The following is a 72,089-nucleotide window of genomic DNA, read 5'->3' as shown; positions in this document are numbered from 1 at the left end:
TTATGCCCCAAATGCAGCAACAGCTTTCATAGAGTAGAAACAACGGGTAATGTAAGGAGTGATAGATAGGAACCCACCAATCACAGGGATATTAAGAGTCCTCTCATCACTAAGTGGACCAAATGTTTATAAATGCACATGATATAAAAAACAGAATCAAAAGTATGTGGTATTATTTTACATAAATATTTGAACCAGGATGACAATATACATTCTCAAATGTTTATAGAACATTCATTAATAACTTCCCACATTAGACCACACACACAAAACACACTTTAATTGTTCCCAAAGGATGAAAATTAACAGAAACAGCTTTCACTGAGCAAAATGAAACAAAACCAACACTAGTAACATAAAAGAAATGAAAAGGCCCTGGGATGCCTGGGTGGTTCAGTCGGTTAAGCATCCAACTTCAGCTCAGGTCATGCTCTCACAATTAGTGAGTTCAAGCCCCATGTTCGGCTCTGTGTTGACAGCTCAAAGCTCAGAGCTGGAGCCTGCTTCAGATTCTGTGTCTCCCTCACTCTCCTCCCCTCCGCCGTTCGCACTCTCTCTCAAAAATAAATAAATGTTAAAATTTAAAAAAAAAAAAAGAAAGGTAAAGGTCCTTTCATTGGTAAATAAAAATAACCTTTAAATCAAAGGGGAATACAAAGTAAATTTAAAGATTTTCTTTAAGATAAAGTGAAAATAAAATGTATCAAAATGTACGAACTACAGCTAGTAAATGCATCTAAGAAGTTTCTAACTCTTTTACATACACATACACAGAGGTTTATCAAAATTTCTTCCTGTTGGAATCCTACCCTTCCTTTCAGATCCACCTGAAATTAATTCTTTTACTGAACATCTCTCTTTGCTCTCCAACCCAAATAGAAGCTTGCCTTATTCAACAGAGAAGACATAAATAAATTAATTTGATTTCAAAGATTTAAATAGACATAGGAATGTGTTCACACATCTTTACTGATACTTTCATTTCCTATTGTTCCTTATGTTTTATTTATCAACTTTGATTAAACCTCAGTCTGACCCAAAAGCTAGGCCAAATTTTATAGATCTTTAACTATACTGATCACTTTGCTTTGTTAGTAGATGATATTTAATAAATGTTTTGAACTAAATCAAAACTGTCTAAAAGTTACCTGTCCATTTATCCAGCTTTTATTTTCTTCATCTAGTATTTTCTTAAGGAATTAAAAAATATTTTAATGTTTTTTATTTATTTCTGAGAGAGAGAGAGAGACAGTGTGAGTAGGGGAGGTCAGAGAGAGAGGGAGGCAGAGAATCTGAAACAGGCTCCAGCCTCTGAGCTAGCTGTCAGCACAGAGCCTGACGTGGGGCTCGAACCCATGAACCGTGAGATCATGACCTGAGCTGAAGCCAGACGCTTAACCGTCTGAGCCACCCAGGCGCCCCAGGAAATTTTTAATATATACAATTACAATTATGATTTCAATATTTGTATTTCACACAAATCTCTATAGACTTAAAGCCAGTGACATGCAACTCTGCACATTCTCATTCAAGTGAAGTTTTCAGTTCTGAATCAGTATTTCTTAATTAGTAATTTTGAAAAAGCTTAATATTTGGATGGGACCTATCTTTCTCCCAGTGTCTCTCTACGAACAATAATCATTGGTAGCAATTAAGACTGCCTAATCTTTGATGAGCATATTTTAGTTCACTTAGGAGTTTCTCTCTTGCTTCTTTTATCTCTTAATAATAGACTGATAACTTTTAATGTTATATCCCTTCTCTTTTCATAGCAGAAGCTCAGGTCAGTTCAGGTTGAATTTTCCCAAGTGCTTTGATAATCAGAATAATGTTTCTGGTGTGAACACAAAAACTACTGGTATAAATAATATGCCAGCATGCCAAAAAATAAATGGTGGAAGCATTCCAGAAAGGATTAAATTCACTGAATGGTCGTTAATAAGGTTTTTACTCAGGGGTGATTCTTCTTTCTCATTTCCTCTCTCTGTGCTAGCAAGTCCAAAAACAGTTTTCCCTAATGAATTATTGAATCGGCCAAGATAAAATAATATAAATGAATATACAAAAATTTCTATTAAATGATACAATCCTAAAGACTTTTACAAACTCACTTATTATGTAAAATAACTTTAGATAGCTGAAGAGCACAGAAACAATAAGATGAATAAATACTTGGCTGTGACACAAGAATTCTAAAGATATATTATTTCTATATAAATATGGTCTTAGGGATGGCACACTTTACATATCTGGTGGAGCCTGCAACTGAAGAAGAAGGCAGGGGAAAATAGTAATTACTTCATGCTGCTGAGTAAGGAGTCATTTTTACAATAGAGGGGGTTGATTTTCATATTGCACACAAATGAGTCACATGATTCACAAGTTAGACATTTATAAGGAAAAAATTTATATTGATATACTAATTTTGATAGATGCTTCCCACAGCCAAGAGAAAAAATTACATTATGTGCCTTCTTCCTTAAAAATCCAGGCATTCCCTCTTTCTTTCTCACTGCAAATATAAACTAGAGGCAAAAAAAAAAAAAAAAAGTACATTTGCAGGTAAGAAAAGTGTCACTATGGGAAAAATAAAGACCATAAGGTCATTATGTTGGAGAAATAATTTTATGGACTCTTTTGTCTTTTCTATTACACATATGTATGAAAATTGTCTCCTTCATAAAGTTCTGAGTTTTTCAAGTTCCAGCTATTAGCTTTTTAAATCATTCACTCAGAAATATGCTAATATGGTACTTACACATTTTAATAAATCTTTTTTTAACCTCAGGATTATTCTTTAGGCATTACTTACTTTTTTTTTTTTTTTTGCATTACTACTAGGAATTACGGGCTTTGGGGTTAGATGCAGCTGTGTTTGAATTACTTCACTGACCTGCTGTGTTACCTTGGAAATTTTAGTATTACTTCATTGAGCTTCAGTTTTAAAAAATACAATGACTTAAAAAAAAAAAAAGCTATCTTGTAATGTTAGTTTGAGAATAAAATAATAAATATAAAGGGCCTTGCAGAATGTCTAACATAATGGATCTTAAACAGAGAGTGTTGGAAACATAATAATACCATTAACACGATCATCATTATAAGATACTGCACCTGTCACAATAGCCCCTTCAGACTTTCCTAAAATTGTTTCATAATACCTGATGGTTCTTTTCTTAACTTCTATGAACCCTCATGTACTGAGATTATAACCTGCAACAACAGTAATCTAGAAGAGATTACTATCCACACATTGCAAGAAGATTTAACTTGCTGTCTTGTTTGCAGTAGTAGAATAAGTGGTTTTCAAAGTATCTGAAATCAATAGTGTTTCAAAGTTCACTTAGTAGAAGGAAACCCTCAGTTAAAAAAATCTTCAAATTATAGATTAATGTTCAGTGATATAAAATAGCAAAATACAAAAGTTATATTTAACAAATATGTGATAAGTGGATAAATAAATGCAGTGAGTCCCCTAAGATATATTACTGCAAAATTTCTTCCTTCATGCGGCATTGGATCATAAAGTCCTCCACTTTCTAGAGGTGAGTGTGGGACTAATATAATTGATATTCTAGTTACTCATAGAGAGTCCTTCCCTTGCAAGTTCTAAGAAACAGGGTGGTCCACTTCATGCCTGTTTGGCATATTCTGTGTTTCTCTTTAAAAATTTTTGCACCTTTGGGAGCGCCTGGGTGGCTCAGTCGGTTAAGCATCCAACTTTGGCTCAGGTCATGATCTCACAGTTCGTGGGTTTAAGCCCCATGTCAGGCTCTGTGCTGACAGCTAGCTCAGAGCCTGAAGCCTACTTCGGATTCTGTATCTCCCTCTCGCTCTGACCCTCCCCTGCTCTCTCTCTCTGTCTCTCTCTCTCATAAATAAATAAAACATCAAAAAAAATTTTTTTTGCACCTTTGGTGACACAGTTAATGACCTTATTATGGTCTATTGTTTATTCAGCAAAGCATGAATTGCTTTATTTATTTTATCACTATCAGAAAAGTATTAAAAACACTAAATTAAGACATGTGTAAATTTGCTCAATTAGTGTTATAACCTTATATAAATCTCTTAATGGCTCCTGTCGTATAGCATTTCCCTTATGTTTAAGTTGAAATCTTTGACAAGATGTTACTGGTGATAAATAATAAAATATTCAAGTATTAGAGGACGTTAAGGAAATTAGATATAGAGAGATAGCAAATGACATATCAAATTGAGTGTTATGTGAATGTTTTACTTTTCCCATTGGTTGCAAAAAAATAATTGTCTGGATCTTAAACTTCACATATTTAGAAACAAACCATTTTCTCATTCTTTTGTATTCTCTTTTCCGTAATTTCCAGACCACCTTTATGCTCTCTTGAGAGCAGATTCCAAGATAAAGATTCAAGTGCAAGAGGCTTATTTGAAAGATGCAGAAAACAATTTCAGAGTAGTGGAGAAATGAGAAAGGAAAAGGTAGGAAGTGATCATCTAAAATTTAACCACATAGAGAAATTATGAGAAATAACACATATCTCAGAAATTTTCTATCTTATGGGGAAGAGAACAAGTAACTGGGGTATTTATATACCAACACTTATTCCTCATGGAGTTGATGCTATGCCCTGAGAGTATAATTTTTTGCTGGTCAGGGTGAACCTGGAGGGAGAAAGGGATTCAAATAAAGCCCTCAGACATCAAGATGTATGTCTTGGCAATTGGAAGGCCACTGGAATAGGCTGTCATGGTAGGGTACAAATATTTTGGGGTATAAAGCTGGTACAGCCTTATAACAGGTAAAACAGACATATTAACTCTGCAACTGTCACAAAAATAGCTGAGGAAGAGAGAGAAAGAAAGAGAGGAGAAGAGAGAGAGGAAAAAGGAGGAAAGAGAAAAGAAGAGAGAAGAGGTAATTCAAGTGATCTTTTTTCCTCTCTTATGGTCAATGTTATCTTCTCATTTTATAAGGGTGATGAAAATAAAATTTTAAAAAATCAGTTTCGTTGCATATCCCCTTATTTGTCATAAGTAGCTATACAAAGAGGTACCCACTCAAATATCACAGAGCTCAACAAAATTGTAAAAAATGAGGAGGTCGGTTTGGAGAATAAAGTGGGGATCTTGTTAATTTCTTTTTTTTAATTTTTTAAAAACATTTATTTATTATTAAGAAACACAGAGAGACAGAGCATGAGCAGGGCAGGGGCAGAGAGAGAAACACACACACAAAACCTGAAGCAGGCTCCAGGCTCTGAGCTGTCAGCACAGAGCCCGACGCAGGACTCGAACCCACAAACCACGAGATCATGACCTGAGCTGAAGTCAGTTGCTTAACTGACTGAGCCACCCAGGCGCCCTGGAATCCTGTTAATTTCAACAATATTCCAACTCAGTTTCACTTTTTTTTTAATTGAAGGTAAGTAAATGAAAATTTTTTCATACACAAGCAATTTACAGAGGTCAGACTTCATAGTTATAGAGGAAAGGCTGACATTCTTTCTGTGAAAACACCCAATATATACTGCAGTGGAAGATTTTGTGTTTTCTGTTTATACATTCAGATAATACTTAAGTTATAACAAATTATTTCCTAACAATATTTTTTAATCTCTCTTTTCTTTGTCTTCTTAGAATTTTTTAATTAGAGTAAGTAGATCTGTGTTAAGACTTTCAGAAGTAGAGAACAAACAGACACCTGGGTGGCTCAGTCGGTTAAGCATCTGACTTCAGCTCATGGCGGTTCGTGGGTACGAGCCCGGCGTCCGGCTATGTGCTGACAGCTAGCTCAGAGCCTGGAGCCTGTTTCAGATTCTCTGTCTCCTTCTCTTTCTGACCCTCTCCTGTTCACGCTGTGTCTCTCTCTCAGAAATAAATAAGAAACATTAAAAAAAAAAAAGTAGAGACCAAAAACATGGACAAATATGTCTGAAGTAGAGACCAAAAACATGGACAAATATGTCTGAAGATTCCACCAATCTCAGCAGTGAGAACAATTATATAGATTAATAAGGTATCCCAGTTCATGAAAGTCTGACGTGAGGCATTGACACCCATCAATTTAATTCCTAGACTCATCAAATTTTAGCGGGAGATTAAACTATGGCTAAAGTAGGAGTAACTACTTATAGACTCCAAAATGTGCCATGATAACAGATCTCTGATGGTCAAACCCTCAATTAACTCTCTTCACTTCACTTATATTTTATCATAAATATATAAGCAAGCTTCAAAACAAACCTGAATGGTAGATTTTAACAATATGTGACATTATTTTTTGATATTTGTAAGCCTCTCCATTTCTAGTCATTTAAATCTATACACCTGGATCTACCATGAGGTGCACTGCCTTTTCACTCAAGTTTGGATGGTGATTGACCCCAAAATATGATTATGTCCGCAATCATTTTATAAATAAACTTTATATTTTAGAAAAGTTTTGGATTTACAGCCAAGTTGTAAAGACATATGGAGAGCTCTCATTTATTCCGTAGCCAGCTTGCCCTATCATTAACATATTACATTATTATGGTACATTTATCACAAGTAATGGACCAAGAGTGATATATTCTTAACTAAATGCCACACTTTATTTGGATTCTATTAGTCTTCCCCTAATGTCCTTTTTCTGTTTCAGCATCCAGTACAGGTTACCATATAACATTTAATCATCATATGTCCTTAGCTTCCTCTAGACTGAGAATTTCTCAGACTTTCCTTGCTTTCCATGACTACCAGCTTTAAGGTGTACTGCACAGGTCTTTTTTAGAATGTTCCTCAATTTGGGCTTGTCTGGTGCTTGCCTAGTGGTTAAGAAAAAAAAAATATATAGTTTTGGGGAAGACCAGAGTTGGGGAAGATCATCCTATTAGATCAAGTATGCATACTTCAACATGATTTCATACTGATGATCCTTTAAATATTTTTTAATGTTTATTTATTTTTGAGAGAGAGAGAGAAAAAGAGAGAGAGAGAGAGAGAGAGAGAATGAGAGCAGAGGAGGGACAGAGAGAGAGGGAGACATAGAATCTGGAGCAGGCTCCAGGCTCCTAGGTGTCACTACAGAGCCTAACATAGGACTTGAACTCACAAACTGTGAGATCATGACCTGAGCCAAAGGGAGATACTTAACCAACTGAGCCACCCAGGTGCCCTTGATGATGTTAACTGACCACTGGATTAGATGTGTTGGCCATGTCTCACCACTCTGAAGTTTCTGTTTTTGTTTTATTTTGTTTTGTTCCTTTCTGTACTCTGCTCTTTAGAAGTAAATCACTAAGCTCCACCCACACTTAAGGGATTGAGAATTAATTCCACCTTCTTGAGGGATGGGTACCTCCATAAATAATTTGGAATTCTCCTGTACTTGAGATTGTATCTTCTCCACTTTTAAATTATTCAATTATTTATTCATATCAATAGAAATTCACACATATTTATATTATACTTTGGGGTATAGTCCAATAGTATATTATGCATTTTGTTGCAGCTTTGGCTATTGGGAACTTTTCAGGTGGGTCCCTTTGACATACCTTCATTATTTTGTTATTTATTTTTTTGAGCACTTCTTCAATCATTTCTTAAATATTCAATTGTGTTCAACAAGTAGGGATAAAATGAACTAACCAACACAATTCTTGACACCAGAAAAGTTTAATTAAGCAGAAGCTGCTATTCCCTAAACATTAAAATTAAATTTATATTTTGTTTGTGTTTAGTGCCTTCAGATCTTGATATCTGAAAGTACTGAGTCCTTTTGTACTGAGATATATTTTACTAATTTTTATGACATTTTTTTTTTCAGAAATAATTTTATTTTACTGAGCATGAATTGTATCAATTTTTGAATAATATAGCATGAACATTTATGATATTTACTATGTATTTTCCAAAGCTTATTAATTATGGAAATACAAAATGTATGTTGGCTATGCAATAAGATATCTGAGATATTTAATTAAGAGTTACTTCTTAGATAAAGATTTTGTTTTGGGGACACTTGGGTGGATCAGTCAGTTAAGTGTCCGACTCTTGGTTTTGGCTCAGGTCATGATCTCACAGTTCTGAGTTCAAGCCCCATATTGAGCTGCACTGGCAGTGTGGAGCCTGCTTGGGATTATCTCTCTCTCCCTCTTTCTCTCTACCCCTCCCTCACAAGCTCTGTGTTTTTCTCAAAATAGAGAAAAAAATATTTTTTTCAATATACAGTTTAGGAAACTACACTTCTTGGATCTACACTCCTTATATTAAGTACATTTTTAAAATTATGAATAAAATGATAATTTTGTTAAAACAACAGTCAATCAATAAAAGTAAAGCTGATTTTCCATGAATAGTATGCCCAAATCCAGCCGCGCTCTGTAAATAGTTTCACCATTACCAGTTTACTGTTCTATTTCAAGATGGTTCAATATAATTACATACTTACATAAAAATCAAGGAAAAGCATACTATTCTTTCTTTTTAAAATTTTAAACAATTTCTCTGTGACTCACTCTTCCCATCTTTGTAATGGGTATAATATTTCTGTCTCATAAGTTTTGGGGATGATTACTCCATTTAAATATTTTCTTCTTAGGCCAATATCTGGCATACAAAAGATACAAAGAAATTTTTGAAATATACTAAGAATATTTTTATGAATACACATAAAATTTTCTAATATTTTTAAGCACGGTGTTAGATTCCATAGAATGTATATCTTTGTGGTTTATTCAAATAATCCTTATTGATGAGTTTTTACATTTGTTTTAATTATTTTTTTTATTTTTTACTATTTAAAATCTCCCTGTAATCATTGTTCTTGTGAAAGTTGCTTTGAACATATTTGTTGAAGTGTTGAGATGCAAATATGTGGAATTTTGATAGGTATTGTTAAATAGCCCTCTAACATGCCTTAAAGTATTTACATTCCAATGTTTATATCAAATGTTACATTGGACGTATTTCTTCAACTTTTTGTTATATTGATTGGTAAATAGGACATTTCTTATTTTAGTTGTGGTTTCCTTGATATCCATCAAAACTAAACATGTTTTCATCTGTTACTAAATATTAGAATGTCCTATTCAGTAAACTGTCAGTTCTTAATCTTTATTTCACTTTCTATCCAGATATTTGTCTTTCTCTTTTTAACTTGCTATAAATATTTGAAATATTCCCTATCAATCTCTTGTTTTTTTAACTTTTTAAATGATATATCTTTCAGGGTAAGAAGTTCATGATACATCAATGTAATCTATCTTTTGCTTTGCATTTCATATTGTGTCCAAGATGATATTTGCTAATGAAATGTCAAAAAAATTATTTTCCCTTATTTTCTTCTAATTAAGTATTTGTATCTATTTTGTATTAATTTTATCAGGAACTTAATATATTTTGGTGAATAGTATTGTATAGATTTCTATTAGTTTTTTTTCAAATAGCCAATGACCACAAAACCATTTATTAACCTATTCTTTCACTAATGCCTTAAAATGCCACTGTTATAGTTAATTCCCACGCTGAACTTTTTCTGAGCCCACTATTTTGTTTTACAATTTTTCAAAAATTATTTTGGCAATCTAATTAATTTTGTTCCTTGCATTAAGCTTTAGAACCAGTTCATCTCGTTACATGAAAACACTGCACCAATTTCTTAATTGGATTGCACTAAATTTGTGTATAAAGTAAGCTAGAAATGACAAACTATAATACTGAAGATTTGTAAACAGAAACATAGTATGTTTCTCTATTCAGGAGGAGTTTCTACTCTTAGGAGAGTTTTATATTTATCTTTATATGGGTATTACCTATTCAATTCAAATTTATTTTATAATTTTGTGATGATTTGGGATGATAACTTCTTTTTCTTTTATTTTAAATTGATTTTTGCTTATGCATAAAAAACTTTTTAATTCTTATGTTAATCTTATATCTACTCATATTGTTATTTTTTAATTTTGTTTCTTAATTAATTTTATTGCATTTTGTAGATCAATTATATTTTCTGCATATAATGAAAGATTGTGTTTATACACAATCTAGTGTTTATACTTTTATTTTTCTTCCATACTATTTTTTTAAACTATAAATCTAGTGGCTTTTTATTATTGAACAGTATTAATGAGGGCAGTCATCTTATCTATGTTACTTAATTTGGATTGCTTCTAATTTTTTTTCCTGAGTATGAATTTTGCTGAAAAATCTCTCTTCTCTTTCTCAATCAAATGCAAACACCTATTGGATGGATGTTGCATTTTCAATTGAAATGAATACATACTCTCTTTAATATATTTATGAACATTTCACTTCAATATTATTTTTGATGTTGAATCATTTTGGTATCACAAGGCGTGAGTGGGAAACTCACTTGGATCTAATACAGTATTGTTTTAATACACCTATACACTTAGTTAAATAATGTTTTATTTAAGATGTACACCTCAAGATGGATATATGAGATTGACTTTGGTTATTAGATTTATTTTGTTGTTTAAAGTTTAAAGTTAACTTGTGTGTTTTCCTTTATTTTTGTGCTTTATACTGCTCTTACCTAGTTTTGATTGTGGGGATATTAATCTCATTAAATACACTGAATAGCTTTCATCATCGTTTGTGATCTATAATATTTTATGCAATTTGGAAATTATCTGTTCCCAATATTTAGACACTAAGCTCTTATAAAAGCATGTGGTACTAGTGTCTAATGTAAGTATAAATCTGTGACTTCCTTCTTACATTGCAATGAATTCTTCAATTTTGGGGGGGCAAATGTTTAGAATTTGTATAAACAAAGAATATTACCCATTGCTTCTAAATTAAGAATATATTAGAGTTAAGAATGGAATAGTAATAGCCTGTGTCTTTTTCTAATTTGAAACTCTTCTTGTTAAACCCACTGTGTGGGTTTTAAAACCTGAATCCAGCCAAAGCTGGGTGCAGGAGAGGAAAGATAAGAGAGAAAAGCTTTAATTTGATGAAGGTAGAATTCTGAATATCTTTAAATTATGGCTATTTGGCAATACCTTAGAAGGTCCAAACATAAACAATGACATCTGTGTATGCTTTTATCTAATCTAGGGGTAAGAAAGAGTAATCAAACAAGCATGTTTGAAGTGTAAATAAAAACAAATAAACAGAGTTGCTTTCTGCTCACTCCCAACAGACTCCAGCTTACTCCAGAAACCATTTCCACTAGTGAGAAGTATTATTAAAATCTTCAGGATACAACTCTTACCACAGTAAGGAAACCTTTATAAATTATTATGAAGTTCATTTTATCTTCCCATTGCTTAGCCCTTCCCTATTTAAGAATAGTACCATTTCCCTACCACCATATCACTATTGAAGTATTTTTTTTCTAAAATGAAAAAAGCTTTCAAAGTTAATTCAAACTTCTGTCTCTAATGAAACAGATAGTTATTTTTGATTGACACTTGAAGTCTAAAAATGGCTGCTATTCTCACCCTGAGCTCAAATTCTATTCTTCAACAATTCAGAAAATACAATCACTCTACAGTTATATTCCCAGTATCTAGTGCTACAACCTGCTATATAATAGGTACTCAATAATGTTTAACATATGTATTTCTCATAGACACGCACACTCATGTAGTGTACATACATACAGAAGTTAATGATCCATATTAACCTTTTCAGACCTCACCTGTTATTATATCCTAAGCCATATTTAAGTCAGAATAAACTGTCTTAGGTCTATACATCCTACTCTAATTCAACCAGTCTGTAAGCAGAGACTTTACTTAATCCTTATTATCTTTGTTATATTTATTTGCAAACACTAAACTTCACTAAATTAGAGAAAAACACAGTTATGTATGGGTATTGAGACATGATTTAAAGAAATTTTTAGTGTTTATTTATGTCTGAGAGAGAGACAGACAGAGACAGAGTGTGAGCAGGGGAGGGGCAGAGAGAGAGGGGGCAGAACATCTGAAGTGTGCTGATAGAGAGATCCCAATGCCAGGCTCGAACTCGTAAACCAAACCGTGAGATCTTAACTTGAGCCGGAGTCGGATTGCTCAACTGACTGAGGCACCCAGGTGCCCCAAGACATGATTTTAAACAATAGAGATGGAACTTTAATACAGTATTTTCCCCCTTTAGAAACACAGCATCATTTTGCCCATGAGAACATGAGGAAATCAGGGCAATTCAGCAATGTGGTAAGAAATACTTGTAGACTGTTTTTGATGACTTGATTGAAGTTCTACTACCAAGAATAAAATACCCAAGGTGTATAATATATTTTGATTGTTTTTATACACTGATTCTTTAGTCTTTTCATCATATTTGACACCTCTGTGGTTCTAAAGGCAAGGATGACTGTTTTACATTTCAGTACATTGAATTTCTTATATTGCAGTGTTTCTGGAGAAAAGTACAAAGGTAGAGTCACCTACACCCATAGTTGGTTTTTTTTTTTGTTTTTGTTTTTACACCCTGTTGCAAAGATTTGTCTGCTTTGCTAATAAAGCCAATAGAATTCTGATGGAAGCAGTAACCTGTAAAGGAATGTTTGACATCAGGTAAAAACATGAACAGAGATCCAAACTCTGAGCTATATGAATTCCACAGAAAGGATTTGAAAATGTTGAGGAACACAATCCCCACTCCATCACCCCTACCTCAGTGTGGGGGAAATGTATTTTTTTTTTTTTTAGCATTTACTCAGTTTCGAGAGACAGAGAATGAGTGGGGAAGGGGCAGAGAGAGAGGGAAACACAGAATCTGAAACAGGCTCTGAGCTATCAGCACAGAGCCTGATGTGGAGCTCAAACCCATAAACTGTGAGATCACGACCTGAGCTGAAGTCGGATGCTTAACCGACTGAGCCACCCAGGTACCCCGGAAATATACCATTTTTGAATTTACAGAGAAACTCTTTTACTATCTTTTTCTACCAACTCTTAGACTCTCAGAAGCTGTATCTCTACCATCCAGCTCAGAGTGGAGTATAAATGATTAACAACGAAAAACAAAACCAAAACCAAAACAAAACAAAAAACTAAATTAAACTATTTTTATTTATTTATTTTTTAAATGTTTTATTTATTTCTAGGAGAGAGAGAGACAGCGTGAACAGGGGAGGGTCAGAGAGAGAGGGAGTCACAGACTGAAGCAGGCTCCAGGCTCTGAGCTGGCAGTCAGCACAGAGCCCGACGCGGGGCTCGAACCCACGAACCGCGAGATCATGACCTAAGCGAAAGTCGGACGCTTAACCGACTAAGCCACCCAGGCGCCCCGAAACTAAATTAAACTAAAAAACACTTGAGCTGACTCCAGTTATCTCGAGTTTTGAAGGAAAACATGACTCCAAATGGAAACGGACAGGTGATTGGAGGTGGTCATGGATATATGAGTTCTCTTTTTGATTCTTGTATGATAATGGATAGACGTACTTACCAAGGGCAAAGTATTATGTAAATAATAAATGTTAAAAAATAAAAATAAGGGAGTTTATTTAGGGAAGAATTCAGGAGACTTTGCTGTTAGGAAAAAATGTAATAAAAATATCTAATATACATGTTGTCAATGGCCAGCAGATGACTTACATGTATATTATTACACAAGACCTATCATTTAAAAAAAAATTTTTTTTAATGTCTTTATTTTATTTTGAGAGAGACAGAGTGATCAGAGGAGGGGCAGAAAGAGAGGGAGACACAGAATGTGAAGCAGGCTCCAGGCTCTGAGCTGTCAGCATGGAGCCTGATGCAGGGCTTGAACCCACAAACTGTGAGATCATGACCTGAGCCAAAGTCGGATACTTAACCAAGTGAGCCACCCAAGAGCCCCATACAAGACCTATCCTTAAACTAAATTTTGTATGAAGACTTCTATATCCTCCAATATATCCTATGTGGTAAATTATCCTTTATATCAATACTATCAACTTGATCATATTCTGAAAGGAAGTACAGAGGCATAAAAAGATATATTAGCTTCTGCCAATTGCTTCAGTTTAAAAAATCATAAACAATGTTCTTTTCCTAGAACATAAAACAAGCTTTGAAAATTGGTTAAAATAAAGCTAGAACTAAATTGACATTCAAAGCAAAGACATTTTAATATGAATTCAGATGACCTAAATCTCTGTCTCTATCTGTCTCTCTTTCTCTGTGTCTCAATCTCACTCTCCTGCACATATTTATCTAGTGGACTAAATAGAGAGTTTAATAATTTCTGCTAATACAATACAAAATAATGTTGAAATTGTTTATTTTTTAAATAGTTTCTATTTTGCTTAACTACTTAAATCCAAGTAATTGTAAGGGTATGCAATCTTTGCAAATGAATGATAATTCACCTTATAATAGCTTTCATCAGATCTATGGGTTTAGGGATGCAGATGTATGAATAGAGTCCAAGTTCACTGAATGCTAATCCCAGCCTTGCTGGTGATTTATGATGTGCAACTGGGCAAACTGCCTCACATCTAAGTTTCTCATCTACTAAGAGGAAACAATAAAAGCACTTCTCCTAAAGGAATTGGGTGTGGTTCAACTAATCAAATGTTATACAATTAACAAATCAACAAATCAAGCTGTTATAAACACATTTTCATAAATCACATTCATGAAAGGAAGCCCCTTCTGGTTCAGATTTAGAAATTTTTAGAAAAATCATGATTTTTGTTCACTCAGCATTCATCAGAAATGTACACTTTGTAGGCCTTAAAACACAAGCTGATATACTCACACATTTATGGTGAACTGATCATTCACAAAGGTGAGGGAGCAAGAATACAATGTGGGAAAGAATAGATAGTCCCTTCAATAAATGGTGTTAGGAAAACTGGATATCTACATGCAAAAGAATGAAATTGGACCTTTATACTGTGCCATACCCAAAAATCAACTCAAAGTAGATTAATGACTTAAATGTATGACCTGAAATTGTAAAACTCCTAGAAGAAAACATAGGGGAAAAGCTTCTTGGTCTTGGCAATGATTTCTTGGATATGAACCAAAGCACAGGCAACAAAAGCAAAAATAGACAAATGGGACCACTACAAACTAAAGTGTTTCTACGCAGCAAAGCAAACCATCAACAGAGTGTAAAGCTAACCTAGGGAATGGGAAAAAAATACTTGCACATCACATATCTCAAAAGGCTGAATATCCACATGGAATGATGTTCAACATCAGTAATCATCAGGGAAATGCAAATCAAAACCACAATGAGATATCTCCTTACACCTGTCAGAATGGCTAAAATTAAAAAAAAAGACAAGAAATATGGCAAGGATGTGGCATAAAAGGAAACCTTCCACATGCATCACTGGCGGGGATATAAACTGGTACAGCCACTGTGGAAAAGAGTACAGAGTTTTCTCTAAAAATTAAGAAACTGAAATACAATATGACCTAATCATTCTAGTACTGAGTATTTACCCAAAGAAAAGGAAAACACTAATTTGAAAAGATATATACACCTCTATGTTAATTGTAGCACTACTTATAATGGCCAAGACACAGAAGCGACCTATGTATCCACTGATCAGATGACTAGATAAAGAAAAAGTGGTATATTCCATCTATATACCATGGAATATTATGCAGCCATGAAAATGATAAGATCTTGTCATTTGTGACATGAATGAACCCAGAAGATATCATGCTAAGTAAAATAAGTCAGACTGAAAAAAGGCAAATGCCATATGATTTCTCATATGTGGAATCTAAGCATGAAAACAAATGAACATACAAACAAAAAGCAGAATCAGATGTATACATACAAAGAACAAACTGGTGGTTTCCAGAGGGGAGGGGGCTGGAGAGATGGGCAAAATGTGTGAGGCAGAGTAGAAGATACAGGATACCAATTACAGAATGAGTAAATAACAGGTATAAAAGTTATAGCATAGGGAATATTGTTAATGACATTGTAATAGCATCGTATGATGACAGATGGTAGCTATACTTGTGCTGGCCACAGCATGATGTGTAGAGAAGTTAAATCACTATGCTGCACACCTGATACAACTATACTCAACATTAAAAAATATATATATACAGGACTAGAGATGGAGGATAGAAAGAGAGAAAAGGTAGAAAGAAGAAAATACAGGAGGGAAGCCTGAGTGGCTCAGTTGGTTGAGTGTCCAATTTTGGTTCAGGTCATGATCTCACAGTTCATGAGTTCAGGCCCCACATTGGTCTCTCTGCTGTCAGTGCAAAGTTCGCTTTGGATCCTCTGCCTCCTTCTGTCTCTGCCTCTCTCTCCCTTGTGTTGGCTCTCTCTTTCTCTGTCTCTCTTTCAAAAAAAATGAAAACATTAATACTAAAAAAAAAAATGCAGGATATGGAGAATATGGAATAGTTCTAAGCAACCATTATAATTTATTAAATTTCAGTTACAGGAATTTCAAGAATTATAGCTGACCACTATATATACTTAAGTCTCGTGTTTTAAGTGCTGAATAAAAAATTAAACTTAGAAAAACCTAATATTCAAAATATATAAGGAATTCCTAGAACTCAAAAGCAAAAAAGAAAATGACCTAATTAAAGAATGTGCAAAGTGCCTGATTAGATATTTCTCCAAGAAGACATACAATTAGGCAACAGTATATGAAAAGATGCTAAGTATCACTAGGCATCAGGGAAATGCAAATTAAAACAACACTGACATACCGTTTCACTCCTCTTAGGATGGCTATAATCGAAAACACAAGATATAACAAATGTTCTCAAGGATATAGAGAAAAAAGAACCATGTACACTATTGGTGAGAGTATAAATTTGTACACTTACTATAGAAAACTGAAAGAGAATAGAGGATTAAGGTTCCTTAGAATATTAGAAAGAGAGTTACCATATGATCCAGCAATCCCATTTCTACATATTTATTCCCCCCAAAATTGAAATCAGGATCTAAGTGATATTAACACTCATATGTTCATTGCAGCCCTATTCACAACAGTCAAGAGTTGGAAAAATACATCTAAATATCCATCAGTAGATGAATGTATAAATAAAATGTGGTATATACATACAATAGAATATTATTCAACTTTTTTTTTTAATGTTTTTTTGTTTCTAGGAGAGAGAGAGAGAGAGACAGTGTGAGCAGGGAAGGGTCAGAGAGAGAGGGAGGCACAGACTGAAACAGGCTCCAGGCTCTGAGCTGGCAGTCAGCACAGAGCCCGACACGGGGCTCGAGCCCACGAACCGCAAGATCATGACCTAAGCGAAAGTCGGACGCTTAACCAACTAAGCCACCCAGGCACCCTTATTCAACTTTTAAAAAAAGGAAATACTGCCATTTATTATAACATGGATGAACGTAGAGGATGTTATGCTATCTGAAGTAAGAGAGACACAAGAGAATACTGCATGATCCCACTTATAGCAGGAATCTAACATAGTCAAACTTATAGAAGTGGAGTCCAGTGGTGTTTATCAAGGCTCAGAAGAGGAAGAATTGGGAGATGTTGGGGATCTAGTTTTCATTATACAAGGTAAATAAGTCCCAGAGCTCTACAGTACAACATAATGCATATTGATAACAAAAATGTATATTTGCAACTTTATTGAGGGTAGATCTTTTGCTATATATTCTTATCATACACACACACACACACACACACACACAAACACACACACAGGAGAGGAAACTTTTAGCAGGGGTGGCTAAGTGTATGGCATTGTTTATAGTGATTATTTCACTGGTATACACTTATCTCCAAACTCATCTATATGTATACATTAAACATGTACAACTTTTTTTGTATGTCAATCATGCCTCAAAAAAAAAAAAAAGATACAAGCTACACATTAGTTCCCTGTAGATATATCCATACACATATCTATGCTTGTTTGTTGAATGCCAAGCTGAGAACTGTTATTGACACAGGAGGGTTAAACTTTAGTGCAGGATGCCAAGCAATTAGATAAGTGACATTAGATCATCATTTATAGTCCTGTGCACTCATGAATGATAATTTCAGCCGAAACAAGGACAAATGAATGAAAGCCAGTAGCTCATAGAAGCGCATGAATAGCATAGCACCTGCAAAAGTTAACATAAACACCAATCTAGCACAGGATTTCCATAGAATTTTGAAACAATTATTGGCTGGTTTTCTGTAGCAGCAGTCATTTCTAATAAGACAATTCCCGAGCCAAGTCAATAAACTCACAGAAAATGTTATTTTCCCATATGTGCCCTTTCAGGGAAGAAAATTACAGTAACAGCTATCTTTATCACAACAGTGTAAACATGTCCCATCAGAGAATATGCTATTTCACAGTGATTTAAACTGTTTGTGAGTATTCCATTCAAGTAACAAGCATGATTTTCTAATTCATTGTTGAGGATCTATGATTTTCCCCATTTTAATTTTCACTTAATGTTTCAAATAACTAAATATTTATACAGTTAATTTTTTAAAAATATTGAAATACTCTGTAATCCAGACAATCTGTTTGATTTAACTTGTCTCTGCTTCATATTTAAATGAGAAATGTCTATATACTGAAAACATATTAAATTACATTTTTAAAAGGTTCTAAAAAGCACATTCCACTGGATTTTTTTTTCTATTTTTTAAATGCGTATTTATTTATTTTGAGAGAGGGAGGATAGAGTGTGAGTGGGTGAGGGACAGAGAGAGAGAGAGAGAAAGAGAGAATCCCAAGCAGGCTCCTCGCTTGTTAGCACGGAGCCCGACGTGGGGCTCCAAAACCATAATATCATGGCCTAAGCTGAAATCAAGAGTCAGACACTTTACTAACTGAGCCACCCAGGTGCTCCTAAACTTTTTCCTATTTTAAAATAATTTTAAAACAAAGATTTTTTCTCAAATTAAAAACACAATTTTGGAGCACCTGGGTGGCTCAGTTGGTTAAGCATCCAACTTCGGTTCAGGTCATGATCTCATGGTTCGTGGGTTCAAGCCCTGCATCAGGCTCTGTGCTGACAGCTCAGAGCCTGGAGCCTCCTTCGGATTCTGTGTCTCCCTCTCTCTCTCTCTCTCTTTCCCCCCTACCCCCACCACTTGTGCTCTGTCTCTCTGTCTCTTTCAAAAATAAAAATAAACATTAAAAAAAATTAAACACAATTTAGGAAACAATGCTTTTACGCACATATAAAATAGATTTTTTAAAGTTTATTTATTTATTTTGAGAGAGAGAGAGAGAGCAGGGAGGGGAAAAGAGAGAGGGAAAGAGAGAATCCCAAGCAGGCTCTATGCTATCAGTGCAGAGCCCGAGGTGGGATTGTGGTGGGGCTTGAACTCATGAACCATGAGATCATGACCTGAGCAGAAATCAAGAGTTGATGCTTAACTGACTAAGCCACCCAGGGGCCCCATAAAATGGATTTTGTAATGTGTGTCCCTTTAGTGTGGTTAGTTTAAAATAATCAGTAAAATTAACATTTAGGTAAACAAAAAATATATTATCTGTATAAAATAATTTATACAATTGGTTTATTTAGAAAATGCATTACAATTTAATTTATAAAATGTTATGGCATCGTTTTATAAAATAATATCAGCCAAACATATGTGCTTGTGTTTTCATATAAATAATGCCACTTAAGCTTCACAATTAATAGTACAAGGTATACAAATTGTGGAAATTATTTTATATAATATAGTTTGTCAGAGCTGCCTAGCAAACCATTCCAAAACAAAGTAGTTTGAAACAGGAAGATTCCTTAGAGCCCTCGAGACCACAGATCAGCTCTGTGCTTCTGCTCATCGGCTCTGGGTAATGCTGATCTCAGCTGGGTTTGCTCATGCTTCCATTTGCAAGCAGCCGGTGGGTCAGATGGGACTGGCTGGTCTAGCTTGGCCTCACATGGATGATTCAATGGCTCTGTTTCAAGTGGTCTCCCTTCTACCCATGGGATTGGCCAGGCTAGTTTTCATGGAGAGGCAGAAGTCCGGGACAGTGAGCCAAAGCACTATGTTTCAAGGCCTACTTCCAGACCTGGTGCACCATGTTCTAGTGGTCAAAATAAGTTACATGTCACTTCAGATTCGAAGTGGGAGAAGAAATCCACTTCTCTATTTTTTAAAGTTTATTTATTTTGTGAGAGAAAGAGAGAGCACATGCACGAGTAGGGGAGAGGCAGAGAGTGAGGGAGAGAGAATCCCAAGTAGGCTCCGCATGGAGCCCAGCATGGGGTTTGATTCCACGAACAGTGAGGTCACGACTTGAACCGAAATCGAGAGTCAGACACTTTACCCACTGAGCCACCAAGGCATCCCGAAACTCCACTTCTTGATGGAAGGAGCTGTAAAGTCACATTGTAAGGACCACACACAAGTGTAAGGTGAAGAATTGAGGCCACTTTTACAATCAGTTGATCACAATGTCTAAATTTCAAATAAGGAAACTGCAAGAAATGTAGAAGTTTGAAAAATGTCAGTAGTAAAAGTTTTCAACTGCAACCTGAATGTTCTGATTTTAAGTCTAAAAATATTAACATCTGTATATCTGTAAGGATTTTCAGTATGTCTTCAAAAATACATTAAATACAACCCAGTATCTATTGCCCAAATAGAATAACATATGATCCTATATTAAATTATTGTTAGTACCACAGTGTGAGATGAGATTAAAACTAAAAAACTCCATCAGAATAATTATCATATAAGTTGCTAGAAGAGTGGAAAGTTTACACAATACAGGGACTTCAATACAAACAACCCCAGCAACAGCAGTGTCCTACTGCTAGAATACAATTATAATAATTTTTACTTCATTAATCTGCACACCTAATTATTCTCACAAAATATCCTAGCAGTTTCAACCTATTTCTTATAAATATTTATCTTAAAGTAATAGTTTGTTTTTCCTTGCAACTTCATTACTCCCATGCAGTATACATTAAGTGACAAAAAAAGTGTAAAACAAATTGAATAACTCATAATTGGTTCTAATCAAGTAAAAACAAATCATATCTTAGAGTAAATCTAGCTATTTATGTAGTCAAAATCCACAAGATGTGGCAGTCTCTACTACCTGATTGGAAATTACACATTCTGTAGAAAACCCAGGTAGATTTCAACTAGAAGTATTAATGAGTGATCCTGGGGAGAAAGGTAAACAGTAAACAGGACATAGAATTTTATTTTGCAGATGTGTGGCATTAATACACATTCTCCAGAAGGTATAAAGTTAAGTATCATGCAATAAGGTGGTTACCTATTACTAGGTAACAAAGCACTCAAATATTTACTTATTTTTTAATGTTTTTTTTTTCTTTATTTCACAGAGAGAGAGAGAGAGAGAGAGCGCATGAGCAGGGGAGAGTCAGAGAGAGAGGGAGCTATAGAATCCAAAAGAGGCTCCAGGCTCTGAGCTAGTTGTCAGCACAGAGCCTGACGCAGGGCTCAAACCCAGGAACTGTGAGATCATGACCTGAGCTGAAGTCGGACGCTCAACCGACTGAGCCACCCAGGCGCCTGAAACATTTTCTTATTTAAAACAGCTATCTATTTGGATTGCAATACGTGGTTTGGGAATTTAGGCTAAACTCAACAGGGATGTTCTGCTGAAGAGTGGGATCTCATAGTTTGTGGTTAGGTATGGCTCATCTGTCGGTATCTTTCAGGCAACTCTCAGATATATATATGAAACTCAGCTGGAAGTTCTGAACTAACTCAACTCTGGCCCGTGTTGTCTTTCTTCCTCTCATCCCGTTTGGAATTATTCACATGAAAGGCAGGGGAGCAAAATTATAATAATATGTAGAACGGCTTGTGTGTGGTCTTACAAAGCCTGGGTTTGGAGCCGGACCCTTAATTACTAGCTCAATGTATTGGCCAAAGGAAGTCACAAAGCCAGTCCAGATAAAGAGGGTAGAAAAATAGAGCCCACCTGAGAAGAGTTGCAGGCACACTACAGAACACACTGATAAAGACAGAGGAATGTTTGTGACCAGTTTTCCAAACAATCTTCTACAAAACAAGAGTTTGCATTTTTGGATTCTCATAATAGAGGATGGTGAGATGGGGGTATAAAGGCCCCCATAAGTTTATAGAGGCCAGTGATGTTTCTAAACACCTTACAACATACAGGACAGTCCCTAACAACAAATAATTATCCAATCCAAAATGTCAATAGTGCAGAGGTTGAGAAACCCTGATATAAGGAGCATGACGTCAAATTAATCAATTCTGGATGGATAACAGATTCTATAAGACAACCTAAGAATACATTATTTTAATTAATTCATTTTTGATACTCATAGATTTGAATAGCACACATTAACTTTGTTTTCATTGATTTAATTGTTCTGCCAATACATTTCAGACCTGTTTTCATTTCTTACAAGTTCCTTTCTGGATTTTCTTATAGGCAGGCATATTTTGATTAATTGATAATAAATTTATTTTGCTTCTGTCTTCCTTTTCTCAAAATTATAATAAAAGAAAAGATTCTAGGTTCCTGTTTAATCTTCGAAATTAAAATAGGCCTTAATAATACTCACAATATTTTATTAATCTGCTCTTGTCCAATTTATTCCAATTGATTCTAGATACTTAATCAACTTTGACATTATAAATAATAAGTTTATACATAAACAAGTTTATATGTAGTTATTTTAAAATGTATTTTTCCTTAAGATAAGTTGTATGCCAGATTATAAGTTAAAGCATAAAAATATTTTTATGATGCTTGAAAAACACTGTCAATATGATTTCCATTGAGTTAAACACCTCACTTCCACCAATGTGTGTATATATAGTTTATTCCAAAATTTACAGCATTGCATATTATCATATTTTTAATTTTCTCTCTCCTGCAATGCAAAAATCTATCATGTGGTTGCCTAATTTGCAAGTCTCTAACCATTAGTATATTTGAATATTTTTTCTTATATTTCTTTATATCTAAGGGACTTTGGCAAATTACCTAACCTTGATGAGCCCATCAAATATAGATAAAAAGAATACATACTTCAGAGTAAGTCAGAAAGTAGATGTATGTTACTTAGCCCAGTGCCTGAAAAATAGTGTTCAATAAATGTTGACTATTACTATTTAAGTTAATAATGTTTTAAAATGATTTTCTCTTGTGTGTTTTTTCCTTGGTCTTTACCCATTTTTTTATAAAGGGCCTAATGTTCTTTTATCAATCTGTAGGAATATTTCAGTACATCTAAGGTATTAACTCATTTTTTATAATTACTCTAAAATATTATCCTTTTTTTTTCAGATTTCTATTTATAAAATCTTCTGGAAAGTATAATCACATTATTTTCATCAATGAATGCCAAACTTAAACAAAGCAGGAATCACAGGGCAAAGTACACACCACTACGATGAAACGGTAATTTTAAAAATGCTTATATTTCATAACAGAATCTCCAGAATTTCATTGTATTTTTTTAAATGTTTATTTATTTTTGAGAGAGAGAGAAACAGTATGAGTGGGGGAGGGGCAGAGAGAGAGAGAGAGACACTGAATCTGAAATCGGCTCCAGGCTCTGAGCTCTCAGCACAGAGCCCTATGTGGGGCTTGAACTCACCAACTGGGAGATCATAACCTGAGCCGAAGTCGGATGTTCAACCGACTGAGCCACCCCAGTGTTCCCAGAATTTTGTTTTAATGTATGGTCTTATTCACTATTTCATCAATGGTATAGATGCCATACTGATTAACTTTGTGCTTGACATGAAACTAGGAAGTTAGATCTAATTTAGACATTAGGTTTTGGATACAAAATGGTCTTGACAAGCTGGAATGATGTGCCAAATAAAATTCAATTCAACAAAGATTTATGAATGTCAGGAATGTGCAAGATATTGTTTAGTATAGAAAGCCATTTTTACTGAACTCTAAATAAACCAGATATACATTATGAAACAAGAATATCATTCATGTCTATCTGAGTACCAAACATAAATTAATTAGCTTAAAATAACATTCTTCCAGGTTGAACTATACAAACTATATTTACCCAGGACAGAATGATTCAGAGTTCCATTCTCTATATTAGGGTTTCTCAACCTTGGCAATATTGACATTTGTACTGGATAATTCTTTGAGTACTTCCACTATATGTTGTAGAATTTTAGCTGCATCTCTATCTAGATAACAGTACCACCCCTCAATGTGCCAATCCCAAACCTTTCCAGACATTGCTAGATGTCCCGTGAAGAGTCAAATGACCTTGGTTGAGAACCAATGGTATATAAATACAGCAGCCCAGCGATATGTTCCTTAGATTACTCCTTTCTGCCAGTGGATGCAGCCGAGTAAGCATCGTTAAGGTCTCCCCTCCCACCACCGTCATGTCTAAGTCAGAGCCTCCCAAAGAGCCTGAACAGCTGCGGAAGTTTTTCATTGTAGGTATGAGCTTTGAAACAACCGATGAGAGTCTGAGGAGTCATTTTGAGCTATGGGGAACACTTACAGGCTGTGTGGTAGTGAGGTCTAAACACCAAGCACTCCAGAGGCTTTGGTTTTGTGACATATGCCCCTGTGGAGGAGGTGGACGCAGCCATGAATGCAAGGCCACGCAGGGCGGATGGAAGAGTTGTGGAACCAAAGAGGGCTGTCACGGAGAAGATTCTCAAAGACCTGGTGCCCTCTTAACTGTGAAAAAGATTTGTGTCAGTGGCATTAAAGAAGAAACTGAAGAACCATCATCTAAGAGATTATTTCGAACAGTATGGGAAAACTGAAGTGATTGAAATTATGAATGACAGAGGCAGTGGCAAAAAGAGAGGCTTTGCTTTTGTAACATTTGATGACCATCACACTGTAGACAAGATTGTCATTCAAAAATACCATGCTCTGAATGTCCACAACTGTGAAGTAAGGAAGGCTCTATATAATAAGAGATGGCTAGTTCTTCTTCCAGACAGAGGTCAAAGCGGTTCTGGAAACTTCGGGGGTGGTTTTGGTGGGAATGACAACTTTGGTTGTGGAGGAAACTTCAGTGGGTGTGGTGGCTTTTGTGGCAGTCGAGGTGGTGGGGGATATGGTGTCAGTGAGGATGGTTATAATGGATTTGGTAATGATGGTCGTTATGGACGAGGTGGCCCCGGTTACTCTGGAGGAAGCAAAGCATATGGCAGTCCAGAGCAATGGCTAAGACGGGAGTGTCAGCTATGACAGCTATAACAACGGAAGAGGTGGTGACAGCTTTGGCGGTGGTAGTGGGAGCAACTTTGGGGGTGGTGGAAGCTATAATGATTTTGGCAATTACAACCATCCATCCTCAAATTTTGGACCCATGAAAGGAGGAAATTTTGGAACAGAAGCTTTGGCCCCTATTACAATGGAGGCCAATACTTTGCCAAACCACAAATCCAAGGTGGCTATGGTGGTTCCAAAGGCAGCAGTAGCTATGGCAGTGGCAGAAGGTTTAAACTACTGGCAGGAAGCAAAGCTTAGTAGGAGAGGAGAGTCAGAGAAGTGACGGGGAAACTACAGGTTACAGCAGACTTGTGAACTCAGCCAAGCACAGTGGTGGCAGGGCCTAGCTGCTACAAAGAAGACATGTTTTAGCCAATACTCATGTGTATGGGCAAAAACCTCAAGGACTGTATTTGTTTTTTAATATTTTTATTTATTTCTAGGAGAGAGAGAGAGACAGCGTGAGCAGGGGAGGGTCAGAGAGAGAGGGAGTCACAGACTGAAACAGGCTCCAGGCTCTGAGCTGGCAGTCAGCACAGAGCCCGACGCGGGGCTCGAACCCACGAACCGCGAGATCATGACCTAAGCGAAAGTCGGACGCTTAACCGACTAAGCCACCCAGGCGCCCCTCAAGGACTGTATTTGTGACGAAATAACAGGTTATTTTAGTTTCTGTTCTTTGGAAAGTGTAAAGCATTCCAACAAATGGTTTATGTAGATTTTTTTTTTTTGTACCCATGCTGTTGATTGCTAACTGTAATAGTCTGATCATGATGCTGAATAAATGTGTATTTTTTTGAAATACATACATACATACAACCGCCCACTTTGATACCACTCTTAAAAACAGTAACAAATTAGGCAAGAACTAAAATGACAGAGGACCCCATACACATGTCAAACAAGGAAATGTTTCTTCATTATTCTTTAATGGGCTTGTCTACAAAAGAAAAGCTTCCCGAGCTGCTTAAAATCTTAAAACACTTCTTTTTAAGTTTTTAAAAAATTATTATTTATTTATTTTGAGAGAGAGAGAGAGAGACAGAGAGTGAGTGGGGCAGGGGCAGAGAAATAGGGAGACAGAGAGTCCCAAGCAAGCATTGCACTGCCAGTGAGGAGCCCAACGTGGGGCTCAAGCTCATGAACTGTGAGATCACACCCCGGAATCTTCAAACACTTTTACAGGAAACTACTATCACATGGTAATTAATCCACAAGCACCTTCTAATAGGTGTTCCTACTAAATAGCCGGCTGAACACAGGAGCCTCTGTGCCGCAAGGGCTTTAGACTCAGAGAAAATAGCCATTACACAATCACTTCTAAACACATATCTAATCAACTTCAATTGTGCCAAAGTGTTCTTTCTGAGAAGTGTCCTATACTATGAAAATATATTACAGAAGACTTCAGCCTAAACTGTGGATTTAGTAGAGGATTTCTAGAGAGAAAACAGTATTCAAGTTAAGACTTGAAAGAATAGTTAAGTTTGGGGCTTCTGGGTGGCTCAGTTGGTTTAGCATCTGACTCTTAATTTCAACTCAGGTCATGATCTCACAGGTCGTGAGATGGAGCCCTGCGTTGAGCTCTGCACTGACATCATGGAGCCTGCTTGGATTCTTTCTTTCCCTCTTTCTCTGCCCCTCCCCTGCCCATATTCTATCTGTCTCAAAATAAATAAACTTTAAATTTTTTTAATGTTTTATTTATTTTTGAGAGAGAGAGACAGCATGAGCAGGGGAGGGTCAGAGAGAGAGGGAGGCACAGAATCTGAAACAGGCTCCAGGCTTAGGCTGGCTGTCAGCACAGAGACTGGCATGGGGCTTGAACCCACGAACCGTGAGATCATGACCTGAGCCGAAGTTGGAGGCTTAACCGACTGAGCCACCCAGGCACCCCAATAAACTTAAAAAAAAAAAAAGAAAGAAAAGAAAAAGAAACAGTTAAGTTTGAAATCATGGAGTAGAGACATGCATTCCTGACAGAGGAATGCACACGCATGACGGTCCAAGATGGATCTCAGAAAAACCCAGTGGCTCAAATACAGTGAGGGAAGCCAAGAAGTAGAGCAAGAAGACTGCAGATCATGCTGGAAGTTTTGAGGGTATCTTGGGACTTCAGATTATAAAACAATTAAAAACCATTAAAGAGTTTTAAGGAGAGAAAAGACATGATCATATTTTCTTCAAACAATGACTCTGACAGGTGTGTTTCCTGAAGCCCTGGAAGGCAAGTAAGAACTATGGAAACAATCTCCAGCCCCCATCAATCCCATCTTCTGTGATCCTGTACTTGACTGCAGTGATCACTACACTGGGGCCAGAACACCCATAGGCAGCACACACTGATGATGTAAGTGGTTTTGAAAATGGTCTATTTTTTAAAAAACCTTTGTGATCTCAACAAAAATGTTTGTTCTGATTTTAAAATGTTATTTCCTTTATAATAATTAATAACCTTGTAAGAAGTTGTAAAGCCAACACTGACCTATTTTAATGGTGTTGAAATTGGTAATTCTGTTCTAAAAGGATATCTGACATCATTGTTTAAAAACACTTTTCTTTGCTTAAATTATTCTTATGCACATATCAAAGGGACTTTGATTGTAAGTCCATGGAATTTTATCTCTATATAATTGCGTCTGATCATGCTTGTGTCAATACAAATTTGAGAGTGACTAAGTAAACATTCAGCAATATTAGTAAATGTCCTTCTATTTCTCCTTGCTATGAATTGAATTAAATAACAAGCATTCACATATGAATTTATATATAATTTTGTGAGTGTACATATATACATATGTGCACGCTTCCATACATGCTGTAATTTTTACATACCTCATATGAAATCATGAATTATAGATTTTTGTATTGTATTTCTATATAAAGTGACTTCACTAACACCTTTTTCAGAAAAAGTTATGTGCCTACATGTTCTAGTTATTTATTTATTTATTTATTTATTTATTTAGAGCACAAGCAGGGAAGGGACAGAGAGAGAAAAAAAGAAAACGCCAAGCAGGCCTTGCACTGTCAGCACAGAGGAAGATGGGAGGGGGCTTGAACCCATTAACTGTAAGATCATGACCTGAGCTGAAATCAGGGAGGCAGATGTTTACCCGACTGAGCCACCCAGACACCCCTCATTTACCTTTAGATCATAATTGGCCTTTCCACAATGGCATCATCAGAATCCCTGGGCTTAGTCTCAACCAACTATTCCTGTTTGAAATAATTATCATTTGCCCAAATTGAAGAGTTTCAACTGGGCCTTATGATTTACTATCCCACCAAAAATACAGAGGCCTTATCTAATTAGAATCATATATACAAACAGCAGACTGTTCATTTACTTTTGAACTTTTGTGTTAGTGTTGGGAAGAGGTGTAGGGTTTTGTCATCAAGGACAAAAGAGAGTAAATCACTCAGTCTCACCACTTATGAATCATGGAACAATAGAAAAATGATCCTCAGCTTCTCACCTTTAAAACAGGATTGTCTTAGTGTATAGAGTTCTCATGAGGAAGGGAACATGATCAAAGTACACCTATTACACAATCAAAATTAAAGTTCTGTTTCACTTATATATGTAAATTTTATTTGTAGCATCATTAACTAGACAAATGCCTGGTCATTTACAGAATAAAATGTAAGAAGATGGAAACATTTCATTTGGAAAACTAATTAAAAGATTTTTCCAACAAGTATTATCCAACTTACTTCAATCTTTTAATTGCCATCAATCCAGGAATAAAATACTATAGTAACATGATAAATAAGTAGAAGCAGACAGTACTCATACTGTGAAGCAATGAAAAGTTTTTCTGGAGTCATTGGGTATCCACCAAGAACACCATTCAGACACTGCACTGTCACTCAGGCAATCCTGTCGGTTCCTCATGCTTCTCCTTCTGAATCTGTCTTTGGATCTTCATCGTACTCACTATGACTAAATGCCCAAACTCTCTTCCCTGCTCCTTCCAACTGCTGTTCTACACTGCAGCCAGAAGACATTTGGAACACATCCCTAATGATGCCATGTGTCCTGTGCCCAATTATTCACAAGCCCCTCAGCCAGGCGCCCACGTCCTTCATGATCTGACCCCTACCTCTTTCAACTTCACCTGTCTGGCATCCCATAATCTTGGAAATGTGTGCACCTACAATTCTTAACAAGGGTAAGGCATTTACCACATGATTTCACAGCACTGGACCTATTCTTCAAATCCAGAATGTCCTGGCTTGTTTGTCTGATTGATCTTCAATATGCTATCCATGTACTAGCATCTGTCTAGAAGTTTCTTTGATCTGCACTCTCATAGATTAAATCCTTATTATTCTGAAGTCTTCCTTTTCATTAAATATAATACATTTTTGTATTAGTTTGTGCATCTAAAATCTAGTCTATTGAGGGAAGCAACATTATCTTATTCAGAGCAGGACCTTTTGATACAACTATATTTGCTGTGGGAGTCACGTGGATAGAGCCATTCTGATACAGTCAAAGACTGAAATGTCTCTGTCAAGGTGCAATATATTTGACTTCCATGATCCTTCCTTCCTTGATACGTCAGATTTTTTACTTTCCATTTGATATAATACTATGTTGTCATTATATTTTTAAATAAAATCATACTTATAAAAAAATAAACACAAAAAGGTATAATTTGAAGTTTGTTAGAATGGGATCATGTTCCGCCTTATGGCATGCACCTCATCTCCTCCTGGGCTTTGCTCAAATGATCTTAGTAAAATCTTCCCTACCCACCCTACTGCAAGTTACAATGCACTCTACAGTTGTTTTCCCTGCCTTGATATTTTCTGTAGTGCTTATCAATGTTTGATATAATCACATATATGCATGTCTTTATTTTTTATATAATCTTATGTGTGATATAATCATATATTTATTTATTTGGTCTCTCTACTAGACTGTAAACCCCATGAGGAAGGATTTTTTTTCTATTTTATTCACAGAGTGAGCTATTCATAAATATTTGTTGACTGAACAATCATTTGAGTTAGTATTGTTTACCCCCAGCACAGAACCAGACACACAGATTCACGTACAAGTAGTTTACTTGAGAGATGATACCAGGAAACAGGGATAATGGAGACAGTAAGGGAGCAGACAAAGGTCAGGACTCAAAGGGTGTGTTACTGAGCAAGTTACCACTGAAAAAGGAGTTTCACCTTGGCGGGAAATATAGACATGTGCTTCACAATTATGCCACCTCATAGGTGAGAAAGCTGAAGTATCAACAAATCATCACCCATTAGTCATTATTTGACAGCTCTTCCTAGCGGCCATTATTTCTCTTACATTCTCAGCCTGCCAGATGGAGGCCAAGAAGGTTTGACTATCAGAGAAAATCCTCAGGCAAAGAAAAGTGGGTGGCAATTGGAAATTAAGTGAGAATATAAAGGACCAGAGGGTTTGGGCAGGTACCAACAGCAACTGCTACAAAATTAGAAAACTGTTTCATGATATACTACATTTGTGCACGTGTGTGTGTGCACACACACACACGGATACATATACTATAAGGTATATACCACAACTTTCCATTTCCTTACAAAGAAAATGAGGTAGAATTGCTCCATAGATAAAACATAAGGTACCAAGGGATTCAGAATTTCAGTTAAAGTATCTACTTTAATAAATTATTTACTTGTATTCAACTTTGCCCTCTCTCATATTCAGTGTTAATAATACAAAAGTATGTGCTTTAAGTTGATTAGACTGTATACCAATCTGATCCCAAAGATTCTGAAGCCATTTAGGCTATGCAAATGTTCTCAATATTGGTAGAGTTTAGGCCATATGATTTAATGAATTCCCACTTTATAAACTAATTCAAAAGCTCCAGGCTAAGAAGACAATTTCCATGAAATGTACAGGAAGAAGCTAATGAAGCAAAACAGGTAACTGCTCTGATGAAGACAAGAAAAAGGGCCTCTGAACTCCCTGGTATGACTGAACACACAATGACATGCAACATCATTTAATTAATATTTGCTTTAGATTGAGATAGAATTGATGGTTAGACTCAATATAAATTCATAATATTTAAATTTTCTTCAATTTTGAATACATCATAATTTAGCTAAGCAATTTGGTGATGCTAACCCTTAACCACATTTAAAGATATGCTGATTGGGCACCTGGGTGGCTAAGTTGGTTAAGTGTTCGACTTCAGCTCAGGTCATGATCTCATAGTTCACTAGTTCAAGCCCTGCATCAGGCTTTGTGCTGACACATGGTTGCCTGGAGCCTGCTTTGGATTCTGTGTCTTCCTATCTCTCTGCCCCTACCCAACTTGAACCCCTTTCCTTCTCTCTCTCTCTCTCTCCCTCTCTCTAAAAGATAAACATTTAAAATGATAAATAAATAAATGTATATATAAAGATATGTTGATTAAGTCATTTTAAGTCAATAGTGAGCACTAGCAATATATTTATCAAATTTCAGAAATAAATTATTTTTAAGCACTGCGAAATAACTTATTTAAAAATCTACAAAATAATCCCTTTTGTATTTAGTTTATTCACAATCAAAACTGCTTACATTTTCTTTGCAACATATACTATAATAACTTATTTTTAAGTGTTTTGTAGAAATAATCCAAGATGACAGTTTTCTTTTTCATTGTATCTAGTTATATTAATCTAGGCTTCTTTTAAAATATTCTATAATTTAGAAAACATTCTCAATATTGGTAAAGTTTAATTTACTATTAATGACAAATTTACAAATCAATTACAAGCACACTAATAAACAGAATTTACAAACAATATATTCACACTCACCTGTTTCCATGTAAGTATTAAGTTACATAGATTAATTCACATTCTTTGCTACTTATATAACAGGATATATTTTAAGGTCATTAATATTTTAAAAATCATAATTTTTAGGAAGTTGCACATCCTTCTTTTCTTGTTTAGAGAAGGCATTCTTACTATTTTTATGACTATTCTAATATTTTTAATTTCTCAAAGCTTACTTCAAACATGATAGATGCATTTATATATATATTCACATTATAAATTCATATATAATTTTAGAATGCCTGGCAAAAAACTTAATTTCAACTGATTAATAAACATATTATAGGTAATGTAGAAAATAATTCATCACTCTGAACAGTAGCTCATAAATAGATAGTTTATGTTATAACAATTCAGCAATATTACAAAATACATAAAAATCTCAGCAAGGACAAAAGCAACTTCTTTGGCTCAACTAATGAAATTAATAGACATTTTATAATCTGATCAAGAAAAAATATATTTTTCACAAGTTAGAAATAAAATGAGTAATATAATTTTAAGCATAATTTCAATAATGATGAAACAGTCCTGTTAAAAATAACTTACCACAACTTCTATAAGAAGCAATTGAAATTCTGTCCAACTTTTACATAGAAATATTTTTAAACATATAAAATAAACTTCTTTATTCTCTGAATCCAGTATTCCAACCTGAGTACTCTTGACGAGTCTGATTTTCTTATGGTGTTTATGAGTGGGCCAAGTGTTGAAAAGGTTAGAAGATACTTTCAGAAAACAGTTTTATTAGCTTTGATTTCATGTGGCCCATGTCTAAAAGAAAAATATTTTTCCTCTATAAGAGGCCCAAAGTAAGGTGTAAAGTAGGACACTATAATATACATACTATCACGTTTCGGTCACCTCTCAATTGAAAGGAAAGGACATCTAATCTTAAGTGGAAATAAATGAATGACCAAATCCATCCATCCATACGTTATACATACATCACAGGCAATAAAAATGGATACTCACCAAAATACTCCCATTGATTAGTCATCGAATCTCAGACACAATTTGAGTAATTCTGAATAACTGCTGCCTGATTATTTGCAGGGCATATCTCCCTTCCCTAAGGAAAAAAAAAAAAGAGTGTAGATAAACTGAGTAAGTGATGAAATGTACGTGCAATTTTCCCAAGTATCTCCATGGGACAGCAGAGTAACTTTACAGAAGTGGTAGCCTACTCAAGTCTGAGAAAGTCGGCAGAGAGCTGAGGGATGAGCAGGAACAAGTACCAAAGAGTTGACAGAGCTGTGTGGAGGCAGCCATCTTCTTGGCAGCTGAGGAAAAGGTGATGATGGGTGTGACGTGCAGAGGTGAGGCAGACCTAACACCTAGCAAGGCGACAGTAGGGTTGGGGGTCAAGTGAGAAGAAATGATAGACTGTCCAACAGCAAAGTTCTGGGGAGGGATTGAACAAATAAGTGAATAAATTGAGGGTAATGGAAGCCAGGTTCTTCCATGTCAGAGAAGGATTGACAAATATGGAATGTGCAAATACTGGAAAAAATTCTGAGATACTGCACTGGAAATTAAAGTAGCAGTTTGAACTTCAGTTAAGGTTATTAATCATAAATATATAGATAGGGAAATAGATATGTATGTGCATATGTATATACATTTATTTCATAAATCTCTACTTGCTGAAACACAATTATTTCTAAATGCCATCTTTTAAAATTCTAAGAATCTACAGCTTGTGAGAAATGGCTGATTCCATGGCTGAGTGAAGAAAAACACAAGATGAGCTTGCACAATTTTGTGCAAACAGAAAAAGTAAGTGCCAAAAAATGACGGCAGTATGTCAAAAGAATGCAGAAAGGGCTCACGTGCTAAAATAAAACAATTTCAGCATCAAAATTAATAGTGATAGTAATAAAATACAACTCATTGATTAAAACAAGAATCCATGAGTCCATGCTGATATAAGTTTTTTTAAGTTTCAATAGAAGGGAAAGTACCTTCTTAAAAAAGAAAGACAACTAATAGATACAAAGGAAATGACAGAAATACAAATTCACAATTAGACAAGAAACACAGTGGTTCACATAAATCTTCAATGGATGTTCAGGCTGATGCGTAAAAGTTTTATGAAGAGCAGAATATTGTCCTAGATTCTGAGTGTAGTAATATCTTGGTTTGTGAGCATAATTTGTTCCAGAAACATGCATATAATCCAAAGCATTTGTATATCAAAGCAAATTTCCCCATAAGACATAATGGAAACTTAGGTGATTTGTTCCACAACCCAAAAATATTCAGATAAAAATGATTAAAATACTGTAATATAACACAAATAATAAAGAAAATACAAAATATAAAGAAAAATAAACAAACTAACCTGAACTTAACTTTGAAAACCTTCGTAGCTACTGTGAGGGAGATGAGAGAGAGGAGGGTTATTGTGTAGGAGGACTGTCACTATCAATAACGGAATCACTGCCCTCAATTGGCTCAATGGAATCTTCTTTTCACGCAAATTTAACAAGGAAGTATCTACTGACAGTTGTTTTTGCCTCCTTTTCAGAATTTTGTGGAAATGTGACCTTGCTTTGTGATGTGATTCATTGCTCGCACTGCTACAGCCTTAATTGGGTGGTACTTTTCTACAGAATTTTGCACTGTTTCCCACATTTTACACATCTTTCTAATCTCATTTAAAGTGAGGGATTTTTCCTCCTTTTTCTCCTCTTCTTTTGTAGATGAGATGTGGACATAGACTTCTTATAAAATACTGCAATTTCAGCCACTCATATACCTCGTTCATACTTCTTGATGATTTCCTTCTTAACTTCCATGGTAATCATCTCCTTTTTACTGTCTTTCTGTTCAACCTTTTTCTGCATGGGGGCCATTGTATATGCCTGCACAGATGTTGACTACAGTACAGTATTAATGTGTACTGTATTTAATGTAACTGTCAATAAGGCAGCAGAGGAAAGGGTCTATATCTGCAGGTAGACTGACCTAGAATGAAGCAAAGCATTCCTAAACTGACCTGTGTATGGAAAAGCAAAGGACTGTCAATAGGTGCTTTGAAGTAACAAAAAATACACTAGTGCCAGTTGTGGGCACCTTCCAAAGCTCTGAAAAAATCATTGATTTCTGCCAAACAGCACAGCCTGAGATCAAGCATCGGAGCTTGGGAGATAATCACCCACAATCCCTCAGTGAGGAGAGAAAGAGAGAGAAGACCCATTGGCTCAGTTGTGATCATGTGACATTTGGCATCATGTACTACTTGTACTGTAAGATATCATTCATCAAGTAAAATTTATTAGAAATGTTTGCTTGTCTTACAGAACACTCACAGAACAAGTTACTTGCAATCTAAGGTTTTACTGTATCTTCCAATAAAATATTTATCAACTATAAATTGGAAAATCCTAGTGAAATTTTTGGCAAACATGAAATTGACCATATGATCCGGTCACCACCACCATTAGCAGGATGGGTCCACAGTGTGTGCCTCTAGATGTGATGTATTGAGACTAACACATTGTCAGTTCTGTGGGATTCCTGCAAATAATACAAGGGTTAAATCTGATCATGAGGAAAACACCAAATTCTCTTTTTACGTAAAAAATAAACTGCCAAGGTATTGAAAGAAGAGGGCAACTGGAAAACTCTTCCACATTAAGAAAACTGCTATGACATGACAAGTAAATGCTACGTATGATCCTGGACCAGAAAGAGAAAAGGAACAATATCCACATGGATGTAAATAGAAACAGATGGAGAAATGTGCATGATGTTTGTGAACTGAGTGGTAGTGTTGTACCAAGCTTGTTCATCTGATTTAAACATAGCCTGGCTACCTAATATGCCCAAGACTATCTAGATTTTACCACAGAAAGTACAGTTTTATGGGAAACTTCTCCCCAGTCACATAAAAATCTCAAAAGTCCACTTGCTTTTGAGGACACAAATAGGAGGTTGGGGGAAAGTTACAAAACCCATGTTACAAGTCAAATAATGGAGGATGAAAGCAACACTGTTTTTGCATCACAGATACAACACAGATCATCCCCCTTCCATAGTTCCTGGTGTTTTACACTTTACTTCTGATATTGAGAATGATTTGTGGGTCTCGATTATGGAGCATTTGTTATTGTTTCATTCTGAACGATGTGACAACTGTGCAATGTATGTGAGTTATAGTCATGATGTCAACAGTTCATCCTTGACACTTCCTGTGGAATAACTGTTGCACTTTGTATCCAAATAGCTTTAGTTTAGTTTTCAACACTGTGAATATTAGGATTATGTTTTTAAGGGTTCCAATAAGGAAAATGAGGATGATCACAGTATGTATGCCAGCATGACGCAAATACCCCTGAAAAAGAACTGATCTATTATTTTAAGATGGACATATACAAATGGAGTAGGGAGGTGAACAAGCAAAAGAGAGACTACGGTACAAAATAATTGGGATGGGGTATAGTAGAGAAAGATCTGTGAAAGCAGATATGAAGAGTGAATCTAATGAGCATGGGTTGAGACAGGCATGCTCGTCTAAATCAATCAACAGTTTTCATCTCTCCAAAGAATATGAGCACTTAACTGGAAATCATAGCACTGAATTAACGTGGGCATACCACAGGAACACATTACTGTGTTGTTCGCTTAAGTAATCTGTGAAACTGAGTAAATTGACATTTCCTATAGCAGAGGTTGCAACTAAACTGCCCTGTGGGTAAACAAAAGGAGAGATTTTGATGACAGATGTATTAGCCCTTTATAGTGAAGAGCTGATTATGTAAGATCATGCCAATGATCACATTTTCTATCAAGTGATGCATCAAATCATAGCAACAACAAAAAAATTATGAACTTCTTCCCTCCTGAGCTCTTAAGCACTTTGATTTATTTATTTATTTATTTGGAGAGAGAGAGAGAGAGAGAGAGAGAGAGAGAGAGAGAGAGAGAAAGAGAGAAAGAGAGAGAGAGAGAGAGAGAGAGAGAGTGTGTGTGTGTGTGTGTGTGTGTGTGTGTGTGCACGCCCTCACACGAGTGGAGGAAGGACAGAGACAGAGGGAGACACAGAGAATCCCAAGCAGGCTCCACGCTGGCAGCACAGAGCCTGACAATGGGTTCAATCTCATGAACCATGAGATCATGACCTGAGGGGAAATCAAGAGGGAGGTGCTTAACTGACTGAGCCACCCAGGAGCCCCTTAAGTACTTTGATTTTAAATATGGAGTTTCAAATTATAGTCTTGAATTCTAAAATGATTTCAAGAAAACATCAGAAAACATAAAACAAATAATTGCTAGTATCATGCCCATATAAAAATTAGGCTTTGTTTACATACTTGTAAATTCAGCAGACAGTGTAAATGTACTATCTGGTAAATTCCATTCAGCCTATAACCTTCTTACCAAAGAAAATGGTATTTCCTTCTAAATGGATTGCATACCTTGTACATAATACTACTAAAATGGATATGATTCTCCTGCCTGTGTTATCGAAGATTTTACAACTGGGGGTCATTTTCAGTTTCCTCAAAATGTGTGAAAGCACTTAATGAGACATTTGACTTTATAGAAATTGAAGGAGAGAGTCTGCTCAGACAGGGGCTTATAAGATGACTATCATTATTGCCAGAAATTTTTTTTTTAAGTTAAAATGCTGACCTGATGAAATATAATATTTTAAAAATGTTGAACAATAAGAATGCCCTTCTGTAATCCATTATTTTTCATTAAGCTATAAGTGATATACAACATTACATTAGTTTCAGGTGAACAGCATGATTCAATATTTGTATACAGAGCAGAATGATCACCACAGTAAGTATCATTACTGTCTATCACCATACATAGTTACATTTTTTTTCTTGGGATGAGAATTTTTAAATTTTACTTTCAGCAACATTCAAATCTACAATACAACTGCCCTTCTCTAACTTGAAATACATTGTGAATGAAAATTATTAAGAGGATTACAGTAAAAAAATATGTTTAGTTCCCCAAAAATGTTGGTGTTATTTGAAAAGATCATAAGAACATGATGAACTGACTGTATATTAGTTATTCAAAATTATGTATAGGTTATAACAAAACTATAGAGCAAAAAGATTCAATTTTTGGAAATAAGATTGCTTCAGAACCCAAAAGTCACCAAAACAGTGCAGTCAACTTAAAGAAAGACATTTTTCTCAATTTCTTTACTAAAACCAAAACTTCTCCAAAATCCACCTTCAATGTCACAAATGTAAGTTACCTCTGTGCTTTAAAATCATTCTTCTCCTAGATACACATGGAAAAAAAATAGGTATTCAAAACAAAAAGACATACATAAATTTATACAGCAACACTATTCTCAATAGACAAAAAGTGCACATAATCCATATACCAATCAACAGATGAATAGATAAAATTTGATACCTACACACAATGGAATACTATTGAGTCATAAAAAATGAAAAAGTATCAATACCTACTACAATATAGATGAACCCTGAAACATTATGTCAAGTAAAAGAAACCAGACCCATAGGTCACATTTTATATATAACATCATTTATGTAATACATCCCTGAAGAGGTAAATATATAGGGACAAAATGCAGATTAGTGATTGCAAAGGCCCGGAGGAAGAAGAAATGGTTGAAGGGCTGCTTCATGGGACAGGGTTTCCTTTTGAGGTACTGAAAATATCTTGGAGCCAAATAGACATTATAGTTATACAGCATTGTGAATATACACATATTTTTAAGGTATATTTATTTTTGAGAGAGAGAGAGACAGAACGTGAGTTGGGGAGGGCCAGAGAGAGAGGGAGACACAGAATCTTAAACAGTCTCCAGCTCTGAGCTGTCAGCAAAAAGCCTGACGTGGGGCTTGAACGTGGGAACTGCAAGATCATGACCTAGGCCAAAGTTGGACGCTTAACCAACTGAGCCACCCAGGCTCCCCTAAAAATATACTTTAAAATGGCTAACTTTATGTTATGGGAATTATATGTCAATAAAAGCTTTTTTAAAAAAATTAACATCTTATAAAATTCTAAATATTTCATGCTAAAAAACTTTGGTTGAGAGTATACTTAGCCTGATGTCATCACATTTGGCTGACATCAGTAATGCATATAATATGGGCTTGGCAAAAGCAGGGGTGTAAGTCAAAGTACATGTTATGTTTGATGGTATTCAGTTTTACCACAACATGAAAGAAAGAAAGAAAGAAAGAAAGAAAGAAAGAAAGAAAGAAAGAGAGGAGGAAGGAAGAGGAAGGAAGGATGAGAGGAAAGGAGGAAGGAAGGGAGGGAGGGAGGGGAGAAAAGGAACGAAGGAGAGAAAGAAAGAAATGAGAGAGAGAGGGAGGAAGAGAGGAAGGAAGATGTCTTAAATGGTGTGGGCAGTTCAGAAGTCTAATATTAAAAAAAGAAACAGAAAGAGTAAAAAAAATCCTACTGTATCATGTGAACGAAAGAAACACATCGTTACTTTTATTAAGTATATCTAATACCTGTGTAATTAGCCTTGTTGTTTTAACATTCTCCTTTTAAAAATACTTAAATGTATTTTAAGAAAATACAATACAGTCTATAAAATATAAATATAAAATAATTTTTAAAGTAGGTTAAATTTCCATATGAGAAGACAGACATAATAAAATANTTCCTGTACATTTATGTTAAAATAACACATATATAATATTATTGATTATTATATATTACATTCAATTACATCATATTTATTATGTTATTATTATCTTGGTGTTGTATATCTCTGTCCTGTGTTGGCCTGCTAAAAAGCTGGCTATTGTATTCAAGTATTCAAAGCGTTACATGGAAATAATGAAAAAAAAATCCTTAGTTTAGGAGAAATTCACAGAAATATCTGAAGAAGCATTATATCTACAGCTTGCTTTCAAATGGCTGAGAGACTAGGGGCGCCTGGGTGGCTTAGTCGGTTGAGTGTCCGACTTTCGCTTGGGTCATGATCTCGCGGTTCGTGGGTTCGAGCCCCGCGTCGGGCTCTGTGCTGACTGCCAGCTCAGAGCCTGGAGCCTGTTTCAGTCTGTGACTCCCTCTCTCTCTGACCCTCCCCTGCTCACGCTGTCTCTCTCTCTCTCTCTCCTAGAAATAAATAAAAACATTAAAAAAAAAAATGGCTGAGAGACTAATGATAATAGGTGGATGCAGATATAGATATAGATGTAAGTTTATGTGTAGGTACAGATACGATTATAAATGTAGGTATAAACCCATTCCATTGACATTTTATTGTATGTAAAGTATGCCTCAATTTAAAAAAATGAAATAAAAAGATCACCCTGAAGTCACTTTGTTTGATATTATATACTAACAAAATTAGTTTAATTCTATGTCCTTTGTCTTCTTGTATAAGCAAACATACATCTGAAGCTCTTTGAAAATTAATCATTAGTTGGGCGCCTGGGTGGCTTAGTCGGTTAAGCGTCCGACTTTCGCTTAGGTCATGATCTCGCGGTTCGTGGGTTCGAGCCCCGCGTCGGGCTCTGTGCTGACTGCCGGCTCAGAGCCTGGAGCCTGTTTCAGTCTGTGACTCCCTCTCTCTCTGACCCTCCCCTGCTCACGCTGTCTCTTTCTCTCTCTCTCTCTCTCTCTCCTAGAAATAAATAAAAACCTTAAAAAAATTAAAAAAAAAAAAAGAAAATTAATCATTAGAAATAAATGATCTTACAATGTCCCTCAAAAACATTTGGTTAAAAAATCGACACCATTAGCTACTCAGGCCCAAAAAAGAGTCACATTATACTCGGATCGAGCATCCCTACAGAGCCTGGCACAGGGCTGCTGTGAAGGCGTGTGCCAAAAAGCAGCCCTTGAACTGCGTGTAGAGAAGAGTTCAAGGAGCAAAGGGATTTGCAGGAGACAACCAGAGCCGGTCGGCTTCCCCACTGTGTGTCATTAGGCAAGTCACTGAACATTTCTGTGCCCCCATTTATTCTCCCTAAACCAGCAGAAATCAGAATCTATGACCCCATCCAGCTTTAAATAGCTACTTCTTTAATTCCATGAATAAGTAACACAAATACGATTATCTGACTCAGTGAGAGATGTGCTGAAGTCAAAAGTAAAAGGGCAACATTTTCTTTGTGATTTACATTGCCATATTCTGACATGCCAGCAAAAGGGTCAAGCATGTGAAGGGAGAAACTACAGATGTTTGGATGTTCACATTGGCTTATTATCAAGATGCGGAGCCTGACTGCTTTGAAGTGAAAAGCAAACGGAAAATCTCTGGAGGACGATGCTTCCCCTGAGATTTCTCAGATGTGTTCGGTTCTGGCAGGGCCACTCAGCCTTCCAGAGCGTCCTTTTACAACCAAAACAATTGCCCACATTTTGAAGTGAAATTCTGAATCCTTTTTTTTTTTGTTCTAATCTTTGAAACAGCTCCACTTATTTTAGTTTAAAAGCCTTTTACTAAAACGTATAATGTCTTTAATTTTTCCTGAAAATGTTATAGACAGAAAGACAGCTAAAGAGATATTTAGGTATAGATACATAATTTTCTTAGAGAAAATATGTATTTATTTCAAAACATTTTTGTGATTCTTACTTTTACATATATATTCAGGAAGAATATATAACTTTAAAAAGATGTAATTGGACAATTAAGGCATATTTCCACTTCTCATTTTCATTAGAACATAATTCAACCAACATTCAAATCATTTTTAGTACTTAGTCAACTTTGTAAAACTGATTTGATTGATTCATAATGTAATTCCACTTGAATTTGTTCTTTGGAATGGAGAAAGATAAATGTAAAACTACTTTGAGGGGAGCCTGGGTACCTCAGTCGGCTAAGCATCTGACTTGATTTTCCCTCAGGTCGTGATCTCAAGGTATATGGGTTGGAGCCTAGTGGGCTCTGTGCTGACAGTGTGGAGGCTGCTTGGGATCATCTCTCTCTCTGTCTCTCTGCCCCTCTCCTGCTCATGAGTGCTCTCTCTCTCACTCTCATTCTCTCTCTCAAAATAAATAAACTTTAAAAAGAACTATTTTGATATTTGCACTAGATACTTCATTAACAAATTGATATTTGTTTTCATTAAAATATGATTCATGATTCAACAGGATCCCCAAGTAGGTAAAAAATCTCCGCCAGTTTTAGGAGTAGCAAGAAGCAGAGGAGACCTTTAAAGGATATCTCAAGAGGCTGTGAACGTTATAGGTCCATATTTTATCAGTTGTATTCCATAGAAAAACAACTATTTCTATAAGACATTAATAGGCATTCAGAAAATAAAATCACTTTGCGGTCAAACTTAGCTAGTACAGCATCCTAGATTTCCTTCCTGAAAACTCACAATACCTATATTCATTTTAAAGCTTTAAGAAGTCCTGGGGTGCCTGGGTGTCTCAGTCGATTAAACACCTATCTCTTGATTTAGGCTCAGCTCATGACCTTACAGATTTGTGAGATCGAGCCCCTGGTCAGGCTCTGCACTGACAGTCCAGAGGCTGCTTGGGATTCTCTGTCTCGCTCTCTCTACCTCGCGCCCCCCCCCCCACTTGCAATCTCTCTCTCTCTCGCTCTCTCAAAATAAATAAATATACATTTAAAAAAATAAAGCTGTAAGAAGTTCTTATGTGAAATAAACCAACAAGAAAAATGACCTGAGTCGGGTTTAAACATTTTTTTTAACATTTATTTATTTTTGAGAGACACAGCATGAGTTGGGGGGTGGGGGGTAGAGAGAGAAGGAGACACAGAATCTGAAGCGGGCTCCAGCTCTGAGTTGTCAGCACAGAGCCCGGACATGGGGCCGAAACCCACAAACTGTGAGATCATGACCTGAGCTGAAGTCAGGCACTCAACCATCTGAGCCACCCAGATGCCCTGACCTGAGTCAGCTTTTTAAGTTCATCTGACTTTGTTCTACCTGCCAGTCCCACTCTCACTTATTGCTTGGGAATTCCTGTGTTCCAAACCCAGCTTTGGTCTTGTCTATCTAGAACATCTTAGGTGGTCCTGAGATGCCCAGGGTTTTTTCTTAGACCCTCTCAGTCTATGAACTCCAAACTCTATTATGTTTCCTTTAAAGAAAGTATAAAAATCATTTAATTACTAGAATAAATCATCATTGATGTCCTCCAGTCTTTAAAATGATTCTTGGTCTAGTCCTTACTCAATCTTTCTCTGTTGAAAAATTACAGGGCTTCTTAAAATTTCATTAGGTCCTATTATGAAATAATCGCCAGTTGAGAGGATAGGAGATTCTTAAAACCTGAGAAGTCACTTGGAATACAGAAGCATTCCAGCATTTACATCAGGTTCAGTCTGATTGATGCCCTTCAAGCAATGCCTTAACTTGAATTTAACTTTCCTTTCCCCATTTCTTTTCATGTAAAACTTAAGTACATTCATGGAAGTGTTTCTAACAGGAGAAAGTCCAGGGATATCTCATCTGCATTTCTCTGCCTGTCTATGGGCAAGAAGTACCTTTGTGGGCTTTAATCACTCACCATATCACTTTTGTTCCTTTTTGTTTTTGTTTCTTAGTGCAGTGTGCATTTTGAGTGATGAGGTAAGTATTAAAAAAGATATGAACCCCAGGGTTTTAAGGTTAGAGTGAAATAGCAAAAATGTTTTGTAAAAATAGTTCCTGTGCTTGTCTCTCAGGAACCAGATACATGTTTTCTCATTTAACACTCAACAGTCCTATGAGTAGGTATTATGATCTCCGTGTTGAAGATGAGAATTTAAGCTCAAGGGTATTTTCTTTCTTCAAAAAAGAAGATGAACAATTATGTTCTCTAAATTTCCCCAAAATATCCATAGGCTACAGGACAGTTTGGTGAAATATAGTATTTGGATGTTAAGTAATAGATACTAATAAAAAAATTAGTCATTTGGAGATAGCACATTTGGTTAGTTTTTTTGTATAATTCCTGTCCTTAGATGTTACTTTTACATTAGATTTCAAATCTGAAATATCAGTTGACTATATCATCTTAATCATGAATTCCAAAACATTTATTTAGTCCTTATTCAGGACAGAACAGTAATTTTGGTAATGACTACCCTAGATTTTCAGAGGAAAGTCTGATCATTTTCTTACTGTTCTATTAATTTAAGTAGAGTACTATCACTCAAAAAGGAAGCAAAATAATCCCAGACATTCATGCTCTGTGCACAATGATGAATGATCTAGCGCTAAGCAGTGCTGGATATGAGATGAGTTATTTTCAGAGGGTTCATACCAGTCACCCAACTGACTTGATCAATACCATTCAGTATGATACAGTACAATTCCAGCTGGAAACACACAAACAAATAAACGGTTATTGAAATAAAATCCTGCCAAATTCTTGCCAACCAGTTAATTGTATTTAAATACTCAACGCTTAAACACTCACATAGATTTACAGGCTTACAGAATTAAATGTAAGCTCTCTAGTTCTAAATTCATTGATCAAGGAAGGCACTGAGGAAAGTAAATTACCTCTAACCCCATCAATAAAGTCAAGTTCCAGATACCCTATGGTATATGTCAAAATGATATCAAAATTAATAGTCATGATAGCAATTTAACAAATGTTTTACTGTGGTCTTTAAAGGATTGTTTCAATAACGCTCCAACTTCTTTTAATGGATTACAATCGGTGCATTGCTTTGCTAAAATTTCAGCAATCTACTCTTCCATTTATCAAAATAAGTAATTTAAAACTAATTGTGGATTGCATTTTGAGCAAAAAAAGTAAACAAAAATTTTCCACTTGTAGAAAGGTTTTTTTTATTTGAAAAAGACCAATGAATGGGATGCATTGATTGACTCTATATAGACGATAGATACGATATGCCTCTTTTCTGAAAAATGAAGAATGCAAATAAATGGAAGCTGGCTTTACAACGGAAGTGAATAGGTGTTATAAATTTCTTATTCTTCAGACTTTATTCCAGATCTGAAACTTAGACTTACTTGATATATGAATAAGAGCCATTAATTACTGAGAAGTAGTTACCTGATAGAGGATGCTAAATGCTTTGCATACGCTAAAAAAATCTTTAAACAGCATAAAGGAATGTCTGTGAGGGATCTCTTGCTAACCCCTTTTACAGATTATGGAAATGAGATTTCAAATGCTTAGTAAATTGCCCACAATAATACTACTGAAGAATGACTAGTCCAAGGATAATCCGATATAACCACGGAGTGGAACCACTGCACTCTACTACCTTTCTGATTCTCCTAATTATGAAGCATAAATGATCTGCACAACTGGCAGTACTTCTTCACATGCTGCTGTGTAGTGTAGACTCTGTTCTAAAGAAACAGTGTGAGTACAGCTGTATGAGAGGCAAGATGCTTTAGAAATACCCAGCCACCTGGAAAGCCGTAACAAGTATGACTTGGTAATCAGCTCTTTCCCAGAGCTGTGATGTCTCACATGTCAAAAGTGGTAAGCACTTCCCAGAGCTCTGACAAAATTACACCCATATGAAATTTCTTCCTCACCAGGGAAACTCCAGAACAATGAGTTACAAGGGTACAGCATTTACAAACCACAATCCTGAATGCATGAGGATGTTTTTCCCCCTCTCTAAACAACCATTGATAGACAAATCCATAGACTTGCCTAAGGGGAGTGATGTAAATGCAATCCTTGCAGCTAATGCTGTGGTCACAATTGTAATTATAGGACAAAATCAGGCTGATAGTTTGAACCAAGAAATCAGACACTAGACTAGCCTAAATCTTGGGATGGAAACCTTGGTGCAGGTTTCTGTGTCACTGCAGAAATCACTTTCCTCACCTCCCTTTCCAGTGCCCTCCCCACCCTGCCACTGTGTTGAGTACAGACTTCTCCAGGGAGTGAAGAAATCACTTCTAGGCTCCCCTTCCCCCCTGCTATGCCACTTCTCTGCATGGCTCTTGGACACGCACCAAAGTATTGCAGATACCAGCTGTGCCCAAGGCTGCAGGAAGTTGATCAGCAATTCCTTCCTCCACTAAAGAATGAACCTGAATTGAGCAGAGACTCGAGGAGGGCAAGAGGAAAATGTCCCTACTCTGTCAGAGTTTTAGCTGTGGCCATAGGCTTCAATAGCAAAAACATGGGAAAATCAAGCTAAATTATAGTGGAATATATGTAGTTTTCACTCTGAGCCTAGCTTTGTCATCTGGCTCAGCAAATGATACACATCTGACAATGTGGATATCTGGCACTACATGGCATATGAACTATGGTTAAATTAACTATATATGATCATGTAATTCCTTTTTTATGTTCCTATACATTGAAGTCCAGCTTTTTCAGCATGTAATTCCAAATCCTTTCTGACCTAAAATATTGTCATCATATAACACTGTTTTCTCCAGTTTGTCTGCATTGAATATTCTTCTGCCAAACTATTCTCTGCCCTTCAAACCACATAGATTATTTATTTCCTCTTTAAAACTTTTGTTACATATCACCACCCCCTCCACAACCTCTCCATTTATTACTTATTGAAGTATAAGTGACATACAACATTATGTTCAACATAATGATTCAACATTTGTACACATTGTAAAATGATCATCACATAAGTCTAGTTACCATCTGTCACCATACAATTTTACAAAAAATATTTTTCTTGTGATGGGAACTTTTAAGATTTACTTTTTCAAATCTTTCGTTTGCTGTACAATATTGTGGACTATAATCACCAGGCTGTACGTTACATTCTCATGACTTATTTATTTTATAACTGGAGGTCTGTACCTCTTGATCCCTTCGATCAATTTTGCCTAGCCCCACACATCAATGTGTTCTCTATATCTATCAGTTTTGTTTTGTTTGTCCATATATATATATATATATATAGAGAGAGAGAGAGAGAGAGAGAGAGAGAGACAGAGACAGAGACAGAGACAGAGAGAGAGAGACATACACACACTTTTTCTTTTTCCACTCGTCCATTGATGAACACTTGAGTTGTTTCCATATCTTGGCTACTATAAATAATCTTGCAATGAACATTGGGGTACATATATACTTTTGGAATTAGTGTTTGCATTTTCTCTTGGTAAATACCCAGTAGTGGAATGTTGAATCTTATGGTAGTTCTACTTTTAATTTTTTGAGCAACCTCCATACTGTTTTCCACAGTGGCTGCACCAGATTACATTTCCATGAAAAGTGCACAAGGATTCTCTTTTCTCCACAGCCTTGCCAACACTTGTTATCAATTTAAATAAAGGAGGCAAGAATATACAATGGGGTAAAGAACAGTCCCTTTAATAAATGGTATTGGGAAAACCAGATAGCTACATGCAAAAGAATGAAACTGAACAACCTTATATCATACACAAAAATTAACTCAAAATGGATGAAAGACTTGAATGTAAGGCCAGTAACATAAAACTCCTAGAAGAAAACATAGGCGATAAGCTCCCTGACATTGGTCTTGACAAGGATGTTCTTAAATCTGACACTAAAGGCAATGGCAACAAATCAAAAATAAACAAATAGGGCTATATCAAACTACAGCTTTTTTGCACAGTAAAGAAAAGCATCAACAAAATAAAAAGGCAAGATACTGAATGGGAAAATATATTTGCCACTTATATATACGGTAAGGGGTTAATATCCAAAATATGAAAAGAACTCATATAACACAACAGCAACAAAAGCAATAATAACAACAACAATAACAATCTGATTAAAAAATGGACAGAGGCTCTGAACAGACATGTGTCCAAAGAAGACATCCAAATGGCCAAGAGACACATGAAAAGATGCTCAACATTACACATCATCAGGGAAATGCAAACCAAAACCACAATGAGATATCACCTCACACTTGTCACAATGATCATTATCACTCCCTCTTCTTCATTTCATAATTAATGCTTTTCTTAGACTTTTTTTTTATGGTCCCGGCAGCACTGCTCCTCTATCTTTAACACAGCATCTAACTGGTTCTATTATTCTTGGTTCCATTTGTTCTGTGACAGTACCAGGGCCTTATTCACTCCTGTGCCCCAGTGTTTGCCAAGAGAAATAATGAGTAAATATGCCTCTTAAGATTTTATATCTATATATCACATAATACATGAAACATAACAGGGTCCTAATAAAAATTGTTGGAATGAATGCATGAATTGTTGATATTTATTAACCATGTACTTTGCAAGTACATTTTTTTAAAATTCCACAATTATTAGCATACTGACTGAAAATAAATACATATATTTGGTTTATTGTTAGTCCTTTTGCTTGGAACTATTGATCCTCCTCAAGTGAGAAGACCTCCCCAATTCCTAAGAAATAAGAAAATAGCCTTTAACTTAAGTGCACCTTTCCTCTTCCTAGGATTCTAGAGGTATAGGACTCGAGATGGAATGAAACTTCTCTTCTCTGTTAAAATGACACATTCCACAGCAATGAGAAATATGGATTCAAATGTGAGCAATAAAGGATAGATATTGACCATAATTAAAATTATTAGGCAAGAAATAATGAATAAATTTCAAGGGCGAATAACTTTTTAAATAATGTCTTCTCAGGGTGCCTGGGTGGTTCAGTCAGTTAAGAGACCAGCTCTTGATTTGGCTCAGATCATAATCTCTCAGTGGTAATAACGAGAATCAAGTTGGGTTCCGTGTTGGGCGTGGAGCCTGCTTAAGAGTCTCTCTTTCTCTCCCCCTCTGCTCCCACCCACTCGTGCTCTCTCCCTCTCTCTCAAAAAAAAAAAAAAGTCTTCTCAAAATTTTTGCAAGATGTGTATATGAAATCATAGGTAACTAAGTCCTTCTATATCACTATACTAAATTCGGCTTAGTGACATGACCAAGATGTTTATATTTCTTTGTCATTTAAAGGGGTGTGGGGAAAACTGGAGGTGATAAATAAATCACAGTGGACAAAATATTGATAATTTTTTTCTAACTCATGGAAGGTCTATTGTATAATTTTCTGTGTATATGGAGTAGTCTTATAAGAAAACATAAATTCAGTGTATATTTTCTGTACAGGTGAATGTCTTTCTCATCTTTACTAATAATTTTGCATTCCTATTTACTATCTTTGTTTAAGTTTGTTTTATTTTAAAGATTCATATTGTACCTTGAGAAATTATTAAGTTATGTTCAACTATGTTATTTGAAATAATAGTAGAGTACTGGTATATTATAAATAATAACAAATATGCCTACTAAAATGCCTAGAACTTCGCTGTTGATAAAATTGATATGCTATTTTTATTGGTGACTTCAACAATAATTTTAAAGGGTTTTTAGAGAAGATATGAATAAGATATAACCATAATAAAAAAAGGTTTTTTTAAGTTTCCAAAAGTAATGGAAGTCATGGCATAAAACCTTACATTCATTTGCCCCTACTGTATCAAAGGTTGCATCCTGATTCCCATAGTTTGTGACCAAAATTAACTGTAGAAGCCAAAAAATAATCAAGATAGTTGCATTTAACATGCAAACAGCTAAAAATTCTATTTTATTATAATGGTGTTTGGATTCACCTAAAGGTTAGATCTCTTTATCACTATTTCTCAATTATTTAGGAAATAAGGAGGAAGTATTTGTCATAATTTACACAAACTACAGAAATTTGGCAGAATATGAAAATCCTAGAATAATTCAAGGCATTTATTAAAATTTATTCATAACACTAAGTTGGTTACGTTAGGAAATGGATAATTTAACTCTTGTATAAATTATGCAATTGAGTATAAAATTGCAATGTTTCTAGAGTAGAAACATAACTGAGACATAAAACTGATCCCTTTCATTGTTCCCTATGCATTAAAAAATATGCTTAGACTAAGATTTACAATAATTCATTTCACCTATATGATTTCAGAATAAGTTCTTTAACTGTGAGATACCTGAATGAATAGGAACAAAATAAACAGTTAATATTAACATTCAAAAAAGCAGGGGCACTAAAGACCCTCAGTGACAACTGGTCACTGGTGAAGAATGATTCTGGTGACTAGAATTACAAAACTTGTTTCTTGGAAATGAAGTAGATTCCTCATACAGACCTTGCCTTAGCATTCTGGGGGTGTCACATTGCCAGGACCTCTGCTGTCCTGTTAGGGTTTTGCTCTCTTAGAGGTCATTTCTCCTCTTTCATCTCTTGTGGCCAAAAGTGAACTGAATGTTAGAGAGTAACTTCCCCCTCGAGGCTACCCATCTCATTGCCTGTCCATTTTCTGCTTGTTCATGAGTGGAAATTTGAGGGTTACTTTTGGATTGAAAACAAAAAACAAAAAACAAAAAACAACAACAGCAAAAAAACCATGGGTTTTTCAGCCCAGAGTTGTGATTTCTTCAATTAGTAACATAATTGCCTCAGAATATATTGGGCATTTGGTCTATTTGCTTCCAGTTGATTTCATGTGCCAACAATCATACTCAAACTTTTTTTCTGAACTTGGTGATTACATTAATTCTATCTTATTTACTGGCTTCTTTGCTTGGCCTTAACATCTGACTCTTGGGGCAAAGTGGTAGTCATAGATTTTTCTGTCATGTGAAGTTCCAAATTTCTAGATCTTTCCATATCTTTTATCTCTGCCCACACACTCAAAAAAATCTTGCCTGTGACAGATCATCTGTTTTATATAATACTTTGTTAAAAACAGTCAGAAGCGATATAATGTACCAACATTATTTTTTTATAGAACTACTTCCCTCAAAGCTATAGGCACTGTGGAACATTTTCCTCCCACATTACTATATATGACAATTTTAACAAATGTTTGGCCAAGGACCCACAAGGTCCTAACCTGTAGTATCATTCTCTATACCTGACAACTAATCCAAAGCCACATATTTTAAGGATCTCTTATGTTGCACTTATGCCTGGGATCAAATACTGTGTCAGGCAGGGCTTGGTAGAGGAACCATAAACTACTGCGTTTCTAAACACAAAGAAGAATACAGAGAATAGGTTGTTACAAAAGCCAATAAAAAATAAAGAAGTATGCTCTAGCATGAATTTTTTTTTTTCTTTATCTTTTTCCTTTTTTCCCCCTAGCCTGAGCCTCTTAAAAAGATTCACGTAACAGCTCAGCAAGGTAGTTACTTCATCTGGGACCAGACCTGGGAACAGCACTGCCATAGCAACCTGACCAAGATGAGGTTAAAGACTGGCCAACTGAAGCCATGATTCAGGGACTATTGAGTCAAATCAAGAAGCCAAAGCAGGTATAGATATAGATACAGATAATAGATATGCACCACATCTTCTTTATCCATTGATCCACTGATACGGATCAAATCGCTATAGAAAACAATATGGAGGTTCCTAAAAAAACAAAACAAAACAAAAACTTAAAAACAGACCTACCCATATGACCCAGCAATTCCACTTCTGGATATATACCCACTCCCTAAACAATAAAAATAGGATTTTAAAGAGATATAGGCACTCTTGCATTTATTACAGCAATATTCACAATAGCCAAGATATGGAAGCATGATTACAGTCCTTAAAATATATTATCCTGAATTATTCAGATGAGCCCAATATAACCATATGAACCATTAAAAGCAGAAAAAATTCTCTGGCTAGAGGCAGAAGAGATGCTGCAGAAGGGAAGTCAAAAAGATTCAATGTATATTTGTATGGCTGTGAAGGTGGAGGAATGAGGCCACCTACCAGGGACCATAGGGGCTTCTAGAAGCCAAGAAGGACCTCAAGCCATCACCCAGGAAGGAAATAGGCACCTCATTCCATAATGACCACATGAACCTGAATTCTGTGAACAACTTGAATAAACTTGGAAGCATCACCCCCACCCCCACCACCCCCCACCAGAGCTTCCAGAAAGGAAAGTAACCCTGCCAACACCTTGATATTGGCCTTGGGAGACTCTAAAGTAGAGAACGAGCCAAGTCATTCTATGCCTAAACTTATTTAAAAACAACAATAACAACAACAAAAACAACACTTTATTGAGGTCCAATTGATGTATAGGAAGTGGTATCTATTTCATGTATAAGACTCAGTGATTTAGGAATCAGTATGTACCACCCAACTGTTACCACCACCACGTACCCAAAATTCTGACCACCAAATAATGAAATAATACATTAGTGCTTTTAAGCTGCTAAATGCATGGTAATTTGCTAGGTCAGTAATAGATAACTAATACAACAACATGCCATCAACACAGATAGATAACTAACATAACAACACATCAACAACACACATACACACACACTCCAAAAAAAAAAAGTGGAGGAGAGAATTCAAAGAAAGATAAGTCCATTCTGCGGGGAGTTCTCAAAGAAAATTCCTTTGGAAGGTAGAAGAGTGTCCATGTGAAGTTTAAGTAAGTATAGAGAGGTAGAGAAAGGAGGAAATTTGATGGGTGAGAAAAATGGCCTGGGATAAGTTAGATGTGATTCATGAGACTGTGAATTGGATCCATTTTTATGGAGAAGGGAATGTAGAGCAGATATTGAAGAACAAAGCTGGGAGAAAAAACTGAGACCTGAGTGTGAAAAGGCTAAAATAAGAGCCCAAAAAATTTCAGGAAAAAAAATTACATAACAAAAATCACAACTGAGAAATGTGAGACCGGAGTCTATGTCTATAAATAAAGTACTACCAACATTTTATTAAGGCGTTTCTGCCTAGAGGTTGCTCCATCCAGTTTACCCTGTGGTGTCTGCAGTTTCCTTACAACTATGGAAATCTTCTTTCAAGACAACAAGCCTCTTAACTTTTCCAGACACAGATTTGCTGCTGATGTCTGACTATATTTCTCTTACAGTTGCTTAGTCTTATTTATGACGTCTGTACAATGACATAAATAACCACAAAGTATCAAGGGAGAAAATTCACTGTGCTGTGCATGCCTGCCAGAGATCAGGAGAGGAAAGCCATGCTTTCATTTGCATATTGACATTTTTAACATGTGAACATTATCTTTCCCATAACAAATTGCTTATGTATTATACAATGCATTTCTATCACTCAAAGTTATTTCATTCAGTTATCTATGAGGCAGTAGCTAGGTTTTCTGTAAGCATAACTGATTAATCTTTATTCTTTTAAAATCCCCAGATTCCCCCACCCCACTTTCATCAACAAATAATATTTAGTTTCCCAACAAAATATGTCAATATGACTAGAACACACACACATTCGAAGTACATTCACTTTTGCTTGCCAGCATACAAAACTGGTTCTGGATAAGCATCTGTAAACTGAGAAATACAATCCCCAAAATAAACAAACACATGCAAAGCCTTTTAGCAGGTCGGTGGATGCCCGCGGAGCTGCCATCCTCAGATGATGCATCCAGCTCATTTCTTGCCTCCAACTGGAACAGCATTAGACAAAAATGCAAGGAAATTAGGCCTCAATTTTGGTACAGCTAGCAACAAATTCTGTTTATTTCCTTCTTTCTTCTGTCGAATGGCAGCATTTCATGCTAACATAAGACATCAAATTTCCCATTCAAAGTTAGATCTTCAAACACTGTATCTCACACAACAGGCTTTCTAAATAACTTCAGATACATTCAAATTGGTAGAATCAGTTACACGCATGTGATTATGCACCCTTAGATTTTAAAGTCAACATTTGGTAATTTTCATTATTTAAATTATCATTTTAATGTGGCCTGAATAACCCAAATACCTCATATTTGTATTATGTTTATAGGCTTATTTTTTGGTAAATTAAAACTTTTTTAGAAGGAAATTTTCTACCATCACATTAAGTTTTAATACACTGAAGGTGCAGAAAATAAATCTAACAGAATAGCCAACAATGATATCCATCCAAAATTTCAAAGTCATACCTATTTTAGTTTTGGTAAATGTATAAAGATATCATCAGATATTTCTTTTCTTCTCTAGAAAATAGTTCTAGTATTTGGGATGGAATAGATGGAACCCTAAGGGTTTCATTACAAAATATCAATTTCCCTTGCCTCTTTTAAGCTCTGAGATAAGAAAATTTGGACTGAATTTTCTAATCAATCTCTCTGTTCCCACTTGGAAACTTCTCTATCTCACCTAAAACCCTTAGCAATGTTCTAAATACAGAAAATTTAAAAAATAAATGAGGAAATAAGCAAACAAAAGTTTTAATTTTATTTGCCTTATGCTTTCATAGAAATTGGTTAGCTTTCTGGTAGTTTTGCAAGAAAGTTTAGTTTTCCCAATCCAAGAAGAATGTGCTGATATTTGAAGTTATCCTGTGCAGATGACATAAATCACAGTATAAACATATATAGCTAGTTATTATTTGACAGTCTTCCCAGTTCCCTTCTTTTCAATAATTTTGTGAGAATTTCTAAATACTGACCTATGTTTAAAACGTACTTAAAAAGGAAACCTTTATTTTTTTCCTTCTAATATCTGGAAGTCAATCAACTAGGATTTTCAAAGCAAATCACTGGAGGGCCAAACCAATACAAAATCAATATATTAGGGTGCCTGTGTGACTCAGTCAGTTAAGCCTCTGACTTCAGCTCAGGTCATGATCTCACAATTTGTGAGTATGAGCCCCACATCAGGCTCTGTGGTCAGCACAGAGTTCACTTCAGATCCTCTGTCCCCCTCTCTCTCTGCTCCTTCTTTACTTGTGCTCTCTCTTGCTCTCAAAGAATAAATAAACATTTTTTTTTTAAAATCTGTATATCAAGAATCAAACCTGAGGTGCCTGGGTAGCTCAGTCAGTTAAGCATCAGACTTCCGCTCAGGTCATGATCTCATGGTTTGAGTTCAAAGCCTGCATCAGGCTGTTTGCTGACAGTGTGGACCTTGGAGCCTGCTTCATATTCTGTGTCTCCTTTTCTCTCTGCCCCACCCCCCACTCCCACACTCACTCATGTGTGCTTTCTCTCTCTCAAAAATAAACAAACTTTTAAAAAGAAGCAAACTTAAGAAGTAGAAACCTAAACCACATTGTCACGTAGTAGGACTTCCAGGGAAGGTGGTGGAGTAGGGGAACCCTAAGCTCACCTCGTCCCATGGATACAACTAGGTAACACACATATTAGGGACAATAACCCAAAAAATGACCTGAAGCCTGACAGACGATTCTCAATAGCTAAAAGAAGAGTAAGTAGAACTCTGTAGAGTAGGACACAGACACTGTTGGAGCTAAACAGACCCAAATCAGAAATGAAAGAGCATAAATAACAACTGACACCACAGAAATACAAAGGATGATAAAAGAATACTCTAAAAAATAATGTACCAGGAAACTGGACAACCTAGAAGAAATAGATAAATTCCTAGAAACATATAATCTCTCAAAAGTGAATCAGGAAGAAGTAGAAAATTTGAACAGACTAATTTCCAGCAATGAAATTAAATCATAGTCAAAAATCTGCCAATGAAAAAAAGTCCAGGACCAGATGGATTCACAGGTGAATTTACCAAACATTTAAAGAATAGTTAATACCTATTCTCAAACTATTCCAAAAAATAGAAGAAAGAAAACTTCCAAACTCATTCTATGAGGCCAGTATTACTCCGGTGCCAAAACCAGATAAAGACACCACAAAAAAGAAAGAGAGAGAGAGAGAGAGAGAGAACTATAGGTCAATATCTCTGATGAACATAATGCAAAAATTCTCAACAAAACATTAGCAAACTGAATGCAACAACACATTTAAAAAATCTTTTACCATGATGAAGTGATATTTATTAGTGCTATTTATTTCTGTGATGTGAGAGTGGTTCGACACTTGCAAATCAATCAACTTGATACACCACATGAAGGATAAAAACCACATAATCATTTCAATAGATCATTTCAATAGATGCAGAAAAGGCATCTGACAAAGTACAACACCGATTCATGATAAAAAACCCTCAACAAAGCATGTTTAGAAGGAACATACTTAATATAATAAAAACCATATATGAAAAGCCCACATCATACTTAATGGGGGTTGAGGGGGAGAACAGAGAGCTTTTCCCCTAAGGTCAGGAACAAGTCTAAGATGTCCATTCTTACCACTTTTATTCAATGTAGTATTGGAAGTCCTGGCCACGGCTTTCAGGTAAGAAAAAGAAATGAAAGACATCCAAATTGGTAAGGGAGAAGTGAAAATGTTCACTATTTGCAGATGACATGATACTATATATAGGAAACCTGAAAGGCTCCAGCAAAAACTACAAGAACTGATAAATGAGTGCATTAAGTTTGCAGGATACAAAAATCAATATACAATCCTTTACATTTCTATACAGTAATAATGAAGTAGCAGAAAGAGAAATTAGAAAACAATTTCATTCACAACCGCACCAAAAATAATAAAATTCCTAGAAACACACTTAACCAAGGCAGTGAAAGACCTGTACTCTGACAACTATAAAATACTGATGAAAGAAATTGAGGATGACACAAACAAATAGAAAGATATTCCATGCTCATGAACTGAAAGAATAAATAGTGCTAAAATGTCTATACTACCTAAAGAAGTCTACAGATTTAATGCAATACCTATCAAAATACCAACAGCACTCGGGTGCCTGGGTGGCTCTGTCTGTTAAGCTTCCGACTTCGGCTCAGGTCATGATCTCCCAATTCATGGGTTCAAGCCCCACATTGGGCTCTGTGCTGACAGCTCAGAGCCTGGATCTGCTTTGGATTCTGTGTCTCCCTCTCTTTCTGCACCTCTCCCACTTGCACTCTCTTTCTCTCTCTCTCTCTCAAAAATAAATAAACATTAAAAATTTTTTGAAAAAAAAAATACCAACATCATTTCCCACAGAACTAGTAAAAGTAATCCTAAAATTTGTATGGAACCACAAAAGACTTCCCATGGCCAAAGCAATGTTGAAATAAAGAACAAAACTGGAAGTATCACAATCCCAGATTTCAAGATACACTACAAAGCTGTAGCAATCAGAACATAATAGTACTGGAACAAAAGTAAACACATAGATCAACCGAACAGAATAGAAAGCCCAGAAATAAACCTACCATTATATGGTCAATTAATCTTTGACAAAAGAGGCAAGAATATACAACGGGGAAAAGACAGTGTCTTCAACAAATGATGTTAAGAAACCTGGATAGCTACATGCAGAAGAATGAAACTGGATCATTTCCTTACACTATACAAAAATAAATTCAAAACAGATTATTGACTTCAATTGAGACCTGAAACCATACAAATCCTAGAAAAGAGCATGACAGCAATTTTTCTGACATTGGCCACAACAAGATTTTTCTAGATATGTCTCCTGAAGCAAAGGGAACAAACTGAAAATAAACCTTTGGGACTACATAAAAATAAAAGCTTCTGCATAGCAAAGGAAATAATCAACAAAACTAAAAGACAATCTACTGAATTGGAAAAGATATTTTCAAATGATATATCTGATAAATGGTAGTATCCAAAATATATAATGAACTTATACAATTTAACACCGCCCCCGCAAATAATCCAATTAAAAAGTGAGCAGTAGGGATGAACAGGCATATCTCCAAGGAAAACATATAGATGGCCAACAGAATCATGAAAAGATGCTCAACTTCACTAATCATCAGGGAAATACAAATTGAAACCACAATGAGGTATCACCTCACACTTATCAGAGAGGATAAAATCAAAAACACAAGAAACAAGTGTTGGTGAGAACGTGGAATAAAAGGAATACTCATGCATGGCAGGTGGGAATATAAACTGGTGCAGCCATGTGGGAAACAATATGGAGCTTCCTCAAAAAGTTAAAAATGGAATAACCATATAATACAGTAATTCCACTACTGGGTATTTACTTAAAGCATACAAAAACACTAATTCAAAAAGATATACTCATTCCTATGTTTATTGCAGCATTATTTACAATAGTCAAATTATGAAAGCAGCCCAAGGGTCCATCAATAGGTGAACGGATACAGAAGAAGTGGTATATATATATAATTTTTATATATTTACATGTATATATATGTAAATTAAATATATACTTACATATATATGTAAATTAAATCCTTTCATTTGCAACAATATGAATGGATCTAGAGGGTAAAATGCTAAGTGAAATAAGTCAGAGAAAGACAAACACCATATGATTTCACTGATATGTAGAATTTAAAAAATAATACAAAGGAACAAAGAGGAACAAAGAGAGAGAGAACATCAAACCAAGAAACAGACTCTTAACTATAGAGAATAAACCGACTGTTACCAAAATGGAGGTGGGTGGGGGACTGGGTTAAATAGGTGATGGGGATTAAGGAGTGCACTTGTGATGAGCACCAGGTGTTGTATGAAAGGGATGAATCACAATATCATATACCTGAAACCAATGTTACACTGTATGTTAACAAACTAGAATTTAAATAAAAACTTAAAAAGAGTATACTTTTCATGATGAGCACTGAGTAATGTACAGGACTGTTAAATCACTATATTGTACACAGGAATCTCTTATTATAACACCATATGTTAAGTATACTGGAANCGAGATCATGACCTAAGCGAAAGTCGGACGCTTGACCGACTAAGCCACTCAGGCGCCCCATGAGTATATTTCTTCTGTTAGACCCAATATCATCAAATCCAGGATAACTTCAGAAAGTATTAGCACAGTTGAAATTATAGATGATCTTTGGCTTAAAAATATTCACTTATAATCTACGCAATTAAAACCTAACGATCAAGCCATCTCTGGAATTTTTTTCTTCATTACAATTCATTCAAAATTTATTAAAATTTATTCAAAATTGTAATGAAGAAAAATTTTTGAATTTCTTCAAATAACTAAAAAATAAAACTTTTTCAAAAACCTAACTAAAACCTTGTTTATTTAGTCACAATAGATATCATTCAAGGTTTGAAGATGGCAACTTCATAAATAAGAATCTAACTGAGTGTGCTCTAAAAAGGAATCTTAAGAATTCGGGGGACTTCCTGGAAAGTTTTTGTGCTCTTTGTTCAACTATAATAACTTTATGCTATATAGGTTATCAAAGTTAATTACCTTGACATGTCTTCTGTTGTGAGCTGGAGAGAGGATAAAATAGATATGCTTTGGAGAACTTCAAATGCTTGTAGGTACAATTGAAAAGAAATGGGGTCGATATGAATTAAGAAAGTAGATCTGTTTAGAAACTGAAAATACTCAGGTGTATTGACTTACAGAAAAATCTAGGTATGAGATCTATTAAATCACACAAGTCCCAGACCATTAATTACTGTTACATGTAATTATTACAAAGAAGAGATTCTCACTTTTCCTAATACTTTGGAAATTTGCCAATAACTCTCTCTTTCTCCTGTAATGAGAGGCTTTAACACGTATTTATTATCAACTCTCAAAGGGAACTAACACTAAAAACGGTTCTAATCTAAAGATTACACATGCTATTTCTTGATATAAGTACGGTTTTCTTAAGTTTATAATCAGAGCCCGCTGGAAGTCTTTCAGAAACTGGTGAGAGATTTTCCAAGAAAACGTGGGGAACAGGGGGCTCATTCTGTTATCTGAACGATGAGCCTTCATTATCCACAGAAGTTTGTGAGTGGGCAGATCAGATGCACCAGTTAATAAAGATATTACAGAAGAGATTTTCAACATGAGATTTTCAGATGGCTATGTGAACCCTGCTGTTTTGAGGTCTGAGAGGTGGGTTATATGTTTTTGCTTAAGTTCACCAGCTCAGTAGTATTTGAGCAGAATAGACCACCTGTCAGGTGGGAGATATATCCCAGTGGGAGGTCTGCACCGACACCAAAATGTAATCATGAAATTCATCCTTTGTTTGCCCTCTTTCTATCTTTTATCAGCAGTGAGAATGTTGGAAGATGGTAGAAATAAAACACATAAGCATTTTTCTTCTTGAGCAAGCATTTTAGAGTTTGGGAGCCCTAGTTTCTTCTCACAGGAGTGACTGTGAACTGTCAGGAACTAGCTTTCAAGCACAGTAGGAACTGTAATGAACAGTGAGAATCATATCTCCATGCGCAACTATGCATACTGAAAATAAAGATAATAGCAAATGAATATTATTGAAAACATGGTTTAAAGTGGAATCTTTGAATGTCTTCCTCTTTGAGGAGGTGGTAACAATTTGTCACAGCACAGGCACAAGCAAGCATTGTTCTTATTGTGTTCTTATGAATTTGTGATAAGATACCAGGGTCTGAACATATGAAAAAGGAAAGATGATAAATAGAAAGATTAATGTCCTGAGGAAAATGAAGTAGTAGCTGTTTAGATGCACATGAAAGCTATTCAATATTTTTTTTGTATCTGAAGCTTGTGATCTTTTATTCGATAAATAAAAAGCAAGACACTGAATAATTTGATTATACTTTGCAATATATTTACCTTATTAACAATAACCTATCGAAATTCAAAGGCCATTCCAGAAGTTGAGACAGGAACAAAGGTGTCAAGCTGGTATATATGAGATGGTAGAAGCTAAAATTTCACCCAAAAAGCAGATGTCTGAAAGGACGGTATAGAGACTCAACAACGTTTTTGATTTAAAAATGCACTTCTTTGGCCTTCTCAAATGAAACTTCTTATGCTCTCTTATCCTTTCCTTCTTGAAATAATTCAAGAATCAAGGGTCTACTTAGTGACCTCTCTGCACCTCAATGGCTTTGTATCCTTCTTTGAAATGCCTATTTCTTGGAGGATAAAACATTTGACCCTACCACCTGTGTTACCTGTGATTTCAGGAAGCAAACCCTGAGAACTGGATGTGTATGTAAGTGATTGATTAAGGGTGAATTCCCAGGAAAAATTGTAAAGGGTAAGGTGGGAGTAAAATGGTGATAGAGAAGCAGCCAGGCTAGGGCGACATTTTAGAAAAAGTTCCATCTTCAGCATAACCAGATTTCTCAACAGCAATCCTTAGTGCTAAAAGACAATAGAATAATGATTTCTGAGAGAAAATGATTTTCAGTCAAAAGTTCATTAATAAATCAATTACCGAGTTTAGGGACTACTTCCATTTGTACCCATAGGTAACATGAAAACAGTTTAAAACTAACAAGAAATCCTGCAGTGAGCATATCAGCTAACATTGGAACTGCCTCAGTAGAGATTTCTGGCTGCAATGGTCTCTGGTATGAAGGTCTCTGGTGGAAAAAATATACATAACCATGAACTTAATTCATATATATATGTATATATATGAATTACATATACATAAATGTATATGCATATACATTTTCTGAGAAGCTGCATGTTGAAAACTAATATCAGGAATAGCCCCATATCTCATTAGAAAATGTCCCTGTAGTCTGAGAAGCTGCATGTTGAAAACTAATATCAGGAATAGCCCCACATCTCATTAGAAAATATCCCATACAGTCACAGTAGTTACAACAGCTGCCTGAATCTAAAGTTGAGAGTGAAATCACCATGGAAGTCAGAAAGCTATTCATTTACAGCCTAAGAGGCCAATGGTATAAAACTGGAAGACACCATTTTTCAGGAAACACCATCCCTAGATGAAGAGAGGGTATATCTGATGTGGAGAGTGAGAGGAGCCAAGAACAGCCAGATAAAACAGTACATAAAAGTGATTTGGTCACCAAGTTCCTGGATGTTGGAAGACCTAATAGAGGTATATTGAATTCCAAAGTAAAGTTAAACTGAAAGGGGAACACAATAACTGTAAAAGGAAGGGATGTTGTTGATTTCAGAGATCCCCAAGACTTCTAACAAGTCAAGAGATATAGATCTAGACAAGGAAACTCCAAAAAGAGAAAAGGAGATGAAGGGGCTCCCTCTATCCACCTACTTCTACCTACAAGTGGGGAACAAAAAGACCAGATGGTGGATATAAAATATCAACTTCTAAAAAGAGAGTACAAATTAAAGACCACAATAAACTTTCTACAGGGGAGCATTGGAAGTTGTTTGAGAAAGAGGTGGCTCAGTGGGAAGCTCAGAAACAACAGCAACAGGTGCAGAACCTGGGAATGACATCTCCAGTGCCGTATAAGTCTTTTGGCTACAAAGCCCCCCATCACCCCTTTGCTGGCTACCTACCAGGTTATCCCATGCAGGCCTATATGGATCCCAGCAACCCTAACGCTGGAAAGGTGCTCCTCCCCACACCGAGTATGGACCCCGTGTGTGCTCCTCCTCCTTTCGATCATTCTCAGCCCTTGGTGGGACATTGTACAGAAGCCCCCACTGCCCCTCCGCCTGTGCCAGTGGTGCCACATGTGGCAGCCCCTGGGAAGTTTCTGGTTCACAGTATGTGATCCAAAGTGATGGTGGTTGCCCAAGTGTCTGGCATCACCGACTTGCCAGTTCCAGCCCCAGGCCCAGTCCAGGCACAGAATTATGGTGTTTGAGATTCAAACCAACAGTCCGTCAGTGTCCAGCGACAGTATTCTCCTGCGGTCTAAGCAATCATGTGTTATCAAGGACAGACTTGTCCAACTGTCTGTGTTGTAACATCACCCTATGCGTAGACAAATCCACGGATTGGACAGAGTTATGCCCAGTCAACTCTTCAACACATCCAGGGACAACAAAATTCACAGATTTTCACAGCTCACGCACAAGGAGTAGTGGGATGCCCACCCGCAGCCATGACTACAATAGTTTCAACAGGGCAGCCTCGGCCTTTCCAGCCACCTGAAATGGTAGCGACAAATTATCTCCTGGATCTGCCAACTCCTTCTCCTCCCAAATAAACTGGAAGGCCTTCCAACTGGAAGACATCCAAAGACCCAGAAGGGAAGATTTATTACTACCATGTGATCAGAAGGCAAACTCAGTGTGATCCCCAGTGGGATCCTCCTACTTGGGAAAGCCCAGGAGATGATGCCAGCCTTAAGCATAAAGCTGAGATGGACCTAGGAACCCCAACATATTATGAAAACCCCCTGAAGACCTTAAAAAAGCCTAAGACAGTAGAAGCAGACACCTCTAGTGAGCTGGCTAAGAAAAGCAAAGAAGTATTCAGAGATGTCCCAGTTCATTGTCCAGTACTTGAACCCTTACTAGAAACCTGAATGCAAAGTGGAAAGAATTACCACAACTGAAGACTTCAAATGCCTAGCTCACAAGCTGACCCACAGCATTATGAATAAAGTGCTAGGTACTGTAAGAACCATGAAGACCTGGAGTACAATGAGGAGGTGAAACCAAGGAATAGTTAAGAAGTACATGCATAAGCCCGGGGGGATTTACAAAACCAAGGAAGACACTGAATTAGAGTGACTTGTGGGATTGATGTGGGAGGACAGGTGAGCAGGTAGGAGAGTCTCCCGAGGAGAAACCCTGCAGGCCCGGGGTCCCACCCCCCTGGGCAGGGCTGTGCGACTGTGACGCTTCGCCTTAGGAAACTGAGACCTGTAGATTTCAACGGGAAGCCAAAACGAGCCATCTCTAGTCACGAGCTGTTGGGGTGTTGGAGGCCATCAGAGGCAAGGGCTTAGGGAGGGACCCTGCTAAGATCCTGGACAAGCCTATCCCCACTCCCAAACTTGGGTCTCCTCCTCAGAGGTGCTGTCAGCATGCACAGACCATGTGCATCCCCACCCCCCACCCTCATCCAGATGATCTGTATTATATTTTAATGTATGTGTGAATATATGGAAAATAATTGGTTTATTTTTTCCTGGTTTTGTTTGTTTCTCATTTTGCTTTTCACCTTTATGTGCTAGATCACAGGAGGACTTTATAATGAAGGTTTAAATTCTCCTATAAGGTTTAATTTATCATGTAAATATTCCAAAGCAGGCTGCCTTGTGGTTTCTGCCAGCCTTGTGCAGTGTTGATAAGATTGATTTGCTGCTTAAAATCATTTTACATTACCCAATTTTTACTGAACTTTTATGTAGAGAGTAAAATCAATTAAAGAAAAAAAGAAAAAAAAGAAATATCCCTACATACATCCCCTGAAGTACCTCAAAGATGCAAGTGCAAAATTTGGCAGCAAGGACACAACCTCTCCCTAGGTAAACTTCACTAAATTTACAAGGCACAAACACCAAAAATCACAAATTAGTGGTTTACAAAGTAATTTTGTTATGATTCTGATTCTATGTGTTAAGAATTTCAGCCTGCCGTAGCCAAAATGGCTCCTGTGGGGCACCTGGGTGGCTCAGTCAGTGAACAAGAGCCAACTCTTGATTTCAGCTTAGGTCATGATTTCATGGTTTGTGAGTTCGAACCCTGTGTGGGGCCCCGCACTGACAATGCAGAGCTTTCTTGGGATTCTCTGTCTCCCTCTCTCCGGCCCTCTGCTGCTCATTCTCTCTCTCTCTCTCTCGAAATAAATAAATAAACATTAACAAGTTTTAAAAAAGCCAGAGGCTCCTCTGGCTCCTCTTTAATACACAATGACTAGAGTCTCAGGGAGACTGAGCAGCTGGGAGTAACTCAATGGCCAGGAGTTTGAATCATGTAGCTCTATCTTCTCACATATGTCTAGTGATTGAGCTGAGATGTCAGCTAAGACTTCACCTGGGCAGTCAATAAAGAACCTTCACTTTGTCTCTCCATGTTTTATGTTTTCTGCTGCCCAGCATAGCAGTGTGAGAATAGTCACACTTGTCACATGGTGGATCAGAACTCCAAAAGAGAGGCCCTGTACACAAGGAAAGAGCTACACTACCTTTTCTGATCTAGTGGTTAGTTTGTGGCTTTTAAGGAGCAGACATCAAGATCAAGATTAGACGTGCAAAAATGCATTTATTGGATGATATATCTGTGGTGGGGGTGGGGCGTGGAGGAAGCCAATGACAGTGAGTTTCAGATGGCAATACAGGTCTGAGTTCTATAAAGGAGGGAGAAAGGGGAAGGAAGACAGGTAGAATCTCTTGACTGCAGGACAATTCTAGGAAGCTTTCAAGAAAGCTGATGAGAAGTCTTTTCACCAAATTTGCCCATCAAAGGAGCCTCACTTCTGACAGGAAGCAGCCAATCAATGCCATCCCTACTGCATTCAGTCACTGGCTGAGAGAAGCAAATGGGAAGCATCATCTCAGTGAGAACACTGAGGCAGATCCAACAGAGGCTGAGTTTGTCTTCAGTCCCACTCCCCTGAGCAAGAGATCTGAGACTCATCTTCACGTGGCCACATCTGGCCTCCGAAGTCATGCACCTTCTGTCACATGGCATTCTCTACAAGCAAGCTGTAAGGTTACCCAGATATCCTGAGGGAACATAGACCCCATTTTTCAATGGAAATAATGTCAAAATTTTTCAGCCATTAAAAAAAAAAATAACTGCCACATATCTAAGTAGAAGTAATAATAATGTTTAAAATCTATAATTAAAAAAAGCATTATGAACATTTAAGAAATACGGAGGATACATGATGTAACGTGCAAGATAAATCATTACATGTCTTCACCACTGGGAAATTAGACCTACATTTGGGAAAGGGTACCAATCAGTTTCATTATGAGGCTTTTAGTACCATTTAATTTTTTTAATCATCTACCTTTGTTATTTCTATATAATTAAACAAAAAAGAGCAAGTAAACTAAAGAAAAGTAAAATAAAACTTATACTCTCCTCCTTAAAGCCTTTCTGTGCTTCTTCTCTTGCCAATAAAATCAAATCTAAATATTTAGTTTGCAAGGCCCTCCATGATCTGATCTAGCTGTCCAAACCCTTCATAATACACAATATCAGTTATCTTTTGGTAAGCTAGGCTGTGGTAACAAAGTCCTAAGTCTCAGTGGCTTCCAGTACACGTCAGTAGTGGTGGGTTAGTTGTGGTTCTTTTACACACAGCCTCTCACTTCCAGATCCAGCCTGAAAAACAGCCCTACTCAAAACCTAATATTCTCTTGTCATAGAGAAGAAAGGAACAAGAAAACTGGAAAACGAACAGTGATTATTAAAATTTCTGCGAAAACTGCACACCGTCATTCCTGCTCATGTTTCACTGATCAAACAAGTGAATGACAAAGTTCACTGTGAACAGGGGACAGGGAGGTGGAGATATGCCTCCCATAGCAGGTCCCAGCAACAGGTGGGGACGTATAATGCAAAGTACCAAACAGGATTTCCGTCACAGTATGGACTATGCCTTTCTCAGATTTCTTGCAGTTTCTAGAACCCACCTGCATTCTATTTCTTTCCCAAACTGAAATCCTGTGACCCAATACACAGAAAAATGCTGAGAAGTTTTTTGGGTCATCTAAGTTTGGCTGAAAAGTAAACACTGTGGTGAAAATTCTGTTTCTAAGAGTTCACGTCTTGATTGTGATTTTTGCTTCTAACTAGCAATTTTCCAGGATAATGCAATTTCTGATTTTGGAAATGAACACAGTTGGGATTGAGAATAAGGTGGGGAAGGAAAATGTATGTGACAACAAGTATCCTTGTCTCCAAGAACCAACATAACAAAACACCACAGACTGTGGCTTACACAACAGACATTTACTTTTTCATAATTCTGGAGGCTGGAAAGTCCAAGATCAATATTCTGGAAGGGATCAGTTTCTGGTAAGAGCTCTCTTGCTGGCTTGCAGATGGCCTCTTTATCTCTAAATGGTTTTTCCTCTGAGTATGCAACTGTCTTATTGAATCAGGACCCCACCCTTATGACTTCATTTAATCTTATTTACTTCCTAAACACTTTGTCTCCTAATACAGTCAAAATGCGGGTTAGGGCTGCAATAGCAATCAGTTCTAAGTAAGAAATAAGAAGAGTATTTATGAAAGACCCAGATCAGTGCTCTAGCATAAAGAGAAGAAGTTGGGAGATGAGAAGCTGCGTCTTGAAGGTACACCTGAGAACGTAAAGAATTTTGTAAATTCTTTTTACAAATGGCTCTCGATGCAACAACATTTGACAAGGAAAGTACAGGGAAGAAAGGTACCCTACTCCAAGCCTGAGGTTCTCGTATGAGCCTGGGGTTTTCAACATAGTGCTGCCACTGGCCAGTCAGTTCATTTCTTGCCTTCATTCCTTCTTTATTATTGGAATGGAAATAAAACACAAAACTGTATCAGTGCAATCATTTTTCAGCAGTACATGGGAACTCATGTCAAGCTGCCACATCAAAGAGCTGAGAAAGGAAATATTAATATGTAAAAATAAATGTTAAAACAAAAATGCTATGAAAATATTAACAGTAAAACTGCCTTTGGGATCATGGTCTACATGAAGTATTTCTTTACAGCCTTACCCTTTTACTTTACTCTTTCATACGTATTTTCTTCAGCTCCAAAATAGAAAGTGAACTTATCTATCCTCTCTCCTGAGTAATTAGCCTTTAAAATGTATGCAGCTAGTTTGGAAACATGTATAGTTCATTGGAAGTGGTTAGTACTCCAGAATTCTCTCCTTAATCCTACATTATATTGTTTTTATTTGGGCAATACTTCAGTTTGTGAAGTTTAAGCCAAATTTCATGTCCAGTTCTGAGATTTCTAATGAAAGAATAAAATGGAAAAAGTGCTCACACAAGGATCTTTTCTCCAGGTCACTTCACCCTATGATTGTATTGTCATCCAGATGAGGGCCATCTCACTGTAAGAAATAAAATCCTCACTCTCGCTTTATAACTGTCCCCTGTGACTAGTTGCCCCCATGGTGTCCTTCACACGTAAGCCTTAGCACTGACAATCTGGTCACTTCTCAGGAGTCCATAATGCCCCCAGACAGAAAAAGAGGCCTGGCTCTATTCCATTTCACATAATTGCACTCTTCTTACTTAACATTCTCGTATATTTTCAATTAAATGTAACACTTCAGTCTAACAAATCCCCATGTGCCAGCACATGGTTGTTATGTTTCAGGTCTGTTCTTCACCTTCATGACAGGCAAAGTTTGCAAAGTCTGTGAATTTACAGCCTTGAAGATCCTATGTAAATGCAAACTATTAATCAATTCCATCACAGATCTGACTTTGACCATTTATGAAGGATCTGCAGACCTTCAGTGCTTCACCCATGGTGTTGGTAATTTGCCTGGAATTATATTTGGGCATTGTCCAAAATTTTGTTGTCAAATGACCTTTGCTGTTTAATAGAAAAGATAAAAGAATTTATACCAAAGTAACTGAATCTGAATGGATTTGTGGCAGTAGACAGTGAATGATGAAAGCACATCACAGAACACTGAAAGAAGCCATAAAGCCCCATAAAGGCCACCTGCTTTCTAGGTGATTATATCTGATAACAAAAGCAGACTGACTCATTGGTGAATTTACTCTTATATGTTTTCAATTCAAAGGAAATAACTGTAGATCTAACATAAAAACCTCAGCAATAGATTTCTGGTTTCATAGAATAACAGCATTTAATCATATAGCTACGTTTATAAAGATACCTTACACTTCATTGTGAACATCTACACTTTAAAATCCATAGCAACCCTTTGTTCAACTTAATTCTCCCAACAATCCTTGGTAGTGGTATGTGGGTCGTCACTGATGACAACTGCTAGCAATGATTTGTTTCTTTGTGCTTTTTCAATAATACCTAGTTTATAACCAAATAAGGAGAAGAAAGTATACCATTTTATTTTGTCCTTTGTCATGTCTGAAGGTCTCCCTCCAGTTAAATCATAAACTCTTTAAACTTTATACCTGTACTTTATAGTGTTTAGTGGAATTTAGGGCACAAGGCATACATAACGTGAATGCTCACAGATGAGAACTGTCTGGCCTTCGGAGTTAACGGATTTGAGTCATCAGAGCCAGGTAATGGACATACCAAATCTAATTGTAAAGTTTCTGACTCAGGGTACAGTCAGCTTTTCTATTCATTGCAGAATTACTTCCTAGAGAGAATCGCCCCGGGCATCCTCAGCTGTCCTTTGGCCCACCTTTCTGCACGAGATATATCATTAAGTAGAACATGTTATTTTAACCCATCACAGCTTTATTGATCTGAGAATGAATCAGTTTTTTGTTTTGTTTTGTTTTATTTTTAATTTGGGCTAAGTGGTAAATCCTATTAGTACATACATCCACAGCATCAGTAAGGGTCTTTCTGGCTGGTTAGGAAATCCATGTAAATCTAAGCATGGCCAAAAGCATATTTAAGTTTTAGGTGGAATATTCAGTAACACTGTAACCACCAGCTGTGTCTGAGTGCTGACCATTTACAGCACTTCAGTCCTTGGGCCAACTTCTAGATTGTGAGTATCACCTCTGTGCATAGGACAAGTGCCTAGAAAAAGGGTAAGTGATCAACCATGTTTAGTGATTTCAAATACATTGTTATGCAATATCACAAAATTTCTAATATGCTTATATATTTGTTCAAGGAGATGTAATATGAAAATAAGAGAGGGCATGTGGGGAATTTGAGCATCACCACTTAGGAAGACCACAAAAAAACTGTGATTTTAGAGAAGAATCTGATTTTAATGGCAGCTGGGGCTATGAAGACCCTATGGGGGGAGGGGGACAAGAGAATTCAAGATGGGGAAGTTAGTATACAAAAGGACCTATATTCTTGGCAATGCGTAAGTGTGCAGCAGATTAGAAAGGACAGTCATTTTTAGGTATCAAAACCTATAGCAAGCATCTCACACGCATTGCTTTGTGTTGTCCTTGAAGCAATCCCAGGAAATAGGTGCTGCTACCGCTTCTACAAAGCTCAAAAGCACATCTCACGGCGTGGGGTTGGGAGGGTGGTGGAATCACAAACAAGTCTTTCTTTCCTCAAAACTCTTGCACTTATAGTCTATCCTGCTGATAATGAAAGACAAGTCAACATGAAGATATGAGTAGAGAAGAATGCTGTTGAATGGAGGGGCTTGAAGTATAATATATAAGAGAGATAATTGAAGGGGAATGCCACCCAGGATTAATATCCTTCCAAGATTCAAATCATTCAGCTCAAAGTTCCAGATGTTTTAAGGCTAAAACTCTGGAACATCCATTCAGCAATCCCTTTGAATGTTGGTGAATTTATTTGGTTTGCCGTTACACACTCCTCCCCACCTGGAAGGAAATGGGGAAAAACTAACTTGAGGAAGTCCAAACTAGAAGCTAAGAAGCTTTGGATTTGATATTTTGTATTGTACTTGATCTTAGCCAAAAGGCCAAGAAGTGATCATCATGTCTTGTATTGTGAGAAGCTTTAAGTTTGAAAAGCCCCAAAGTCTGTCATCTCATAGGTGACACAGAAATGGATGTTAAGCTTAGGCTGTAACCCAGTCAGCAGTTTTAACCCTCGCGGTGCTTATGAACTTCAAGATAAATGCTGCTACCTGGACATCAGTCTCAAAAATGACAATTCTCACTTGTCTGAACTCTACTACTATTTATCTAGAGTTCAATTTTAGTTTGTTTTGCTGCTGATGTTGTCATTGCTGTTGTTTTAAATTCCTCTTGGTGATTAGCCTATGAAGCTAAGTTTGAGAACAATTGGTAATCCTGTCCCTCATCATGAAAGGAGGACATAATTTCTTATCTTACAAACAAAGAAAAAACATGAAGATATTCATTGAAGAATATAAGCTGAAACTTTGATAATTTTAAATAGACTCAAACTACCTTAAAAATCTAGAAACTCAGAAGAAACAATTCTACATTGCAAAGAACCACATGAGAATAAGCATCACCATTTGGAGAAGGAAATAGATGTACATGGTGTGTTTGAGCTGAAAATTCTAATTTGGGACAAAAAGGATAAGAAGTTTTCTTAATTTATAAAGTCTAGAAGAAGTAGTCAAAGTTAAAAGTGAAGACACACAGCCAAAGGAGGAAAATCTATTCTTCTCAAATAATGATATTTTCCTTTGTTTTCTTGTATGTTTTGATTAGGAAAATTTTAATCTTCTTATTAAATATTATAACAAATTGAAAAAAACTTAAAGGAGTACTTGTCACTAAAACGACAGAGAGAGGAACTTAGAAACTAGTTTGATATAGGCAAATTAATTTTCAAAGCATACACTTATCTTTACTGTATAATAGAACCATTAAAAGTCGAAAAAGACCTACTATTAATAACATGACGAAGGCACATTCTAGACATTCAACTTCTACATGTTTGGGCAAGGGTTGTCCGTTTTTTTGTTATTGTTAGTTGTTTGTTTCATTGCAATAAGAAATAATTAGATTTTGCATTCTGCTAAGATTATCATAGTTTACTTATTTGGTCTGTGGAAGTTCAATTTTGGGAAATCAGTCAGAGCACAAGAAATATGGAGGCCTTAGTAATAAGTACTTATATTTCCGACTATATTAAATTCAGTGCAGCCCTGGAAATTAATATGCTCTGCCTGATGAAAAAAAGCTCAACCAAGATATGTGCAGACACTTGGCTTTGTTCACTGTGAGAAGCTCTACTAACCAAGCATTTGCCAGCTTTATTAATTCTCCCTGACTGTTGGGTCTTCCTGATTGTTTATTTGTTTGTTACCATTAGCAGAGTTATTTTATAAATTCTCTCAATGTTGCCATATGTTGCTGCCTACCATCAGTCAGGAGTGGACTGTAGCTGCCAGCAGAGGAAATTGAATTATGGCAGAATTGAGGAAGAGCGTAGCTATTTCTTTCTCACTGAAATACAATTTGTTCTTTTCAGCTGGTGATATGGAATTAGGAAGAATTGCTCAATGAAATAATTGTGGTACCACCCAAATGAACAGAACTTCATTGCTAACTCTTTACAGAAGATAAAGAATAAAACATCACCTTGCTTATGTGCCAAAATTATGCTGGTCATGTTGAATGTGTTTCTTTATAATTTGATCCTATGTTGTAAATCGTGTATACATACTTCCTTTTTGAGTATTTTTCTGAGTTAAATTTTAGACAGCCAGACTGCTTTATTGTTTCTGATTATTTTAATAAGTAACGAGCACAATTTAAATTTCTCCCTACAATCAATAGGAATCTATTGAAAGATCTTCAATAGCATCCATGATTACATAATTTTTGAAAATACTAAAATTATACAGATAGGATTTGAAAATAAATAGGTTGTAAGGCAGAATTAATCAGAAAGTCAAAAAATAAAACCCACGTCTGCCTGAATATATAACATGTTTCTACTGCGAAAATACATTCATTGTTTGAATTTTAAATTTGGGATATCTAGAGAAAAATACTGTAGAAAGAGATTAGTCCTTATTCTGCCTTAAACTCGGGGTGCTTTATTAGCCAAGTTATATAATCCAGCTACTTCAGTTCCTTCAATTAGTCAATATTTACTGTGTGCCTAATAATGTCAGTAGAGAAAATATCAGGTGCTGACAGGAGTGTGTGTTTGATAAACATCAAGGAGGCTAGTTTGTGGAAAGGAGCAATCAAAGAGAAGTGACAGGAGA

General features: G+C 36.2%; 1 long non-coding RNA gene across 2 annotated transcripts; it reads left to right on the top strand.

Annotated features, from left to right (window-relative positions):
- Window positions 1-23,171: 23,171 nt before the first annotated feature.
- Window positions 23,172-51,079, top strand: LOC144224705 (uncharacterized). 2 transcript variants are annotated; one of them, XR_013333121.1, is made up of 3 exons: window positions 23,172-23,279; window positions 27,298-27,444; window positions 50,916-51,079. It is a non-coding gene; the product is annotated as an uncharacterized LOC144224705 (long non-coding RNA). The 2 variants fall into 2 exon arrangements; XR_013333120.1 differs by lacking the exon at window positions 50,916-51,079 and adding an exon at window positions 33,613-33,695.
- Window positions 51,080-72,089: the final 21,010 nt, after the last annotated feature.

Source organism: Crocuta crocuta, unplaced genomic scaffold (genome assembly GCF_008692635.1).
Source record: "Crocuta crocuta isolate KB4526 unplaced genomic scaffold, BGI_CrCroc_1.0 scaffold222, whole genome shotgun sequence".
NCBI lineage: Eukaryota > Metazoa > Chordata > Mammalia > Carnivora > Hyaenidae > Crocuta > Crocuta crocuta.
The sequence above is the reverse complement of the archived record's forward strand: the minus strand, read 5'-3'. Positions and strand labels throughout refer to the sequence as shown.